Source organism: Camellia sinensis, chromosome 2 (assembly GCF_055761805.1).
Source record: "Camellia sinensis isolate YWXY chromosome 2, ASM5576180v1, whole genome shotgun sequence".
Classification (NCBI taxonomy): domain Eukaryota; kingdom Viridiplantae; phylum Streptophyta; class Magnoliopsida; order Ericales; family Theaceae; genus Camellia; species Camellia sinensis.
This window is the reverse complement of record NC_138962.1, coordinates 27,551,428-27,623,027: the sequence shown is the minus strand read 5'-3', so window position 1 is coordinate 27,623,027 and position 71,600 is coordinate 27,551,428. Positions and strand designations below refer to the sequence as shown.

The 71,600-nt window shown below is 35.9% G+C and overlaps 5 protein-coding genes and 1 long non-coding RNA gene across 8 annotated transcripts; 4 read left to right on the top strand and 2 right to left on the bottom strand.

Moving 5' to 3' along the window:
- Window positions 1–4,937: 4,937 nt before the first annotated feature.
- Window positions 4,938–9,948, top strand: LOC114293784 (NEDD8-conjugating enzyme Ubc12). The gene is made up of 6 exons (XM_028237911.2): window positions 4,938–5,089; window positions 6,093–6,200; window positions 8,114–8,222; window positions 9,157–9,235; window positions 9,303–9,419; window positions 9,503–9,948. Exons 2-6 carry the CDS (start codon window positions 6,098–6,100, stop codon window positions 9,638–9,640), a joined length of 546 nt encoding a protein of 181 aa, XP_028093712.2. The 5' UTR covers window positions 4,938–5,089; window positions 6,093–6,097; the 3' UTR covers window positions 9,641–9,948.
- Window positions 9,949–10,201: 253 nt separating this feature from the next.
- LOC114293783 (putative NAD(P)H dehydrogenase (quinone) FQR1-like 2) lies at window positions 10,202–13,747 on the bottom strand. The gene is made up of 2 exons (XM_028237910.2): window positions 12,819–13,747; window positions 10,202–10,689 (listed from the first exon to the last, which is right to left on the bottom strand). Exons 1-2 carry the CDS (start codon window positions 13,379–13,381, stop codon window positions 10,431–10,433), a joined length of 822 nt encoding a protein of 273 aa, XP_028093711.1. The 5' UTR covers window positions 13,382–13,747; the 3' UTR covers window positions 10,202–10,430.
- A 10,687-nt stretch (window positions 13,748–24,434) lies between these two features.
- Window positions 24,435–28,628, bottom strand: LOC114293785 (deSI-like protein At4g17486). 2 transcript variants are annotated; one of them, XM_082913978.1, is made up of 5 exons: window positions 28,345–28,624; window positions 27,716–27,757; window positions 26,226–26,479; window positions 25,742–26,029; window positions 24,435–25,049 (listed from the first exon to the last, which is right to left on the bottom strand). In XM_082913978.1, the coding sequence occupies exons 3-5, from the start codon at window positions 26,434–26,436 to the stop codon at window positions 24,799–24,801; spliced, it is 750 nt and encodes a 249-aa protein (XP_082770104.1). In that variant the 5' UTR covers window positions 26,437–26,479; window positions 27,716–27,757; window positions 28,345–28,624; the 3' UTR covers window positions 24,435–24,798. The 2 variants fall into 2 exon arrangements, with proteins under 2 accessions (XP_082770104.1, XP_082770103.1); XM_082913977.1 differs by lacking the exon at window positions 27,716–27,757 and having other exon boundaries at window positions 28,345–28,628.
- A 25,456-nt stretch (window positions 28,629–54,084) lies between these two features.
- Window positions 54,085–67,080, top strand: LOC114298373 (serine/threonine-protein phosphatase 7 long form homolog). The gene is made up of 6 exons (XM_082913975.1): window positions 54,085–54,412; window positions 62,368–62,443; window positions 64,370–65,032; window positions 65,132–65,338; window positions 65,432–65,872; window positions 65,973–67,080. The coding sequence occupies exons 2-5, from the start codon at window positions 62,372–62,374 to the stop codon at window positions 65,579–65,581; spliced, it is 1,092 nt and encodes a 363-aa protein (XP_082770101.1). The 5' UTR covers window positions 54,085–54,412; window positions 62,368–62,371; the 3' UTR covers window positions 65,582–65,872; window positions 65,973–67,080.
- On the top strand, window positions 60,382–61,406 carry LOC114298378 (uncharacterized). The gene is made up of 2 exons (XR_014360261.1): window positions 60,382–60,572; window positions 60,697–61,406. It is a non-coding gene; the product is annotated as an uncharacterized LOC114298378 (long non-coding RNA).
- Window positions 67,081–67,219: 139 nt separating the features above from the next.
- Window positions 67,220–70,788, top strand: LOC145819938 (B3 domain-containing protein IDEF1-like). 2 transcript variants are annotated; one of them, XM_082913976.1, is made up of 8 exons: window positions 67,220–67,355; window positions 67,867–68,047; window positions 68,711–68,792; window positions 68,971–69,069; window positions 69,689–69,773; window positions 69,912–70,008; window positions 70,309–70,405; window positions 70,614–70,788. In XM_082913976.1, exons 4-8 carry the CDS (start codon window positions 69,004–69,006, stop codon window positions 70,683–70,685), a joined length of 417 nt encoding a protein of 138 aa, XP_082770102.1. In that variant the 5' UTR covers window positions 67,220–67,355; window positions 67,867–68,047; window positions 68,711–68,792; window positions 68,971–69,003; the 3' UTR covers window positions 70,686–70,788. The 2 variants fall into 2 exon arrangements, 1 of the variants encoding a protein (XP_082770102.1); XR_014360727.1 differs by lacking the exon at window positions 69,689–69,773.
- Window positions 70,789–71,600: the final 812 nt, after the last annotated feature.

The following is a 71,600-nucleotide window of genomic DNA, read 5'->3' as shown; positions in this document are numbered from 1 at the left end:
ACTGTATTACTGTTAAGCAGGCCTTCAAGAATCTCAGATTACTGACCGGTTACGGTGCTAAACCCATAGGGGCGGGTTTGGGTTGTGAAATGACCAACATGCTCCTGCGGTGCTGGAATCTCATCCGGTATAGGCATCTCCTGCCTCCTAGCCCTACCTCGCCTACCACCACGTCCTCGTCCTGACATCCTAATAAAGGTAACGAATAACATTAGCACATTCACAAATGTGCCGAAGCTATAACACTCGCGTCCTAATACAATGGACAACAATAATTCATTCCACGTAAGCACATAATCACATAAGCATCTACGAATTTCATTTCCAGATATTGAGAGTCCCGAGGCATTGCTAGAGTTCCGGTTAGAAACAGCATTGATCAAGTGCTTTTCCAACAAGACTCCTAGAAATCCAAGAATCCAATTAACATCTTAGAAACTACATTCCATACCCATATAACCACTTAAACATGTTATCAATTTAAACACATAACATCATACATAAGTCTCTAACAAGCAAGACAAACCCATTGTGGTACTAACCACTTCCCGTGTACCCAAAGTATTCGAACTCGGTACGTTCTGATACCAAGTTGTAACGCTCTCAAAATAGACCCGTAATCATACATTCATGATACAAGAAAGAGATATCATATTCCCAACATCAGAGTATTCTTACAAGAGATATTACATGTTGACAACAAAAATAAATGCCCTATAGGCTTACAACTTTCCAAGTCAACACTTGGGTTCAACAAAAATAGAGTTCTAACTCTTTACACAAATAAGCCCTTGGCTTGATATACATGTAATAACCAAAAATCAACAAAATAACCAAAAGAGTCTTCAACTCCCAAAACCTTCCAAGCTATGTCCTTGGAGATGGCATGTCACATGAACCTGAAAATGATGTCCCATATAGGGTGAGCCAATACCCAATAGAGATATGTTAAACATAATATGAGTAATAACTAAAACATTAGCATTTGATAAATGTTTAACTCATATAAACCAATTTATAATATATTCCAATTTCATGACAATATATCTATGTTTCATTCCACTTTTCTTTACTTAACCAATTCAATTCATAAACATGGCTCAGAACCTGGCCAAATAATTCAATGAGAATATAACGCATATTAAAACACTTCCGTACTTCACAATTCACATGAGACTGCAACTCATATTAAAACACTTCCAATACTTCACTTAATACACATATTTACTGTATTAATGGAGTCCATCCCCTATCTCCTCCCAAACAGGTTTGAGAGTTCATCCCCTATCCCCTCTCAAACCATGGAGTACATCCCCTATCTCCTCCCAAACAATATACATATACAATGTATTTAAACACTTATCATATACAATGATCAAGCAAAACACATATTCAATGTGTTATTCCATCCGTCATATTCAATGACATATCCAATTGATTAGTTTTAATTCACCTAATCATCATGCAATGTCTACAACAATCAAGACTATCCTCCACCGATAACCCAAATCAATTATTTCTAAACAGATAATAAATGCGTCAACAGATAAATTATCAAAAAGTTTAAAGGTGAGTGATTAACCAATCCAACTCCACCATTCATTATTTCCAAACCAATTTCATTATCTCATAATAAATGCCATTAATTTCACAAATGATCCAATCAATCCTAACTAAGGTATTTTTCAATTTTTCTTAATATTGACCCAAATGTCCAAATATCATCAATAGACCTCAATAACTTCATTTTAAGGCTCAAATACACACATATAGTTCAATGGGACAAAAACCCCTCTTTACACATTTTTAAAGTTTGAAACCCTAACTCCCAAACTTTTCCAACTACAACATTAAATCAAAATGACTACAAGTTTAGGTCAAAGATCATAAATATGAGTATTTATCCCTACCTCATAGTTTGAAGCCTAAAGGGAAAGATGAAGAAACCCAAAGATGCTCCAAATCAACACTTTTTTGGATCCAAAATGAAGCCCTCGCGACCCTCTATCTTTCTTACAAAGAGATTAGGGTAGAAACACTCTAAAAGTAGATGAAACCCTAGAGAGAAGGTATGTGTAGAGAGAGAGGGAGCAACCGTTCTAGGGTTTGAACCAAAAGGAGATGAAGAAAATTGAAGAAGAAGAAGCTGTTGCGAACTGATATATTCGAGGCTCGCTCGAGCGACCAGACATAAAGAACCCTCACTCGAGCGCAGAAAGCCTTGCTCGAGCCAACAATTCAAAGTTTCAAGTCTGCAACCCATAAGCACGCTCGAGCGAAGAAAAGCTCGCTTGGGCGAAGAAGCCCAAAACATACAGCTTGCTCGAGCCAAGAAATGCAACTCTCAGGTCCAGAACCAGACGCAGACGCAGACGCAAGCTCAAGCGCAAGACTTCTCGCTCGAGCCACCAGACACAAAAATCTGGACAGCAACCATTTGTTCCCAATCACAACTAACCTGTTATAAACCTGCCCAATACATCCTAAAACTCAAATATAAGGAATTGAAGGATGGAAACAAGGTACATACAACAACCAAATGAGAGAAAATCGGGATCGCTATAGGCTTCGTTTGGCATAAAGGTTTGGATTCGGTTGGAGTTATTTTTTAGCCCAATAAGACAAAATATCACATCTAAACTATAATTATTTTATTTTTGCTCTCACAAAAGTTAAAAAAACCAAAAAGTCTATCCCAAACGAAACTTTTTAGCCTCAGGCTAAAATAATCAAAAAGTTAAAAATCCAAAAAGCCAACTCACATCCCAAACAAAGGCTTAGACCATCTTCAATGGTTATTCAAACATTTTATCAAATTTGAATTTGAAACAAAATTGCTTATTTTCCTGTTTTAACGGTTTCATCAAATAGGGTATCAAATCGAAGGTTTTCATTTTTTTTTAATCAAACTGAGGACCAATGTGTTTTTCATCAAATCACTATTCATTACTGTTGCCAGACATTCATTCGGATGTCATCCCGGTCGCACCCCCAACTGACCACCTGAAGGCAAAAATTTGTAAATAAATTACATTGGCCGGTCGTCGGCCCGATCGACCAATGATTTGATAAAACTCCAAAATCTTCCATTGAAACACTTGATATCAAAGGAACCTTTAATTCAGATTTGGTAAAAAAAAATTGATGCACCATTGGAGATTCTCTTAGAGGTTGAAATGATCTAAATAAGTATGCGAAAAGATCTATAATATAATAGAGAAGTGATGTGATTCAGGGATATTTTGAGAAGATAGTTATAATAACTTTTTGGTTAAAAACTGCTTATAAACAATTTTTTTGTGAGAGATGAAGTGAGTTATAATCTGAGAAGTAGATTATAATCCACTTCCCAAAAGGGGCCTCAAATAAGGAACGATGTGGCTTAAATAAAATACGAAAAAAAAAAAAAAGATGTGTTAAAGTAAGATGCCAAACAACTCCTCATACTCAATTTTTTTTTTTTGAGAACCTTTTATTCTAATTTTTAGTGCTAAACTTGGCATTGTAATTTAAAAAAAAATAAATTTACAATTCAACTATTTATCTTTCAAATATTATATTGTAATGCAAACAGTTAAAATATCTCAAACATTTATTATTTTGATAAATTTATCAATATGATTATCTAAAAAATGTTAAAAAGAATTCATTATCAAAATAAGGAACACACAAGTTACAAAAAAAAAAAAAAATTAAAAAATAAATAAACATGAAACTAATAATTAAATAAGTTCTATTGACTTACGGATAATTATTCCTAAACGGAAAAGATTGTAAGTAATATTTTTCAAATGAAAAACCATGTACGAATGGTAGAATGGTACGCAGATTGGAGAAAATCAGAAGGCTTTTTATGCCCTTTCTCGGAAGCGAACGAGCCCAAATTTGGCTGCTGTGGTTCATAACCATGGACTCCAAAAGCCAAAAAATAAAAGAATAAATTCTTTTGATATTTGAAAACATATAATTAATTTTATAATTTTTGATATAATTACATTAACTTTACTTATAATATGGTTAAAGCCAGCAATCGAAAATAAAGTAAATCATTGGCAAACATTGAAGTAAATAAAAATAAATATATATTTTAATAAAAAAAGATGATTATATTTTTTTCTCTCATTCATATAACTAACAAAAAAAATAAAAAGAATCTGAATGTTATATGCACTAAAACATAATATATATATATATATATATATATATGTATATATAATTATATTAACGAGACTAATTATATTTTTATTAAATTTTGGAAAGGTTAATGTAATTTACCCATAAATAAAATATAGTAAGAATATCAAAAAATTAAAGAGTAAAAACATAATTACAAAGATAAAAGATACAACTGATTCATACATTCAACTATACAAATAAATCTTGTATTAGAAAAAAAATTAAAAAATTCACTCACCATTTTTTTAAAAAATATATGGCCTTTATAAAATCTATATAATGAAACATGATGACTTTTGAATTTGTCATACTAGCATATTTTAGACGGCTCAGATCTGTTTAAATTATAAAATAACGGCTGTGATGTATCTTATTTTCCTACTTTTTTTGTTTACTTTTTCTTTTTCTCACCTATCCTCCCATGATCCTATAAATTATCCCGTGATCTCACCTTACTCCTTTTATTTTCCCTATTTTTTTATTTTTTATTTTCTTCCCTATTTATTTATTTATTTATTTTCTCTTTTTTGTTCCCTTATTTTTATTATTTTTATTTACACCGTTCAGGCACGGCATACACTAGTACTCCAATAATCACCAAAGATCCTCTAGAGTGAAATTTTCCTAAAGTTTCCTAAAGTGCTACAGTGTATGGTTGAGATTTATTGGCAAGTCACATCAGAAAAATTGATGTGACTTGCCAGTAAATCTCAACCATACAATGTAACACTTTAGGAAACTTTAGGAAAAAATTACTCTAGAGGATCCTTCCTCTCCAATAATACCCCAACACGCTTTCAGATTCCTCTCTTTCTCTCTCTCTATACAGTATATATATACGTACAAAAATCTGTAGCTCTACCCTCTTTCCCTAATAATATCTTTCTGTATCTCCGTTGATTGTTGCAAGCAGGTAAGTTTCCATCTCTATCTCATGTTCTTCAATCATATTTATTTTTTCGTAATTTTCTATTCCAACTTGTAATTTGTTGTGGTTCTGAATGATCAATCTGAAAATTGTGATTTTTTTGTGCGTGTATAATTGAGGGTTTTGTGGTTACGATTCTATGCCAAAATTGCTTTTTATGTTTGTTTTTAACTACCATGTTTTCATGAATTAGTCAATATCTTTAGAATGCTTATAATCATATACACCCATGGATTTGAGATTTGTGGGTATTTATAGATGTTATAAATATGGCTAGATTTCTCAAGTTTGCTACTTTGGATGATTTCAAGAGCAGGGTCATCTTTTGTTTGTTTTTATTTTGTTGTGTTATTATAACCCTGCAAGTAAACAAGGGCAAGCAAGCGTAGGATTAGTATCCAGAGTTTAAAGTGCATTTTCTTTGGTAAAGGCTGAAATGGAGTACTTGGATTTTTTAACTACTTTCATGTTGTTGCTCTGTAAAATATTCTCACTCATTATGAAAGACGTGAATATCACAAAGAGCTTAACATTCTCTATGGGAGCTTGCATTTTAAGATTAGTATCCAAAGTTTAGTAATGAGGTATGGTGTTGCTTTTGAGTCAAACTTGGTTCTAGATCATGACACAATGCAATTATGCAATTGTGTAAATTTTGTGGTTACCAGATGTTATAGGATGAATTTTGTTGTGAAGCGACATACCATCTAGAGATTTGATTCACTGGTTCTAAGTTCTCTTAGATTATCAACATTTGTTTGACCACTTTATGATTTTCCATGATCTCGTCTTGGATGTGGCTTCTTTTTGCAAGAATATTGGAGAATTGTGTCAATCAATCAATGACTTTTATATTCTTCCCTCCGTATTTTACTCAAAATTTGTTTTAAATTGAATTTGTTGCATATATTTTTCTTATATTTGATGGCTTCTTTTTTTTTTTTTTCATTTTTTGAATAAGCTCCTTATATTTGATATTTTAACGTAGGAAATATGATTAAGCTCTTTAAAGTGAAGGAAAAGCAGAGGGCTGAAAACGCCAGTGGGCCAACACTTGTTAAGAAACAAAGTGCTGGGGAATTACGCCTTCAAAGAGGTATACCATTGTATATGTATTAAAGATTTTAGCAATATCCAGTGTTATTGAAGTTGTTGGGAACTATTATCTCAGTCTCTCTCTGTGTTTTAAAACTTTTGATAAAGGTATTTCTGATTGTGGACTATGCTTGTGATGAAGAGATTGATTGCCATTAGGCTACTATTTTAACAGTCTTAGTCTAATGGCTACTTGATATTATCATTATTTTTTGAGTCCGCTCTTCACATGTTTTTTTTGGCTATCTGATTGCTGTGTGTGGATAGAGCCATCTAATTGGTTGCAAGCATATTTGTCAGCGTCTTACAATTCATGATGCAATACACAATTTGATATGGTTTTACTGATAATTACATATGTACCTCTGTAATGTAACCCAAGTTTATGATATGCTTCACAATAGACAATAAGATACCTAAGACTCACTATGCTTACAATATGTTTTACCTTGTTTTTGTAAGCATTTTTGAGAAAAAATAATAGTAAATATAGATTTATTGCAAAGTAGCAAAGCATCTTTCAAAGTTTAAAGCAGACATGTAGTGTGTCTTCTTTTATTCCTTTAAGAATTGAGAAAACATACCATTTATACTGTTTTGGTACACCCTTCAACCTTTGCAGGTTATTGGGAGCTTGATTTACTGTATTTGGTGCAGATTTTAAAGCTGACTTGAAATTGAACATTATAGGATTTTCAAATCGTTCAATATCAAAGTTAGAACTTTAAATCTGAACATAGTAAAACGCATGTAACATATTGCACAATCGGGGAAAAAACATACTGCCCAATTTGGATGTTCAGAACTTCTGCAACTGTATTTCTTCTTTTAAGTAATCAGTAGAGACACTAAACTCTATTGTATTGTACAGCTGTCTTTGATTGATCAAGGAAATAGAAATAATTTCATATACCAAGAATGTGTATTAGTTGATGCCCATATTTTCAATGTTACATCTTGAGAGACTATGTTTGGCTCTTTCATTGTCATGGAAATGAAGATTTACATCTGTTGACTAACATACTCTTATCCCTATCTTTTTTTCCACCTTTGAAATAAAAACTTCTTAAAGAGGCAAGCATTTATTGCAATCGCACTCAAGTAATGTGTATTTACATCTTGAGAGACTATGTTTGGCTCTTACATTGTCATGTAAATGAAGACGTACATCTGTTGACTAACATACTCTTATCCTTATCTTTTTGTCCACCTTTGAAATCCAACTTCTTAAAGAGTCAAACCATTTATTGCATTCGCACTCAAGTAACGTGTATCAATTTCCAAATCTATTCAGTCACCCAATCAGAAATATTTGATTGTATTTATATTTTAAAAGTTGACTTTTTAAAGCAGACAACCATTTTGGGTCATCTAAAAAAAGGACAGAAAAAGGATTGAGGGACTAGCTCTGTTTATTATTTTATAATTTTCAATTAATTATGTGCATCATAATGAATCACAAACTATATGATGTGATTCATGATGTAAACAAAGTATAGAGTTTGATACATGGTATTAAACACGATTTGACTACTATGGCTGCAAGCTGTAAAACAATGCCATTTTTGCTAGTCATATCGACCAAATTTATGTGGTCACAAGTTCAATAGGGTTTTAATTCGGTCATTATTGTTGCTCCGAGACTTTGTGTGTTTGCTATCCAATTTTTAGCAACTTCATTCATCTTTAGAACTAGCTTTTTCTTGTTCCAAAAGTGTTGATGAGAACTTCTACGCATTTGCCATGTATTTGTTTGTTGTACAAATTTTTTTTGACAAAGCCAAATAATGTCTAATGCGAATGCAGTGGTGCTAAAACCAGTTTTTAATATATGATAAATAAGTAGTTTACCTTATCACTAATGATTCTGTCAGCAGATTTAACTACAAGAGATTCCTGTGTAATATCTTGTAGACATTGGTGAATTGAACCTACCAAAAAGTTGTACCATGGCATTTCCCAGTGGCAAGGATGACTTGATGAACTTTGAGGTCACCATTCGACCTGATGAAGGATACTACTTGTAAGTAATCTTCTGCAAATCCCATGTTCTTTTCTTTTTTTTCCCCTTCTCCTTCCTCGAAATTTTCATTAAAGCATTAGGAATTCAACCTACCTTGGGAGGTAATGAAGACGTTTGGGTTGGAGCCCATCCAACAAAAGGGTGAATTGTGGGATGGGGTTTGGATTGGTTAGAAATTCCTGTATAATTGGACCTAGAAGAATAGAAAAATATATAAAGGAAAGAGCGATGCCTACATTAAATCAAGTGATTCATCATGGTAGAGGGGAAAAACGGCACATAATTACAGCTGTTAAAGGGTTGTTGAGAATGAGTAATCAGGGTTTATAGAATCATTTTCCTTGAATTCAGGTTTTAAATTAGCAGTATGGGGTCCAGCGATTAGCAGTCTCAAGTAATAAATTTAGATGGTAACCAACTATAATATATAATTTTTCACGTTAATACCTCCTCTTTCTCTTGTCCAAAACCTAGAATTCTATTAATTCGGCATAGGCTACATGAATGTTATAAGTTTACTGGATAAAATGATAAGTTGGGCAATTAACGCTGCATTCCCCCAATTCCCCCAATAACAAGACTCATGATCGAGTCTCCTTAAATTACCTATCAAAAAAACAATAAAAATGAGGAAATATTTTAGGGCCTGGTTTATTGATGGGTCTAATTGTGGTGGTCTCAGCTTGACTCATCTAATTTTAAGTAAGGCTTAATTTCAATCATTTAGGGTTTGCTTTGAATGCTGGACATACTCTTCTGCGTTATTCTTTCCTTGGGTGACCAAGTTTGCCTTGTTACTGTGTTAACTCATAAATTTTGTTTTTATTCTACTTCTATGTTTACTTTTTGCTTTCACCTTTTTAATATATTTTGGTTTTTATCATTTGGGTGGAACATTGATTGCTTAACCAGGAACATTGGTTTCTTCTGACAGAGGTGGTACATTCATATTCACTTTCCAAGTTCCAGCGGTGTACCCTCACGAGCCACCAAAGGTCAAGTGCAAGACTAAGGTAAACAGTGGCACGTATTGTTGTTAATGCATTTAGTTTGCAGTTTAAACGGTAATCCCGCTTGCAGGTTTATCATCCTAACATCGATTTGGAAGGAAATGTTTGCCTTAACATTCTACGAGAAGACTGGAAACCTGTTCTCAATATAAATACCATAATCTACGGACTATATCATCTCTTCACGGTAACTATATTTTCTTTTGCAAATAGGCCCTCCAACTTTATTGTTTTTACAATTTGTGCATACGACCACTTTTGTGTGAGCAGCAACCTAATTGCGAAGATCCCCTCAATCACGATGCTGCTGCCATATTGAGAGATAACCCGAAGATGTTTGAATCGAACGTGAGAAGGGCAATGTCTGGTGGTTATGTAGGGCAGACCCACTTCCCCCGGTGCATGTAGTAGTAGCTCTACTTGTACATCAAGATTCATTGATCAAAGTTCCAAAAGTTGGAAATTGGTTAGTGCTTTGCTTTTCTGTGTTGTATTGTATTGTTTGGGAACTAAAAATCTTGGAAAGCATACGAGTGTGCTCACTTGGAAGGTGTCTCTGTATTCTGGTGTAACCTGTAATAGGACTGACTGGTATTCCCTTTTGTTGAATTCAATATGTGAAACAGCAGGAGATTGTGGTTTTTTTTAATATATATATATATATATATATATATATTTTTTTTTTCTATGCCCTTAGGCATGGTTTTACAGGCCAATTTTGATTATCTTCTAGTATTATAACTTTGCCAGAACAGCAAAGCAACCACCAAGTTAAGAAAACATTTTCAATATGCAATTTTTTTGGGGGGGACTAATTTGTTGGTGGACTAATTTGATAGAGAGAGAGGGGTTTTGGAAAATTTTAAAGCAGCACCGTTGTATAAAACACCCTGCAAAAAGCCAAGCTAAAAAAGAAACACAACCAAGTTGGATAAGCAAATTTTCTGAACCACTGGAACTATGAGCAGCTTTGTACAAGAGAACACAACCAACAATTTCATTATGAATAATACATTCAAGCACACCATATACAAATTTTTTGAACAATGGAACCGGAATCGGAAAAATGTGGAGAATAGGAAACCAAGCTAAAAATTTAACTCTATCGACACACCAATATGTGAATACCATACACTGAATATATATTACAGTGGCAAAGAAATTAATTTGGAGGACTATCAATGCTGGTTTGACGGGGCTACTTACCAGCGTGATCATTTGGAGCACGTGAATGAGGGGCAAACCTCTTAACTATCATAGCCATGTACTTGCCCTGATGTTCTGCAAGTGCTAGCTCTGTTTCGCTTGGTTCTCTGGTTCCATCCCCAGAGAAAACTCCCGCACCATAAGGTGAGCCTCCTCTAATGGAGTCCATTTTAAACATTCCAGCTCCAAAGGTGTAGCCAATTGGAACATAGAGCATGCCGTGGTGGGCTAATTGGGTGATCGCTGTCCAACTGCAACAGATAAATCAAGCACAGATTATGGGTTTTCATTGAAACCTCCCTCCAAGAGAACATTTAGGAGAAGAAAAAAAACAAAAAACATGATCATTAGAAACCCCCCAAAAAAAAAGGGACAAACTTGTAAGGTATGTATCTATCAGCAATTAGAAATGGAACTCCAGGGATATCTTCTGTAATCCAAGAAAAAGCATAAACCTATGCCAAATAAAGCCCAACTTGTGATAGCTTACTTTAATGTTGTGTTTGGTTGGAGGATTTGAAAGGGAATTTGAAAAGGAAAAGAGAAAAGGTAGGTGAAATGAGAATAAAATATACTTACATTTCACCTAATTTTACGTACTTTTTCGCTATCCATTTCTAAATCACTCCCCAAATCTCTCAACCAAACACAGTATAAATGACACGAATCTTGTTGGGGAATTGGAATGTGATTCCAGGCCTCTATAATTCCACAAATGGATTGGAATGAGAAAGCGATTCTTGATTACCTACTCCAACTTAAATCACTTTCTCAAAATACATAGGTGCCGTTTGGTAACGTTTTCAGTTTTCTATTTATATTTATAAAAATTTAAAAAACTCAAATAAAAACTTGTTTGGTAAAATTTTTGATTTATAAATCAGTGGTCTCAGTTTATAAATTTGGCCAAAAAATGAAAATACAAAAACTGTGTTTTCCTTTTGAGTTTTCAATTTTTTTTTTTTACCACCCAACACTAGCCACCACCCGCCACCATTTTCCACAACCGTCTTCCGCTACCCCCACCCACCCCCACCCCCACCACCACCACCACCACCACCACCTGCCACTACCATTCACCACCCACCTACCACCATCACCCACCTGCCACCCATTCGCCACTACCACCACCCACCACCACCATCACCACCCACTTGCCATCTACCTGCCACTACCATCCACCGCCCGCCACCACCACCCGCCACCTACTTGCCACCACCACTCACCACCCAGCTGCCACCACCATCCACCACCTGCCACCACCACCACCACCACCCACTCGCTACCACCTACCACCCGCCACCATCACCCACCCACCACCACCACCACCCGCCACCACCCACCACCACTCGCCATCTGCCACCCACCTGCCATCACCACCCACCACCCGCTGCCACCACCACCACCCGTCACCTACTCGCCACCACCACCCACCCGCCACCACCTGCCACTACCACCACCACCACCACACCAACCACCCGCTACCGTCACCCACCCACCCACCATCACCACTTTCCACCACTGTCTTCCGCCACCACTTGCCATTTCTCATTCTTTTTTATATTTTTAAATTTTTTAAAACATTTTGTCAATTACCAACCGCGTTTGTTTTAAAAATAAACAAAAACCAGTTTATAAAATTTTTGTAAATATAAACTGAAAACATAAACGTTACCAAACACACCCATAGGAATTTGATAATCTCACATTGCTCGAAGATGGATCAACAATATTTGTAAGGGGCTATTTGGCATGGACTATAAGTGCACTTCTTTGGGTCATATCACCTCTATACTTTTCTATACATCTTTTCGTAAAAAATTAAAAACTATATTTATTTAGACCATCACAAATATCTCCTCATTTTTTTTCCACAACCAAACAGGCAAACACCATTGGCACATTAATTAGCTCAGAACAATTTTGGTGTTTCCTATATTAGGGAATACCTAATCTTTAGAACATTGAGAATGACAGTTTATTCTGCTACTTTCTTCATATTTATTAGTTCTTTCACTCTTGTTCTTGGATCATCTTCAAATTATTAGCAATCAGGAATACATCATAGTTATGAATCCTTCAAACTATTCCCAAACCACAACATAGCCCTGGCAACAATGCTAGGATCACCCATTTGTTTTTGTGTCTGATTCGATGTTTAGTTATGCATTCTTAGACTTATGCTAACCTTGGTGATACAAAAACTACAAAAAGGGAAATTCTGACAGTACAAAAACAGAAATCAAATTTGTGAAAATCCAGAGTCACAGAGCCAAACACATCAAGAATTTAATACATGATGAATTGAATAGTTATGCTGATCACTAAATCACCAATCTATTTATCAAAAATAAAATTTGATAAATTGAAGTAGACTCACATTGTGGTCTCTTGGCCACCTCCTTGTGTACCGGTACTCACAAAGAACCCGGCAGGCACCCCAGCAAGCTTCTGCTCCTCCCACAACCTCCCAGTGGAATCGAAAAAGGCCTTCATTTGGGCAGACATACATCCATACCTCGTCGGAAACCCAAACAACAACCCATCAGCCTCCACCAACTCCTCCACCGATATCACCGGAATCTCACCTCCTTTAGGTGGCACTTTCATTTGTTCTAAAGCCTCTGGCGAAAGGGTTTCCGGGACCCGGTACAAAACCCCTTCAGCCCCATCAATTCCATCAACCCCTTTCTTCATGCTCCTTGCCAAAAATTCCACATGGCCATACATTGAATAGAACACAATGAATATTCTCAACTTGGTCCTTTTCACTGCTGCTTGCAATTGCAAAGCCCCATCTTGGACTGGGGCTTTTGCATTGGAGCTAGGGTTTTGATTTTGAATTGGAACTGAACTATCCCTTATTGGGTGTGGTAAATCATGATCAGGTGCATCCAAAGGTGACCTTTTCTTGCTGGGCACACACCCTCCTCCTTTACCCATAAACTAGGTCACCTATTTCTTGAAGATTCTCGATGATTTGATCTGTCTCAAAAAAATAAAAATAAAAGAAAATAGTACTGAATTTCACAGAGGCTCTCTTAATTCACATCAATTTGGGTCTCTCTTCCAATGAGAAAATGGGTTGAAGGGCTCAAAATTGGTCTTGAAAAACCCTGATTTGGGGTGCTGAAGTGGGGTTCCAAAACTTGTTGTCTAGAACAAGGTTGACCAGAGCTGTTTAAGAACTACACAAGTGTGTGAGAATGTCACATGCAAGCTTGCAGTCAATAGTGGCCAAAGACTTTGGAGGAGAGAATTATTCACACGTTTGTTTTCAGTTTTTTAGAACAAAAATGTTTTAAGCTCTGAGTGCTGTTATGGTGTGCAATCCCTTAAGGTTGTACACCATATGCAATCAGTACAAAAGGTGTAAATGAAAGGTGTAAACATAAAACAGGACAGTAAACAGAAAGGCGTAAGTGTAAGGTGTAAGTTGCACACTTAAAAAAAGTCCTAAGCTCTAATAATTCTAATAAAGTGTGGGTTCTATCGTGATGGTGATGTTTGTATCATGTGATTTTTATTTTTATTTTTAACTTTTCATGTTATTAAAGTTCATTGATTTAGAGGGATGTATTATTGTTATTTTTAAAAATATTTTTAAAATTTTTTTATTTTCTTATTGTTTGTATTGTTTGTATTTTTGCTAATTTTTTTAATAAATATTTTAAGTAATTTTTTAATTTTTAGAAACACCTAACATAAATATACTTAAAAAATATAATTTTTGTAAAAAAATTCACTAAATACTAAAAATATAAAAAAGAAAAGAAAATTCAATATATTTTTTATATTTTTGTGTATTTATTAATTTTTAAAAATATTTTTTTATAAATATTTTACTTTTTAGATACATTTAAGTAAGGTACATCTAAAAAAGTAAAAAAAAAAAAGCTTAAAATTTTAAAAATATTAATTAAAAACAAAAAAAATACGAAAAATTAAAAAACTCAATTTTCAAAAAATTGAAACAAAGCACACTAATTACTTTGCTCCAAAAAATTGACTCAACTTTTCAGAATTTTTTATTTTTCATATATATTTTTTAAATTTTTATTCAAAATTTTTAATATTTTATTTTTATTCTTTAGATATATCTAACTTGAATATACTTAAAAAACATAATATATATGAAAAAGAATCTTTAAAAAATTCATCAAATAAAAAAGATAAAAATAAAAATACATTTTTATATTCTTGTATATTCGTTGAAATTTTTAAATATTTTTTTTTTATAAATATTTTATTTTCTAAGTGTATATAAATTATATACAATTAAAAAATAAATAATTTATTTAAAATATTAATTTTTAAAAAAAAAAAGAACACGAAAAAAAAAAAAAAACTAACTTTTAAAAAATCAATCAAACTGAACAATTGGAATTCACACTTCAACCCTTTGTTAGAGGGATTTTTCTATGATACATGAAGGTGGTTTTCATGTATCATACATAAATAATTTTGGACCATTAGATCTAAAAGTAAACTATATCTAACCATTGATTGATAATAATAAAACCAGGTTAAGAAATTTAGGTAGTTTCGTAAAAAATAAGGTAATTTTTTTAATGGTTTTGAAACCAAAAAGTAGTTTTTAACTTACCACGATAACTAAGGCCAAGTTTGGGTACTTTCAAAAAAGCTAAAAAGTAAAAAAGTTACTCAAAAAGTTAAAAAATTAACACTATTCACCAAAAGTCAACAATTACGGCTGCACAACTCCCAATTCAAATTTTTTCCTATAAATCAATTTTTACAATTTTTTATTACACATTTTTCAATAAAAAGTCAAAAAGTTAACCCAAACATCCATATTTTCAACCTCAATTTTTTAGTCCAAAAAGACAAAAAGTACACTTTTTTAGTCTTCCCAAACTTGGCCTAAGTATACTTACTATTTGATGTGATTATACTTACTATTATTAATAACTATACTTACCATTCAATTATTGATAAAATACACTTAACCTGCTATTCAGGTAACAGGTAAACTTAAAAAATTAAGTTATAATAAATTTTCAAAATCTCTAAACTAAATATAAAATTTATAAAATAGAATTTAAGGAAAAAATAAACAAAATAAATTTGAATTCTAAACATTTTATTATAATTTATTACATTTTATGAAATATGATTTTTTATTTATTTATCTACATAATAGCAATAAATGAAACCTAATTTCCTTTTCATTTATCACACTTGAAAATAATAAATGCAATTAATAAGAAATATAAGTAATAAAATATAGAAAAAATTATAATTTATTTGAGGGTTCCATGAACAAAATTTTATGTTTATTTTTAAATTTTTTGAATATTTGAAGATTTAAAGATAAGATTGTTGTTGATTTGGAACTCCTTAGGTAAGAATCTATGTCTCTATCGTCTCTATCTCTTTTTTTACATTAACTTTCCATGATATTTTGAATTTATAAATTTTAATATTCTGTTGGAATAACATTTCACCTAGTTAAAAGAAAAATTATGAGATTTAAGTAGTAAAAAAAAATCAAGTTTGATGAAATAGTAAGTGCAATCTTAAGTTTAGTTTAAATAATTAATTAATCAAGTCTACTAAAATAGTAAGTAGAGTCCCATTGAGTAATAAGTATTGTTTAAATGATGAGTCAAGTTTTATAAAGTAGTAAGTAGAGTCTAATTGAGTAGTAAATGTTATTTAAGTGATAAGTCAAGTTTAATAAAGTAGTAAGTAGAGTCTCATTGAGTAGTAAGTGTTATTTAAATGAGTAGTAAGTCAAGTCTGATAAAATAATAAGTAGAGTCTCATTGAGTAGTAAATGTGGTTTAAATGAATGGTAAGTAAGTCTGATAAAATAGTAAGTATGGTTTAAATGAGTGTTTTTCAATTTATTACAACAACAAAACACATTTACTACTTGATATAGTTGTAATTATTCCACATAACTACACTTACCATTCAAACATTAATAAAATGTACCTAACCTCTAAAATAAATATAAAATTTATAAACTAGAATGTAAACAAAATATATATATATATACAAAATAAATATGAAATTTATAAATTTTATTATAATTTTTTACATTTTATGGAATATGATTTTTTTTTATTTATGTACTTAATGGCAATGAATGACAATAAATGAAATAGTAAATGTAGTCTTAAATTTAGTTTAAATGATTGATAAGTCAAGACTAATAAAGCAGTAAGTAGAGTCTCATTGAGTAAGTATTGTTTAAATGAGTGATAAGTCAAGTTTGATAAAGTAGTAAGTATAATCTCATTGAATAGTAAGTGTGGCTTAAATGAGTAGTAAGTCAAGTCTGATAGAGTAGTAAGGATAGTCTGAATAGTAAGTGTGATTCAAATGAGTGGTAAGTCAAGTCTGATGAAATAGTAAATCCAGTCTCATTGACTAGTAAGTGTGGTTTAAATGACTGATAAGTTAGTTTGATAAAGTAGTAAGTAGAGTTTCATTGAGTAGTAAGTGTGATTTTGATAAAGTAGTAAGTATAGTCTCATTGAGTAGTAAGTGTGGTTTAAATGAGTTAAGTCTGATAAAATAATAAATAGAGTCTTATTAAGTAGTAAGTGTTATTTAAATGATTGATAAGTCAAGTTTGATAAAGTAGTAAGTAGAGTCTCATTGAGTAGTAAGTGTAATTCAAATGAGTGGTAAGTCAAGTCTGATAAAGTAGTAAGTACAATCTTATTGAATAGTAAGTATGGTTTAAATGAGTGGTAAGTCAAATCTGATAAAATAGTAAATACAGTCTCATTGACTAGTAAATGTGGTTTAAATGACTGATAAGTCAAATTTAATAAAGTAATAAATAGAGTCTCATTTTATGAAATATGATTTTTTTATTTATTCCTTCTCATTCTACTTGCAACTCTTTGGGTCTCAACTTACCACTTACCATCTATTTTAGCTCATAGTATTGTACTTACCATTTTTTACTTGCTTTTTATTAATTAATTTATTTACACATATTGCAAATGGAAGATAACACTGAGCAAAACAAGAATAACATTATATATGAACTAGATGATGATAACGGTAATGATAGTGAGTATAATATTCATAATGAAGATGATATTGTCAATTCTAATGATATTCCAACTGAAAGAGATATTATGAATAACTTTTTGACTTTTTTATGAGAGAAAAAGTGAAATAATTATAGTTTGAATGTGACATTTTGTCTTATTAGCTTATTTAGTCTGTTTTTTTCTTTTTGTGTTTTTTAAGTCCCAACCTTAACCCACTTGCCAAACGACAACTAAGTAGTAAGTGAGATTTAATTAAATAGTAAGTTAAGTCCAATTAAGTGGTGCCTTATTGAGTAGTAAGTCATATTTGATTGAGTAATAAATGAAGTTTGATTGAGTAGTAGTGGTGATATGATGGTGATGGTGGTGGTGGTGATGGAAGTAGTGATAGTGGTAGCGGTGGTAGCGGTATGGTGGTGGCAGTAGTGGCATGGTAGCGTTGATGGTAGTGGGATTGGCGGTGATGGTGGTAGAGGTAGCAATGGTAATGGTAGTTTATGGAAGCAATGACAATGTTGATGAAGGTAGTGGTGGTAGTAGTAGTAGCATGGTGGTGGTGGTGGTGGTGGTGGTGGTGATAATAGTGGTGGTGATGATAGTAGTAGTGGTTGAGTAATTAAGTCATGTAAATTATTTTTATTTGTAAAATGATATCACATTGCTTAATGTTTGAGTAAATTATGAGTAATATTATTTTGTGATTATGTTTCAAAATTACTTCTTTAGTTTGATTTGATTTTAAGATTTTTATAATTTCATTCTAAATTTTATAACAATACTTACAACTAATTAAGAGGTCTCATTAAATAGTAAGTAACGTTTGATTTAATAGTAAGTGGGTTCTCATTAAGTAGTAAATTAAGTATAATGGAGTAGTAAGTAGAGTCTCATTGAAAAATATGTGGTTTGACTGTATAATAAATGAAATTTGATGGAGTAGTAAGTAAAATCTCATTGAGTAGTAAACTAGATTTGGTGATATAGTAAGTGAACATGTAAACTTAATTACAATTAATTGTGACAATACTTACTACTTATTATAACAACACTTACAACTAATTGAAAAGTCTCATTGAGTTGTAAGTGGGGTTTGATTTAATAGTGACTGGAGTCTCATTGAGTAGCAAGTGAAGTATGATACAGTAGAAAGTAGAGTCTCATTGAGAAATGTGGGGTTTGATTCTATAGTAAGTAGAGTTTGATGGAATAGTAAGTAGAGTCTTAATGAATACTAGTCAAATTTGATGAAATAGTAAGTGAACATGTAAACATAGTTACAACTAATTTTAACAATACTTATTACTTATTATAACACAACTTACAACTAATTGACGTGTTATTGAGTAGTAAGTGAGATTTGATTTAATTGAGTAGTAAGTGAAGTATGATGGAATAGTAAGTAGAGTCTCAACGAGGAATGTGGCGTCTGACTGTGTAGTAAGTGAAGTTTGATGGAGTAGTAAGTCAAATTTGATAAAATAATAAGTGAACATGCAAACTTAGTTATAACTAATTGTGACAATACTTACTACTTATTATAACAATATTTACAACTAATTAAGAGGCGTTATTGAGTGGTAAGTGAGGTTTGATTTAACAGTAAGTGAAGTTTCATTAAGTAGTAAGTGTGGAATAATAAGTCAAGTCTAATAAAATAGTAAGTGTGGTTTAAATAATTAATAAGTTAAACATAATGGAATAGTAAGTGCAGTTTTATTGAGTAGTAAATAGAATGTTATTAAGTACTTACCATTAATGAGCACAATACTTACCATTCATTGTACTTACACTTATCACTTAATGTGACTCTATTTACCACCACTACCCCTTCTAACCACCACCTACCACCTCCACCATTACCCTATCACCACCTCCACCACCACTAGGGGTGCAACTCGGGCGGGTTCGGTCGGGTTGGGGGTCTGTCCAAGCCCGACCCGAATTGTATTTGGCAGTGCCCAAGCCCGCCCAAGCCCGACCATGAACCCGAACATTGCTGCCCAAGCCCGGCCCGAGCTTTGTATTTTGAGCTCGGGTTAGCCCGAATTGCCCGAATTGCCCGAGTCCAGAAACCTGTAGGTAGATCTAAGGGTAGACATAAAATATGCTAATCTAATGGCAGAAGACTAACAAAAAATAAAAAATAAAAAATAAGACTAACTCTTTTACTTAATTTATATATATTATATAATTTATTAAATTATATATATATTATATATTATATAATTTATATAATATATTAAATTCAATTCGGGTTCAGGTTGCTCGGGTTGGCCATTGGTTCTGTCCAAGCCCGACCCGAATTACAATTCGGGCATCAAAATTTTGCCCAAGCCCGTCCAGATTGCAAGATATAGTTGCCCAAGCCCTAAAAAAACTCGGGCTGAGCTCGAGTTGCTCGGGTTGAGCCCGCCCGAGTTGCACCCCTAACCACCACCACCACCACTACTTTTTTTAACCACCACCTAAAATCTAATGATAAGATGACTTTACTTTTTTTTTAAAAAAAATTATTTATCAGCAAAGAGAAAAAAGAGTTTATTGATGTAAAAGCCAAACAGGTACTTCACTAAAAGAAAGAACAACGAAATTGCCTCAGTGCTAGACAAGAATAACAATTCTAGCACTGTCAAGCAAAACCAGGCCACAAAAGAAAAATGGAAAAAAGATCTTCGAGTTGGAAAAAAGAGATTTAACTCTTTCTTTTTCTTTTCTTTTTTTCAAAAATCTAAACAAAAACAACTACAACAGGAAAAGACGAAACAAATTCAGGTGAAAACAAAGCCAGAAATTACAATGACAATCAACTAAAAGAGATAAAATAAAGAAAAAAAAATATAACATGGTGATTTCTTCATTCCTTTTCTCCTATATTCATCATCAACCAAATTAAGAAAATAAAAAATTAAATTACAAGTGAGAAACAAAGTCAGAACTACAATGATGAATGAAGGCAAATCTTTTGCTGCCGGCGACACTAATTTGGAAAATCCTTTCCGGAAACTTTAGATTTACCTGAAATAAGGCCTGAATCGCTGTAAAGAGAAGGGGAAAAAATAATTAAAAAAAAAACACTCAAGTGAAAAAGCACCAAACCAAGAGAGAGAAACACAAATTTGAGAAGACTATAACCCTATCACTTTGCCAATCTCTTACCACATGTAAATCCATACGTGTACTCATCTATGTTTACAAATGTGTGTAAATATATATTATATACATTTATGATTTTAATGGTGAATAGGCATTAAGCCCCAAATCAAAGCTTCAGTATATATATATTATATGTATAATTTTAGTGGTGATTAGGTTCTTAGATTTATTCACCTTCTCTTCGTCATTCGTCTTCTCTCTCGCCGAGTGCGGTGGAGAACTCCCGTCCGACGAGGTGCCCTCTGTCTCTTGGTTCGGTGCTTTTGCGGTCTTCTCTCTGTTCACTTCGTCTTCTCTCTCTCTCTCTCTCTCCTGTTTCAGTGCTTTGATTTAGGCCTGTGACCGATTGTGACCGGTTGGATCTATATGATTTTGGATGGTCAAGATTTAAGATTTTGATCTAAAGGTTGAAAATCATTTTCATGTATGGTACCCAAATACTACTTTTGGGCACCATAGTCGGACCCTTGTTAGAGAACTTCTTTTCATGGCGACAGGAGCTACTATTTTATGAAAACGACTTGTGCCACCATGTTGATAAAACCAATGTTTCGGAGGTAGGAATTCTTTTGAGAAATTATAAAAAAAAAAAAAATTTCAAAGTTTGATTTTGTAATAAAATAAAATATTAATTTTATTAATTTAAATCTTAATTTTTTTTAAATTTTCAATCTAAACTATTAAATCTATTTTCATTAAGTAAAATTAAAAAAATAATAATATTTTAGTTGAATTCAATATAGGTGTAAATAAAATGTTTAAAATGTTATTTTTTATTGAGTTTAATAACTAAAATATTTTCCATTAGTTTTTTAATAGAAATAGGCAGATGGCATAAAATTAAAAATAAATTCAAAGTTTAAGATTTAAATTAATAAAATTAAAAAGTCAAGATTTATTTTGTTACAAATGACAAATCTTGAGATTTTTATTTATTTATTTATTTATTGTAATTTTACGGAATTGTTTTTGCTCATTCTTTGTTTTTACTCTTTATTTTATTTCATTTAATTCTGTGCCCGGAATGTAACTTCTAAAAGAAAGATTTTGGAAACAATATTATTTTTTGTGTTTTCTAAGAATGTGTTAAAACCTATCACCTACTCCACCCACTTAAACCTACTCCACTAAACCTAACCCACTACTCCACTAAACCTAACTCACTACTCCACTAAACCTAACCCACTACACCACTACCACCTCACCTACTCCACTAAACCTAACCCACTACACCACTACCACCTCCACTTCACCTACTCCTTACCTACTACACACTCACCCTCTTCTATATATAGGAATCATGAATCATTGTAATAAATATAACAATTACAAACATCAATCAATAATACAATTCTCTTTTTCTCTTTATACATTAAATTTCTACATAGTATCAGAGCAAGGTTAAGCACTTAGTATTTTTCGCTTCACCGGCGGGCGGCAACCTCGCCTTGGCCGTCCGCCGGACCTCAACCTAATCTGCTAAAATTTTTCTACACATACCTTGAAATTTCCTTTCTGAGTGCACTACTGTTCAGTCGCCGGAGACCACCACCGCTTGCACGTCGATGCCCCTTTGCCAAAGCTCCGTCGCGACACCGGCCTTCCTTGCGTCTGGTTTCAATCCCCTGCTATTCCAAGCCACAAAATAGGGCACGACTTTTGAGGGCTCGATATCTATATCCATGTATATCTTTTGGGCAGTCTATATACACACTCATACAGTGTCTTCTACACCGGTAACATGGTACAAGGGCCCAACCCTTCTTGATGCCCTCGACATGATTACAGAGCCCAAGAGGCCATCAGACAAGCCTCTTCGTCTCCCACTTCAGGATGTTTACAAGATTGGCGGTATTGGTAATTTGGCCCACTTTTTTGATCAACACCAGCATATAGTTTCAAAGAGATAACTATATTATATAATTTTTTCTATTTTAAAATATTTTTCCACCGTCCAAACCTTTTTTTTTATCTTATATATATAAAAAATTGGATGGAACTCACGTGGGTGCTACTTTTTCTTTTTCTTCTTTCCACAGCCCAACTTTTCCTTGAACCTCAATTTTTTATTATTAAAAATAAAAAAATAAAAAATAAATAAAAAAAATTCATTCCATCTAATTTTTCTGCTCAGTCTTGTACCTTCAAGCCATTCGGATTTGCACAATACACTCATTTTATTTCTATCGGGATTTCGCCCTTATCACAATTTTACACCAAAAAAAAAAAAAAAAACCAACAAACCCAAACAACCACATCCACAGGCGGGATTTTTCTTCTCTATTCTGCCGCCGGTCTCTTCTTCTTGCCTCCGTCCTGAGCGACCCTTGCCGGTGCTGCCTCCGTGTTTTCCACGCCGCCCAGCACGTTCACTCCCCCATACTCCTCCACTGCAGCATATGGCGGACCTCCAAATCGGAACATCACGGTGGCCTTCCGCTTCAGTTCCTTATTTTCCGCCTTTAGCACACTTATCTCTGCTCGCGCATCCTTATACATGCGCTGAAGCAGAGCCAGTTGGGCGTTTAACTGCTGCACCTCATTTGTCCTACTCTGCAGCCGGTGCGACAAGTTTGTGACCGCAGTCATGGTTTCCACACATGACTTCAATGTATACTGATTGGCCTCAATATCCGTTTGCACTGCCATTTTTTGCTCCACCGACCGCATCGGAAAGTTCAACGGAGCAAAACCAGAGGTGTTTGGTTGAGGTTCACGGGCCACCGCACCTGTTATCTCTCCTGTTGACTCGTTGAGGTCGGGAAAGAGAGTGAGCAGACCACGGGAAGATGAGGTCATGTTCTGGGTAGCTGAACGGGAAGAAGAGGCCATGTTTTTTGGGTTGCTGAGTGTTTCCGAGAAGGGTTGGATACAGAGTATTTACAGATTGTTTCAGAATGACAAGTTCAGAGGTTTCAGTCTGGTTTGGTTTCCTCCGCCTCCGCATTGGTTTATATTGACACTGACGACGCGGCCGACACGCCGCTCTGTCGCTCACGTGCCTCGCCGCGTCTCCGGCTCACCTTTTGATGGCTCGACGCTTTCTGTCGGGCACGTCTTTTGATGGCACGCCTTTTGATGGCACGCCTTTTTATGGATTGGGCACGCCTTTTGATGGCACATTTTTTGAAAAATTGGGTACACCTTTTGAGGGTGCGACTTTTTAAGGGTCCGACAAGACTCTGTAAACTGTCCCGACATTGATTCCGGTTAGCTCCTTCATGGGTCCGACAAGACTCTGTAAACTGTCCCGACATTGATTCCGGTTAGCTCCTTCATGGGTCCGACAAGACTCTGTAAACTGTCCCGACATTGATTCCGGTTAGTTTCTACAAGGGTCCAGCAAGACTCCGTAAACTGTCACCACAACTGTCACAACATTGTCTGCTACAACGGTCCGACATGACCCCATAAACTGTCTTCTACATCGGTCTGACACCGCTATCCAGTGTCCTCTACACCGTTATGACACCACCATACAGTGTCCTCTACATGGTTATGACACCCCCATACAGTGTCCCTCTACAACGTTATGACACCACCATCCAGTGTCTTCACCAATGGTCTGACACGACCATACAGTGTCACCTATCCTCTTTTATTTTTATGTATTTTCTTGTTTTGTAACTCTCTCCAATGAAAACACAAAAAATAAATAAAAAAAAAAATTTCCCCTATTTTCTTACACTAGCCATGATTTCATTTTTCACATTGAATTTATGTAGGCAAAGCATCTCAAAATAGTAGAAACATGTAAGCTGTTGAATTACCAATGACGTGCAAAGTAATTCACATGCTAGGACAAATGAATAAAGAGCCAAATTAGCAATTCATGTTTTCAAATACAAAAAATACATTCCTCAAGTAATTGAAGTAGCAAATGAATAGAGTGAGAGCCAATCATGTTTTCAAGTACAAAATACAACAATCTATCTCCATTCTTCTTTTGCTATGAAAATATGATTTTGCCATCAAAAGTTTTTAACAACACAATTCAATCTTACAAGGACAACGACAACCATCATTCTGCAATTACCCGAAACACAAGCCTTCTGTGATGTCATTGCACAGATTTTGCCCTCCTAGACTCGCTCCGAGTTGTGAGGGGGGTGGGGGGGAACTTGGAATTCCACTTAAAATACTGGAATAGGAATTCAAAGACTGTCTTTATCATGATTCGTTGAAGGAACCGCTTCTAGATTTTTTCAACTCCCATGGTGGTAAGCAGCCTTTGTAATGGGAATGTAGAAACAATGAAGATATTGATACCTCCCTCTCCCTCTGGTGCATTGAAATTGATGACAAGCAAGTGAAGGAGCTTCTTAGTCTCTTCTTTTCGCTGTCGTAGCCTTGGAAATTTGAGTCATGCCGGACAGCAGAAGTTTTAAGGACCTCAGGGAGTACGCAGTTGCAGAGTGAACCTAAAGGGAACACCCAAAACAGAAAAGAAAAGAAAAGAAAAAGTTTAAGATTGATCTCTAACAACCACCAGAACTCAGTTCAAAAAAATAAATAACAACCACCAGAACCAAATGAACTTTCGGAACAAGCACACAGGTGTTTGTAGCTTCTTACAGGATCCCTCAACTCTGTTTGCGAATAACTTAAATAAGCAGCTTTTTTGCTAAAACAAAGCCGAAAGCAAAAAAAGTCCCGTTTGGGATGACTTCTCCATAAAAAAGCAGATTTTTTTAGCAAATTTGTGAAAAATAAGATTTTTCCCTCAATACTTTTAGAAATTCCACCGTGTCCCTACAAGTGTTCCACAATACTAATATGGAAATTTCTAACCAAAAAGCAAGTTTGAAAAGACTCAAAAAATGATTTTTTTAGCAATTATCAAATGCATAAGCTTTTTTAGATTCTTAAGAAAGCAAAAAAACTACTAAAAATGCAATAGCAAAATAGATTTATGGACATCCCCAAATTTGACATTCAGAACAAGCCTCCGTGCCACTGCCAGACACATTTAGTCAGAAAAATTTGTAGGTGCATGTGCATGTGCATGTGTGAAGTGAGCCCACACCACAAGGATAACGAAGAAAAAACTATAAATTCATTCAAATCCAATAGACAAGTTAAGAAGAAATGTGTTAGAAAAGAGGCCAAATACCTATTCTTGCTAGTCGATTTACCCATTTTGGGATCTTGTTTCCCGTCAGCCTGTAGCATATATCCTCACAGAAATGGTTGCAATTCTTCACAACCAAGTGATATCTATCACCATGGTAGTTTGAAGACTGATGCTCCATGAATTCTCTAACCTGGATATGGTTCAAGTATGTTGTTCCCATGAATATTGACTTTCTAAACTTGAAGCCAGGGCATCGCCGAGGTTCAATCTCAAAGACACCACTTGTTGGATAGTCGTGTGCTCCAAAAGCGTATTCTACTCCGTGAACTGTAACCATGCACATATGGACAATTAGAAAATCTTTGCTTCTGTCTAGTGAATAATGATTTTATATAAACATTAAAAAACATAATGCAAACTTTCAATAACTCATTAGTTGTCCTTCCATAGAAGATGCATCAAGATAAAGAGAGCAATGTTCATGATCAAAGAAGATGAATCAAGATAACGAGAGTAAACTGACCTTCCACGCCTGTGTGGAAGACACCAAGGCCTGCCCAATAGAAATAACTATTGGCGGGTGTCAAGTCATAGACATTAAGATACACATGTGTGGTGGCTGGATCATAGTCTGCAGAATTCACCTTTGGAAACATGCAAAAATGGGATACAGATTTGCCTTGCAAAGGAAGAGGCATGATTGAACGCAAGCCCTTCTTTGATCCACGTTTCATGTCTAAGGGTGAAACCAGGAATCAGTCAATACCTAGTTCCAACCTGCATACAGAAACATAAACATCAACACTCTGTAAAAGGACCATTATCAGATGAAAATGCATGAACCTAGTATTTTGAATCAAAATACTTCTAATTGAAGTGACAATATAACCAACTTTTCTAGCAAATAATTTCCATTTGCTTCCCTAACGACATATTATTTAAATACCATAAGAATCCTTACTTGGTGTTCATTTGTCAAGGTCCTTATGGCTTTGAAACAAATGAGGAAAAAAATAAAAATCAAAGTGCTCAGAAATTTTAATGTGTTTCCTAACTATAGAACAAGTCAAGAACATCAGCAGAAGACAGAACTCTAAGTATCAAGCCTGGTAAGAACTCAGGTATTAATTAATTAACTAGTTTATTTTTACAATTGGTGGAAGGGGAATGGGGGCAGGGAAGGCGAAGATATTCTAAGAGTTTCATAAATTTCTATAAAAAAATGATATTCCAAGAGGCCAATGATTATCAAGCAGAGCAGCAGACACATCAGAAAAAAAAGGCCTAAGATTTCATAAACTTTTAGAAAAAGAAAAAGAAAAAAGAAAAACGATATTCCAAGAGGTCTGTGATTATCAAGCAGAGTAGCAGACACACATAGGGGTCATAACAATACTTCCCTGATCCCTCCCCCATAGCTTGGCCCCTACAATATTTCGAAAGTTTCCTTCTAACTCCTTAACAAGTCTAAATATTTTCAACACGTCACAAAACTCTCTATGGTTTAGGTATGATTCCACCCTGGAAAATACTTATTCCTTCCTTCCTTTCTTTCTTTTTTGATAAGTTACCTCTCCCTTTTCCTGTCACCATTCACATGCTTCTACATTTTATTTAGAATTTTACATATATATATATATATATATCTATATCTATATCTATATCTATACTTCTATACTTATATTAAGTGAAGGCCTAAATTAGTTTAGTGAAACTTTTTTCTCTTCATGTCATGTGGCAACTTTATATGTGCTAAAATAAAAAAATTATTATACACAACGTAAGCAAGTTTTGAACGCCAGACCATGGGTTTCACTACGAACATACTTATCATTTAAGTAACATACATATTATGATATTAAATTCTTTATTATTTGTTTTTATTATTAGTTATCTAACCCGCTAGTGTATATATATATATATATATATTAAGTAACATTGGCACTACATATATTCTAAGTATGTAAAATCAATATTCAACCAAATATTAAAAAGTGCTTGTAAGTAACAGACCTCACAATTTCTGGATGTGCCACTGGAACAGCCAATTTGTTGCTACCAAAGATCACAAAATTTTAGTTCCAAAAAAAAAAAAAAAGATCACACAATTTATCCATTGTAAACCTATTATAATTTTCAATTTAATAATTACATAGTTTTCATAGCTTTCATGATTACATAGTTTTCTTAATTTATCCAATAATTACAAATTTTTCATAGCTTCTGTCTCTGTGAAATGTGTGGAATAGATTCAACAAGTTGTAGTCTCTACACCCGAATCAAAACTTTCTTTTTGCTATAGATGAGATACATTTTACAAAAATATAAAAACATTAACTGTGGAAATTATACACTGAGTAAAGGAATTTCACATTTTCATATAGATGGAGGAGAAGAGGGAGATAAAGATGGGTATGCTGTTTGGCAGACAAGAAAGACTAGGATCTCGAGAAACAAATGGGAACCAGAACATGATTAGTTTTAGACATTTTCAAATGAAAAAATTGTATACAAAAAAAAAAAAAAAAAAAAAAAAAAAGTTACCAGGCATTCTGAGAAAAGGAGATGAGATTCATATGAAAACCCAGAAAGAAAAACCAAACCCATTATTGAAAATTGAAAATCAGGTAAGACCCATTTACCTCTTTCAGAGAAGATACCCATCAGAGCATGAAAGAGATAAATCTCCACCAAATTGCAGAAGAAAAACCCAACACTCTCATTGGAGAGAGAACACCTTAGAGTGGAATTTATGTGCCTGAAACTTTACAAAGATTGCTCTGGAAAATAGGTAGACTGATGAGAGAGCATACCATATTCCTGTGATTTTAAAGCGCAGTCAAAGACAGAACAGAAAAGATAAATCAAAATGAATAGATTGGAAATCTCTTGATGTCCACCTTCTTTATATGTGAAAACTATATTTAACTTAAAATAGGATAAATTACACACTTTTAATTAAAGATTTCTTAAAATTTTAATATTAGTTTTCATTTCATTAACAATTTATTAATCATGTAGATATATTATCTAGGCTGGAATAGAATTATTTGAACTGTTCAATCCAAACAGATGTTTGGGAAGTGAGTTTTTATGTAAATTTTATTAGATGTAGGTTTTTATGAGATAAAAATTTTTTGGTGTTTGGGAAGATAGTTGGGTTTTTATGTGGTTGGATGTGATATTTGTGAGAGAAAAAGTGAAATGATTATGGGGTTGGATGTGATATTTTGTTTGGATGTGTTTATTTTGATTTTGCAAAACTTTTGTCTTTTAGTGAAAAAAATGAGAAAAAAATTTGGGAACTTGCTTCCCAAACACATAGGTGGTTTTGCACACATAATGGTGCGGTTTGAAATATGACATTATTGCGGGTTGCTCGTAAGAATCTGCCTGCACTTAGACTCTTTATTTTTATTATTTTTTTATTTTTTATGATAGAGTTTGTGAGTTTGCAAATATTTTTTTATTTATTTAATGGGTTTAAACTGGATGAAGTTTGATAACAATTTATTGTTATTTTATTATTGCATTTTGGATGAATGTAAAAGTTAATGAAGAATTACTTTTAGATAAGTTTAAAATTTTGAATGATTTTACTTTAATTGTATTGTTGGGTAGTGAATCATTGATTTAGTTTAAGATTTTGAAAGACATTCTTATGTTAGTTTATGATTTTATTAAAAAGGTTAGGATTTTAAATGATTTGTTTTTGTTAGAAATTGATTTTGTTGTATTTTTAATTTTGTAAGTTTTAATTCATTAATTATTAATGTTGGGCATTTTAGAAAATGGAGGGAAATGGCCCGAAATAAATATTTACAAAACGGGAAAAAAAAGTCCAAAAATAAATTTTTAAAGAAAAAAAATCCAATCCGTAATCCGCTCTTAACCACCCGCACATCAGTGAATCATATTCGCACAAACTGTAACCCACACTGCAGGCGGTTACGAGTTTAATTTTTCCCAAACTGCACATATACGACTGGGTCCAAACCACAAACCGAACCGTCCAAAACTGAACTGCAAGCACCCCCTAATATTATCATTTTTTTTTACACTTAAATATGTATTTTTTATTGGGAAATTATACTATACACCTCTTTAAAAGGGGTGTACCATATACCACCCTAATTATGCTATTTTATTATTTAGTTATAACAAATTTTCTTCTTTGATTGTGATAATATTTTAATTATAACTCATGAGATCTTTGGTTATAATTTTTTTTTTTTAGTTACGACTTAGAAAGTGTAAAGTTATGTCATTTTTTTTCTTCTTTAGTTATAAGATATATATAATACACATCATTTGATGAGTGTCTATCATAGTCTTTCTCTTTTCTATTTATTCGTGTTTTCATACCATTTGTATTAATTTCAATTAAAAAAAAGTTAGTATAATTATATCAAAATTATTTAATTATTTGTATTTTTACAAATATCAAGAAAAATTAATTTAATTTACCCATTAAAATAATTATAAATTTTATGAAAATTTAAAGTGTTTATTTAACACAATTTCACCAATTTTTTTATTCTAAACATAATTTGGTTGTTTGTAAGTCTACACTGGTCAATTTCAAATTGTAATTAATTTAATTGTTAAATAATAAATTTTAATTAAAAAATTAATTTTTTTCTTTTTGTTAATAGGAACAAAAGTTTGTTCTTCTTTTACTTTCTTGTTTTATCCGTTTTTTGACTAATAAAATAGTGAGTTGTAAAATTTTGTGTTCGGAATCTTGGCTTTATAGAAGCTAATTTTTTGCCATAAAAAAATGTGTTCAATTGGCCAATTAAGAGTTGCCTCATAAGCCATGCAGACATGACAAGGAATTTATTTATTTTAAATAATTAAATAATGTCCTGAATTGTTTGTATGTGCTGGCCATCTATTGGAGGATTGCCATTATTTGAACTTTATCTTGTTTTAATTTATTTTCCGATTTCTTAAAATTTATTTTTCCACATCTGATCATTATTTTATCCTATTAGTGACTACGATCCTTCATGCATAATGAGGATGGTGACCCACGTCGGGCAAATTTCACACTTACGTGAAATATTTAGTAAAATTTTTAATAAAATTTTTAAATTTTTTAAATATTACTAGTCATGTAGGCTTGGCCCAGCACTTGATATGAGATTATGAATTTGATTCTTCTAAAAATAATTTGATATGTCGTTTATTTTTTCTTTTAATATATGATTATATATAGTTATTTAATTTTTCTTAAATGTGAACAATTTCATGCGATCGATGTTGGCCTTGGTGCATCTTTGGTGTTGGACTTGTGTTAATCAATTTTTGTAACAGGTTCTATTTGTTATTCCAGTTTAGGTTAGTGAGGCTTACTTTCCTAACTTCAGAATAATAATTAGCGTTATAGGTTGTTAGGCTGCTAGAAAGTTGTCATGAGAAACTGTTGACTGTATAATTTGTAAAAATTAATCACAATTTAACACGTGGTATAAAAAAGACAATTTAAAGAATTAATACAAGTTGTCAACTAAAATCAGACATGTGACAATTTGTATTGATAATAATGGATCTGCGTAGCACTGGAACAATCGAGAGATACAAGATGATGTACCTTAATGGTTACTCATAAAGTTTAAATTCAAAATCAAGAGAGAAGCCTAACTGCAAGAGTGACATAGTGGGACTGACTGTGAAAGAGTATATTCAACCATCATGGGAGGACATTTCGACGGTTGGAAGCCCACTTTGACGGTTAAAATTGAAGAATATAAATAACAGAGAATGCCCCAGAATGAGCCCCTAGACTCAGATAAAAAAATCAGTTTATTTACTTCATTTTTCCTTCCAGTTTTTCCAGTTGTTTACATTTCTGCATTTCAATTCTTGTACTGCACTTCATTTCTTAGGAGTAGTTTCAAATAGCTTGTTGCTGTAAACCTTTACGAGGCAGGGTCAGATCATTGTAAGTTTTCATTTTACTTAATGAAATTTAGATTCTGAAATTGTTCTTCACATGTTGTTATTTACTAAATTCTCCTAAACAAGACACTAGTAAAAGTCCTATTTATTGAGATTGAAAAAACTATAACACAATCGTCTGATAATTGGTTGACAATTAATATTCTGTAATGACTAATTGATCCTTACTAGCACGCTTAAAATTACATTATTAACCTTCGAAAGTCAAAAAGCCAACATATATTTTTGGCACGCCTAGTGGGACCTTAAAATGGCTAGACATAAGAGACAAGGAAAAAATGAACACTTGGAAGAAGGTATAGAGGGAGAGGTAGAGGTACCTGATCCAGAGGATAATGTGATAACACATCCTATAGAAGCACCTATCTCATCAGAACCTATGGTTGAACAGACCAACAACTCGAAACATGCACCACATGTTCAAAATATTGGACGAAGCCATAGAATTGGACCATCTACTGTTCTGTCTACCCAGCCAATGAATCCGTGGGAAGGCTTGGTAGATGCCATGGGATAACAGTTAATGTATACAATGGAAAGATGGGCAACATCCTTCATGGATCAAATGAATTCTCATCAACCAACTAGTACAAGGCATATGGAGGAAAATTCAAATGTTCTTTAGCAAAAATTGGCTAAAGATAAACAGCTTATGCAAAGTAGTGGACATACTAATGGTCAGACTAGTAATCAAAATTATGAAAGACCATCACCTATACCTCAGTTATGGTATGAGCCTCTTTCGAGGCCTATGGTAAATCAAAATATCTCATTACCTAACAGCGAAGCCATACAAATTGGTAGATCTAGGCCAACACAAGAAAATGGCATAAGAATGTTTCCAAATCCTATGTTCGAAGCCATGCCTGGCACAAGAGAGTTTACTAATCCTCCGTTCGAATTCACACCCGGGGGGTTGGTAAGGTTTCCTGCGGCTAGGAGAGAAACAACACATGTTCCTCCTATTGCAGCACCTTTCGCAGGTTTTCTCGTAGGACAGGCTCAGAGAGGTCAACCATACCCTCAACAACAGCCAATACCATAGGGACAGCCAGTTTCAAATATACTTCCCTATGGACTAAGAGGACATCAAGCACATGGGTTTCCACCAAACCTTGTGTTTGTTTCTCCAGTAGTGGTCTAACAAGCATAGAATATGGTTCATAGGAACCAAATTGCTGATATTGTTAGAGAAATGTGTGGACCTATAGCTCGGGGGGTTCAGACTCTAGTGTATAGGAAGCCATACCCAGAATGGGTGGATATGGTGCATGAATACCCAAGGGGGTTTAGAATACCAAACTTTGCTCTCTTTTATGGAAATGAAAATCAGTTAACAGTAGAACACATTACCAGGTTCGCAGACCAATGTGGTGAATTTACCAATAATGATTACATGAAGTTAAGACTATTTCCAAATTCTTAACTAGGGCAGCCTTTGAATGGTATATTAACCTTATACCTGGTTCTATCTAAACTTGGCAGCAAATGGAGGAGGCATTTCATGCCAAATTCTTCCAAACAGAGCCTAAAGTTTCCATGAGAGATTTGGCAAGATTGAGCCAAAGGCCTGATGAGAAGGCTGCTCAATTTGTTGCCAGATTCAAAAGAGTACGAAACAAGTGTAGGGTCATTCTACCAGAGCCTGAATTTGTGAGATTGGCTCAAAATGGTTTAGAGTTTAGGTTTCGAAAGAAGTTCGATTCAATTGAGTTTCGAGACTTAGTGGAATTAACCTATAAAGTGTCTAGATATGAATCTTTACTTGAGGAAGAACATGATCGAAGTAATACATCATATAAGACTTATTATAGGGACCCTAATTATGAAATTAATGCAACAGAGATCGTAGGGAAAGAGCCTATGACTTGTGAAGCGTTAATTCATAAGGACACTACAATAGACCATCAATTTAAAAAGAAAGACCTTCATAGGAAGTATTCTTTTGATTTAACAAAAGCAAATGACATTTTTGATTATTTATTTGCAGCAAATTTCCTAACGTTACAAAAAGGAGTTAAGATCCCTACCTCAAAAGAACTTGAAGGGAAAATGTATTGTAAATGGCCCAATTCTTGGTCTTATTCAACTAAAAACTGTATTATTTTTCGGGACAGTATTCGAGAACAGATTCGAAAGGAGAGTTTAAAGTTCCTAGCCAAAGCAGAGAAAGCTATGGGGATTGGCACTTACCCATTCCCAGTGATTGGCGAAGTTACAGTCAATATTGGTGTGCCAGATTTTCAAAACCTATCTTTGAAGGAATTGGAGGAGGTTAATGTGTAGATGCATGTTGCCAGCCAGACTACTTTCAAGAAGGATACCAGAAGTTCACCGGCAAATAGACAGAGCTTTGCAGACCAAAATGATGACTCTAGTGAAGATGTGCTGGATGATGACTCTTTTGAGATAGCTATCATGCAAAGGCTGTGTCCCAGATGCAGGTTAAGTTACAAATGGTTGAAAGGGCTCCCAATTGATGGGAAACAACATTACAAGGATGTACAGAGACGCCCTAAGTCAACCAATACCTACAACAAGAGGCCATACCCAATTGGTCCCAGACAACAGCCATTCTTGGCTGGACCACCAGCCATTGGAATACATTCCAAGGGTAAGAGACCTTTGCATGAGTTCAAACCACCCAATTACTATAGGATGAAAGACAATTATCCTGAGAGAAGGCCTGAATTGGGCTCAAGTTAGGGAACCAGAGCCAGTAATTGGCCTATAAAGTCAAATTCGAACAAGAGGCAAGGCAATTACCTTGAAAGAAGGCCTGAATTAGGCTTAAGACAGGGTGCCAGTGCTAGTGAATGGCCTCAAAAGTTAGCTTTGAAGGTGGTTTCAAAGACTGGGAAAGAAAGTTCAGCAACTGAACTAGTGAGTTCATGGGTACTTGGGGTGCCAGATTGGTTTGTCATGTAGAGCAAGCCTAAGGAAATACCTACACAGAGAAGTGTCTTTGGAGACTAGGGTAGAATGATTAAACCTCCCTTGGTGGCTCCAAATAATTGGGTATTACTCAAGCACCCCAAAACAAAGAAACCATATATGGTTCCAGTAATTTCTAGGGCTCAAAGGAGAAAGATCCAGCGAAGGTACACCATGTACCAAAAGGATCTGAAGGAAAACGTTGAGAGTTCTTTATTGGCCCAGTCAAAAGGCCAGATAGAAGAGAAAGAAAATCCAAAATTGGCTCTTCAAAATAAAAGAAGTGTCAACAGAGAGCAGTTGGCTAAGGTTCATACTGAATTGAAAGCCAAGGAAAGATCCAGCTTAGTAGCTCTTGAAAAGGCCTTGATGGAAAAGCGACAGTGAAACAGAAGGAGAAGGTGAACTAGGCCAAAGGAAAAAAATGGTTGAAGATGAGATGCTTGAAACCTTCATGGCTGAACAAACCTTTTTGGTCAAGAAGCCAACAGGAGCAGACTACAAGCGAGTTGATTCGAAGGAAGTCAACAGTACTGAGGTACTAGAGTGCAGTATGGAGGATGCTTCTAAAATAACTGAACAAGTTAGATTGAAAAAGAAACAAGTGCAGCTAGCAGTTCAGTTTGTCTCATTTCCTCCAGTGTCATATGGTATATATATTGCCACAAGAGTTCCAGGCTGAAGATGGAGACAAGAAGGTCAGAAAGATGACCCTATTCCAATTTTTAGTGAAGATTCATAGGTTAGCATGATTCAAGATGAGTCTGAAGTAGCTACACCAATGGAGACTGAAGATGAAAGTGAGGAGGTAAGTATTAATCTCTCGCATCCTTTTGAGTATCCTATAACATCTGTGATACAGCACGTTAAGCCCTTGTATATCAAGGCTTATTTTGATGGGATACAAATGAACAAGGTTTTAATGGATAATGGGACAGCAGTGAACCTGCTTCTGAAGTCCTCATTGAAGAAATTGGGAAAAAGAAATCCCAGATTAATCCCAACCAGCACAACTATTGTTGGCTTCGCTGGGGATAAGCAGGTGGCTCAGGGTATTCTGCCCATCAACCTGAGTGTGGAACCAGGGATTGCATGACAACATTCTCTGTTATAGATAGTAATGCCAAGTATAATGCTTTACTTGGCAGGGATTGGATCCACACCAACAAATGTGTGCCTTCCTTTCTACATCAGAAGATAATGATGGCCCTATGCAATGGAGAGACAGAGGAGATCAATGTAGACCCTCAACCCTTTATCGCTTGTGTTGACTTTGCAGAGTCCAAGTTGTATACTGAAGGAGTGACACCACTTAGTATATTGAGAAAACCTGATGGATCAGCTAAAGTGACAGCTGATGAGGAAGTAGCACACCTGAAGCACTTAGTGCAGGAGAGTGCTAATGAAGAATTCGTCATCAAAGATGACAATGATGCCTGGTTGTAGGCAAGAAGATGAGACCCAAGAAGCCATACCCTTGGCTTTAGTAAAGTTTTCAATATTGGACATAAAATCAATAGTCCAAAAGGTTCAGGAACAAGAGAGGGAAGCCATTGTAGTTGGCTATAAGCAGGAGCAACAACAAGTCAGGCCTTTGACCCTTGATAAGTACTGTGCATTAGACATTGAAACAAAAGTCCAGAAAATACAAGAAGAAGAAGCCTTATGGACAGATTTTGTCTATGAAAAAGAAGGCAAAGATGTTGAACCAAAGAAAGTGGGAGCAGGACAAAGAAAAGAAGTTGCTTCGAAGGCAGAAGAAGTTAAAAGAGAAGCATTAGTACGTGCTGAAGTACAAGACCCCTTGGATGAAGTCAATTTAGGGAATAGTTTTGCATAACAACCCATTTATATCAGTGCTTGGTTGAGTTCTCTTGACAGGAACTAGCTATTGGTAGTCCTAAAGAAATATAAGGATTGTTTTGCGTGGTCTTATAATGAACTGCTAGGATTGGATAGGTCATTAGTGGAACATAGGCTCTCTATGAAGCCTAACTTCAAACCACACAAACACAAACCAAGACGGATGAGCCTTGAAGTGGTTCAGAAAGTGAAGGAGGAAATTCTTAGACTCCTTAAAGCAGGCTTCATTAGAACGACCAGGTATATTGAATGGTTGTCAAACATTGTGCCTATAGTTAAAAAGAATGGCAGGATGATGGTATGCATCGATTTTAGAAATCTGAATTTGGTAACTCCAAAAAATGAATACCCCATGCCTATAGTGGATCTATTAGTAGACAGTTCAGCAGGGCACATGATTTTGTCTATGATGGATGGGTATTCTGATTACAACCATATCTGCATTACAGAGGAGGATGTCCACAAGACAGTATTCAGGTGTCCTGGGAACATTGGCACATTCGAATGGGTAAAAATGTCATTTGGTCTAAAGAATGCTAGGGCAACATATCAGAGGGCAATGAATACTATCTTTCACGATCTTATTGGAGGATACCTAGAGTGTTACATTGATGATATTGTTGTAAAATCCCAGTCCATAGAGGAGTACTTGGTTCACTTGGTAGCAGCTTTCGAAAGAATGAGAAAGTTCAAGTTAAAACTTAATCCTCTCAAATGTGCTTTTGGTGTATCTGTTGGAAACTCCTTGGGGTATGTGGTACACAAGAAGGGAATACAGATTGATCAGAATAAAGCCAAAGCCATCATTGAGGCCAAGCCTCCATCAAGTAAGAAAGAAGTACAAAATTTCTTTGGTCAGGTTAATTTTCTTCGAAGATTTATTTCTAATACTGCAGAGAAAACTAAAGTATTTTCTTCTTTATTAAAGTTAAAAGATGAAGAGGAGTTTGTGTGGACAGCAGAGCATCAAACTGCTTTCGAACGAATTAAAGCCTACTTGGCCAAGTCTCCAGTGCTGATGCCACCGAAGAGTGGCAAGCCTTTGAAGTTATACATTATTGCTACAGAAGATTCATTGGGAGTTTTCCTAGCCCTGGACAATGAAGAAGGCAAGGAGCAAGCAGTTTATTACCTTAGTAGGTTTTTAAATTCTTGTGAATGTAAATACTCAACTGTAGAAAAGTTGTGCCTTGCATTGTACTTTACAACAATAAAATTAAGATATTATCTTTTGCCTACTGTTGTCTCGATAATTGCAACGACAAACTTGGTTAAATATATGTTATCTAGACCAATATTGAGAGGAAGAATTGGCAAATGGATATTGGCTTTGTTAGAGTTTCATCTAGAATATGTCCCTCAAAAGACACTAAAATGAAAATTTTTGGCTAATTTCTTGGCAGATCATTCATGTCAAACAAAAACCCAGGAGATAATAGATCTTGGTATGATCAATGTTGAGCCATGGCAGATATGGTTTGATGGATCAAAAGCTAATAGTTTGATTGGAATTGGTGTTATAATCAAATCACCATAGGGGGTAGAAACCACACATGGTTTCAGAGTGGATGAAACTACTTGTTCTAATAATCAAGCTGAATATGAAGCTTTAATAATGGGACTGGAAATACTTATTGGATTACAAGCTCATACAGTTGATATATTTGGAGATTCTCAATTGGTAGTCAACCAAGTGAATTGAATTTTCAAATGTCAAAGTGCAAGCATGTTACCATATTATGTTGTTGTAATACACTTGCTTTCTCAGTTTCAGATAGTAAATGTGACTTATATCCCAAGGTTCACAAATAACAAAGCCAATGATGTAGCTCAGAAGGCTTCGAATTTTAGAAGGAGGGATGACACTCAGGTGAACATAAGTCAAGCAACATATCAAAAATTAATACCACCTTTAGCTAAAAGGAATGTGGTGTTAGAAGTCAATCATAATGACTTACAGGATCAAGGTTGGAGGTATCCAATCATGCAGTACTTAATTGGTCCATCTTCGAAGGCCAGCAGGAAAATTAAATTACAGTCTATACAATACATAGTGTATGGTAACACTCTTTACAAAAGGAGAGCAGACGAGTTGTTATTGGAATGTCTAGGGTCGAAGGAGGCATTGACAGCCATGGCTGAAGTCCATAAAGGCATTTGTGGTGCCCATCAGCCTGGTGTGAAGATGAGGTGGTTGCTTCGAAGGCATTCCTACTATTAGCCAACCATCCTTAAAGATTGTATAGAGTATGTTAGAGGTTGCCAGGCATGCCAAAAGCATGGCATGATAAGACATGTACCAATAATTAATCTGCATGCAGTTGTGAAGCCTTGGCTATTTAGAGATTGGGCCTTGGATATGATAGAGAAAATACATCCACCCTCTTCGAAGCATCATTGTTTCATTCTAGTGGTCACAGATTACTTCACTAAGTGGGTCGAAGCCAAACCATATAAGGCTGTAGATCAAACTGAAGTTATTGGATCTGTTAAAAATCCGATTCACAGATTTGGAATCCCACAGACCATAACTATAGATAGTGAGATGGTATTTGATGGAAAGATGGTAAAATCTTTCACAGCAAAATTTAGAATTAGTCTTATTAATTTCACCTCTTATTATGCACATGCAAATGGTCAGGTAGAATCATCCAACAAGTCCTTGAAAAAATGAATACAGAGAGTTGTGGAAGACAATCATAGGGATTGGCATAACTTGTTGTTGGAGGTATTATGGGCTTATAGGACTTCTCCAAGATCAAGTACTGGAGTCACTCCTTATACTTTGGTATATGGGCATGATGCAGTGTTGCCTGTAGAGAATAACATTAGGTCCTTAAAGGTGAAATACCAGGACTAGTTAGCTTCTGAGCAGTACCACTAGAGCATGTTCTTGGAATTAGAAAATCTGTATGAAGCTAGAATTTTGGTATTAAATAGTATTCTTTTCCAAAAGAAGAAGGCAGCGAAAAACTATAATAAGAAAGTCAAGCACATTAGCTTTAATGAAGGTGATTTGGTATGGAAGACAATACTTATAGTAGGAATTAAGAGCCATAAGTTTGGCAAATGGTCACCTAATTGGGAAGGACCATATCAAATTCATAGAGTCTTGCCTGAATGAGAAATCTGAATGGATACGTGCATCCTAAGAAAATTAATGGCATGTACTTAAAACCTTATTATCCAACTGTGTAGGAAATACAAGGAGTGTAGAAAATGCTAAACAAGAGAAGCATGAAAACACTCAAACAATAAATAAGGATTTTATTTCATAAAGAGTTAAGTACATGCAGTCATAGATTGGCCCAAAAATCAATACAATGCTTCAGTTGTTCCCTTATAATTAATTCTCTACTCCTAAGGGATGGGAACAACTGAATGGCTGTAACCATGTCTTGCTTACGGTCAGCTAGGCCTTGATTGGTAATCTGCAGCTTTGTAGCAGTTCGATCCAAAGCCAGGTTAACTGTTGCTAACTCCTCTTCTAATTGGGCCTTTTTTCTCCAAGAGCTGAATGCGAAATTGAGAAGTAGAGGAATGTTGTCCCTTCAATTCAGAAACTTCAGCATGTATATGGGAAACAAATTCCTTGTCTTTCAATAGCCGTTCCTCTGCAGCTTTAGCAATGTGGCAAATATTGACATAGAAATCTATGGTAGCTGCTACTGGGGATAAGTGGCTTGAAATGGCCATGTTGGATTGCTCAATGACTTTGTCGCTTTGAAGGAAACCATTTTTAAGCACGGGTCTTCGTAAGGCTTCGAATGGGATCCTTGAAAATGATGTCAGCAATTCCAAACAAGTGCCTAAATCTAATGGAGGCAAAGAAACTCTGCTGATGGTTGGGGAGCTCTAAAAAATTTCTAAGAGGGAGTCAGCAAGGGCCAATGGCTCAGTTTCACTTCTGGCTGCTAGAGTGGTTGAAGGTGTGTCAAAAAGGCTAGCCAGCCAGGCTTTAAAAATGTCTATCTCTTCCATTGACATTGGAGGTACAGAGAGGTCTGGAAGAAGTGGTTGCATAGGGATAAGAGAAGAGGTTAAAGTGTCCTTGGCAATGTCCATAGTCCTGGCCACCAGTAAATCAAGGGAAGAGGAACTGAAGTTAGATGGTGGTAGCGAAAAATAAATTGGTAAGCTACCAGTATCTTCTCTAGAAGCACTAGCTATCACTGATGAGGTGACAACTGGGGCCTTCTTAGGTGATGAAGGAGCAGCCAGGATTGTAGGGAGAGTAAATTGGGTTAAGGTAAAGGTTAGATGAGGAAGATATGGAGTTAAGCCTAGGGATAAAGATATAGGAATGCCTTCCCTCAAAAAAGGTATAGAAAGTGTAGAGCTAGGAAGTGGAAGTATTGTTTGGATGGGCTCTACACTTAAGGGCACTTTAGTGTTGATTTTCTTCGTCCTTTTCGAGGTTGCTTCTAATGGTCCTTCAACTTCAGATAAGACTGAAGAAGCCATTGTCGAAGAAGGAAATGGGTAACTGTTACTGCAAGACAAAAATAAAAAGCAATAGTAAGTTTTATTGCTGAAAACTTGGGAAAGGAAATTACTAGAGAAGCTAAAGGGAATTACCAGCCTCGAAAGTAGTAATAATAATGGTTGGTGAACTGCGAAGGGCATAATGTTCAGCAGTTTGCTGCCTCCTTGTCGTTTTCCTCTAGAGTGTGTCAGCAGTAGCAGCAGTAGCAGCTTCATTCCTTAATATCTGATACTGTCTCCTTGTCTCATATCTGTGGAAAACCACCAAGTCCTTGGATTCCTCTCTCTCTCTCTCTACTGCCTTGGCGGCTGCCTAATGAGTAGGGTCATCATTGAAATCAGAAAGGGAGACTGTTTTCTTCTTCTTTTTAAGTGATGTTTCTTTAGGCACTTCCTTCTCTTCAGGACCGAGGACAAGTTTTCTCTTCTTTTGCTGTTGTTGCTTGTCTTTAAGAATGCTTAGCGCTTAAGCCCTTTGAGAAGAGTCTACTTGTGAAACTCCTATATCAAAAAGAAACTATAAGTAGATAAATAAGGCGTTATAAAGAAAGAGACAAGAGAGATGGAAATGCATGTCTCTTTTTGAAGCAGCCTTGGTGACTCTAGGAGGAGGATGAGAGCTAGTAGGAGTAGTCTCTGTGGTAACAGGAGTAAGAGCTGGGATAGTAGGGGCAGTAGAGACAATAATAGTGGTCTCAGTCTTTTTGGGTTTGGCTTGAGAGGGCACATCTAGTCCGACTAGCAGATCTTTAGGCGGAATTGGCAGGAGCACCTCAACTTTGAAATCTTTTCAAAGTTATGCCATGTAGGATAAAGAGGATGAATTGAAACTCACTCAACTCTTGTAGCAATTTAAATGTGGCTTCCTCCAATGTGGTTTTGGATACCTTCAGGTCTCTGACTGTGAGATTGGTATTAGAGAGGCTACAGAGAGGGATAAGAATTCCTTGAGTAAGCCCAAATTGCCTGGCAAATTGGGAAGGACAGTAAACTTCAGATATACATTTGTAGGCTCGAAGATTCAAAGTACCGATAAAGAGCTCCCTTGGCAACAAGATAGAGGCCTACATATCTTTGTGTAACAAATTGGAGCATTCCCTATCAGCCAAAAATGCCCTGAGCCAAGCTGGTCCTATGTTGGTTTTGAAGGGACAAAAAAAGGAAGGAAGTGGAGAAATTGGGAGTTGATGAAAGAAAGTAAAATAATAGGCAAAGTTAGAGGGGTATAAGGAAATATAGGCAAATTTTTCTTCGTAAGTAGTGGGTTCTTGCACCAAAAATCTCAAGCACTTGGAGTGTAGACCAGTGAAATATGCGAAGAGCCAGAATTGTAATACCTAGAGGGGGCCTTCTTGGTTAACATCCAAAGGTTTCTCGTAAAATTGGGAACATGTCCTATAAACATGGCCTAAAACATAAGCAGCCAAGGCTATCATTTTCTTCGAGACAAGAGCCTTGGCAAGTGAGGCAAACTCAGGCATAATCCGCTGAGATGAAGTACAAAAGAGAAATTTGCATAACCAATACAGAATAAAGGAAAAGAACTTTCGATCACCTACAAAATTTACCTTCTTGTTCTCAAATTTTACAAAATCACTGAAGGAAGAGTTCAAGGGTGGAATGGTGAAGTTGACTGGAAGGTCTGGGTAACTAGGCGTAAAGGGAGTACCAAGTGGTGAGAGCCCTAAGAGATGACAAATATTAAGAACAGTGGGGGCCATCATACCACACTGAAACTGGAAAAAATTGAAAGCCAAATTCCCGAAACAGGGGGTTGCAGGAATCAAGAAAGGATCCTCAAGGATAATGAACCTGGAAAGGCGAAGGGCATCAAGGATACAGAGCTCTTGCAGATCCCATTCTCTAGTAGGCACAACCCTGTCCCATTGTAACGACCCCATCACGTATAATGATTAGCACTTAATTAATTAAGGAGATTTGAAATTTAATTGCCAATTATTCTAATTTAATCTGGGATTTACAAAAATTATGGAGATTTATTTTGGAATTAGAGATTGAAAGCCTAAATGGCTCAAGAATGTACAAATAGTGAATTGAATTATTTAAATTTCGAGTATCAGACCATATAGGAGTTTAATTAAATATTCGATTCAGATCTATAAAATTAAGATTTGATTAATTGGGTCCGAATTGGAGTTAATTAAGTTATACGAATTAGGAATTAAGATTATTATGAATTAAATTTATTTATGAGGTGTTCAATTGAATATGTAATTTATTGACGAAGATTTTGAAATTTAAGTTGAAATTGAAGGCCTTAACGATTTGGGAAATCAAAATTGATGATGGCAATAAGTTTAATTTAATATTTAGAGCCTTCGAGAGTTTGATTAAAATCTAATTCAGAATGGTAAAGATTAAATATAATTAATTGGGTCTTAATAGAAGTCAAATTAGACTAATTAAATCATGTAGGAATTGTAATTAGCTATGATTAATTAAGTTACATGCTAATTATGATTAATCAAGACTAAGTGATATTTAATTAAACTAATGTGTAATTAGTGTGCTAAGCTAATCCTAACATATCACCACATGGATTATTTCAAGGTGGACAAGTGTCCCACCATTTTTGGTTAAAAAAAAAAGAAAAAAGAAAAAAGAGAATGGAATAAAGAAAGGGGTATAGTGTATTGAAGCCATTCATCAATCTGGTTTGGCTAGAGGAAAACCGTGGGAAAGAGAGAGGGAGAGAGAGAGAGAGAGAGAGTGAGTTCAACTCTAGAGAAAGGGTGAGCAAGAAAATGAATACAAAAGGAAGAAACTCAAAGCTTGATCAAGAGACTCAACAAATTGAAGATTTTAGGTAAGAAATCAAAGTTCAAGTTTTGCCACCTAAAAGCTGAAATTGAGAGATAATCAGGTTCAATTTCATGTAATTAAAAGAAAATTAGCAAGATGATGAAGAAAATGGAGTTATGTTCAATTTATGGAAGTTAAATTGGGAATCAATTATGTTGAGTTTGATTTTTGTAGTCTTGCATGCATTTGAATTTCAGTTCTACATGCATGAACAAATTCTACAAATTTTGATACACTAATTGTACATGCATTAAACATTTCTAAGAATTGATTCCATGTCTTGATGAAACAAGAACTAGATTGATTTTGAGAATAAATTATAATTTATATTTGAGAATAAAAAATTAGATTGATTTTTATTTAAATTTCTTACATTTAAATATTTTGAAAGAGTTTTATAACTTTAATTTATGTTTTATAAAACAAAGAAGAAGAATGTTGGAATTATTATATTCATGAAATTATTTGTTTTAATCTTAATGATCAAAGAAATTTTTGTATTAGAAATTAGAAATTAGAAAATTAGTCATGGGTTTACCTTTATTAATAAAATTACATGTTTAAATTGGTTCATGCAAGAGTTTAAGTTTTGAAAATGTGTTTGGAAATTATTTTGTTGATTTTGAAAGCACAAGAATTTTGCCAGCCGCTCGGGCGGAAAAGTTACCGCTCGAGCGAACATTAAAGCCAACCAGTATTTTTATAAGCTTTGCAAACCGCTCGAGCGACCAAAGGTCCGCTCGAGCGAAGACCCTATTTTTAGCATATTTTGAAAAATTGCATTTAATTCACATTTTTATTCTCATCTCTTTCCAAAGCATTCTAGACATGATTTATGACTCAATGAAGATTAACAAGCTAGCAATCAACATTAATTAGTTGATTAAAGAATAAGTCATGAGCTTAGTAGTAATTGATTAAGAAGCCAAGTAAGAAATTGGTTTATTCAGAAAATGATGATTTAGTAATGAAAGAATATGTGAAATAAGAATCCGGTTCATTAGAATAAGAAAGAATAAGCGTAGTAGAACTTCAGACTGCTAAGATAGAAAAAGACAAGAAAAGTCAAGTTTGATCAAGGAATTGATATTGTATTTCAATGTGTATATGTTATGTGCTTGTGTAGGTCACGCGCTATTGTCTGCCTGATTTATCTAATCTGTTCAGTTTGTCTAATTTGCTTCTGTAGCTATTTGTGAGTAATAACTTAATAAAGTTATGTTCAAGTTAAATTATTTTCTGTATATGGAATAAAATCCGTTTAATGAAATGTTATGTTTTGTACTATGAATGAATGTCCAATTTTCGATAAGTATTTGTGGCACAAGTATGTTATCTATTCCCAATCCGGAGGTTCCTTTATGGAACTGACAAATTATTTGCACCCGACTAGAGGTTCTTTTATGGAACTGAAAAGTTATCCGTTCCCAGTCCGGAGGTTCATTTATGGAACTGACAAGTTATCTGCACCTGGCTAGAGGTTCCTTTATGGAACTGACAAGTTATCCATTCTTAGTCCGGAGGTTCCTTTATGGAACTGACAAGTTATCTGTACCCGACCGGAGGTTTCTCTATGGAATTGACAAGTATGATCTTTGATACTCTGTATGTAATCTGTTAGCGCTAACGGATGTACTATGTAAGATTAAGCATGAACTTTGATTTCTGTATATGATTTAAATAAGAATATAAATATGAATCTGTTTTTGATTGAAATCTGAATATGCATAAGACTCTATTTCTAATAAGAATTTGTTTTTGATATAAACTCTGATTTCTGACTCTGTGATGGATATCCTTCATTAAAACCCTTTATTTTGTTATTAATCACTGGGCTCCAGCTTACTGTATTATTTATGTATGTAGGTGATCATGCACGTGACCAGGCTTAGAGGCGTCTGCCTGGAATATGTTTTTGTCAGCTAACCTATGTGCCTCCCGTGGAGGTTCCGGATATGTCAAGTGGTTATGGCTATGTGATTAAGTTCAAGTTTTATTTTCTTGTTTGGTTAAACAAGTCTTTGTTATTTTGTAAATAGGGCTATGTCCATTTTCGTCTAGCCTATATATATGATGATGTGTAAATATATGAATGAAAAGTTTAAATTTTTTCTGTCTCATATAAGTCTGCACAGCTCAATGGATGTTATATATTTGCTATTTGCTTCCGCTAGCCCCTAACATTATGTTAATCTATCTCAGAGGCCTTCGATAATCCCAAGATTACTGGCCGATTGTGATGCTAAACCTATAGGGGCGGGTTTGGGTCGTGACACCCATTCAGCCCTTAATGTGGGCTAGCAACGGTGAAGGCGGTTTATCCTCTAGCCTTCTCAATCAAAACCCCCTTCGTAGAGGAGACAGTAATCCTCTAGACGAGGATACAAAGCAGGAAGTTGAGTTGGGGCTTCTCTGAAGATAGGTCCTAAGATGTATTCCTGTTGTTCATTATGGCGAGGAATAAAGAGATAACTATCTATGGTACTTGGTTCACCAGCTCTGAGCTTGGATATCTCTTCGTCGATACACCTCTTTAAAGCCATGGATAGGCTCACGCGTTCGACAACTGGTACTTTCAAGGAGGAAGAAGCCATTAACAAGAGTTTTTGGAGGACGAAGCTGAGAAAAGAGTAAAGAGGATAAGAGAGCAATAGAAATGAGGGGTTTGTGTTTTTGGGCGTTAAAAGCGCGAAGGGAAAGGTTTTTTAAACCTTTTTATACGAAAGATGCCCAATTTGTCTAAATTTGTAAAAAGACCCGAGATAAATTGTTTGGTTGATTTTGGAACCCGTATGAGTTTAAGACTTTGTCTTAAAATTCGTAGGAGTCCTGAAAGTGCAACATAAAATTTTTCTCTAAATGGTGATTGCTTAGGTAGGAAATGTATCTCAAACAATCAGATTGGCTTTGAAAACAAATATTTGGCTTCGAAGTCAAGATTTGGCTCCAAAGCCAGATGTCAAACAACCAACCAAGGCTTTGAGAGCAGGAAGTTGACTTCGAAGCACATTTTATTCCTGAGGATGCAGGTTTGATCTGTTTTAAAGAGATTGGAGAATTGCTCTTAGATTTCTTGAGAAGGATGAAATCCTTCGAAGTGAACTTTGAAGTATTTTGCAGCTAGAATTTGATTCTTATTTGATGTTTTAGATTTCAAAGTTGCAGAGCCAGTTGCAGAGCCAGTACTAAGTCAAGTAAGAGATCAAGATCCAAAAAGACTTGACTGAACATGAAAAATTCCTTCTGGGATTCTCTGTCAAAGCAAACCTTTTTTTTTTTAAAGCAGCATTGTTACTAAGTACTTCAAAGTACTTCAAAGTAACTCTGATACAAAGGTTGGTCAATTCAAAGCTGTTAAAATTACGTTGACCATGAGATTAGAATGAGAAGACCTAAAGCAAAGATTATCAATTGTACTCCATATGTTGGAGATATTCAAATTAGGTTTCAAGTATTCCATTAGAAATTTTCAAATCAGGCTTCGAAGGAAAAAATTAGTAAATTTGAAACTCTAATTTTATTTGAATTGGGCGAATAAAATGGTCACAAGCATGTAATTGGAACATAAAACCAGATCATGCCAAATTGAGAAAGAAAAAAAAAACCTAGTTTTATTGATATGTAAGTAATTACAGTAGAAATCCTTCTTAATTAGATTTCATAAAAGTAAGGAATGGAAAAAGTAACAAGTTCATTAAATTTGACCCAGCAGTGGTCAATGAATTTATGTTTCTTCTTTATTATATCTTCTGTCCTATCAAAGCTGGGTTGCTGCAGCTGATATGTTCTTATTTGATGAAAAAGTTGTTCAGCTTTCGTCTCGAACTCTATCTCCTTCAATATCACAGTCCCATCGGAAGTTCTTGAGAGGAGTCTCATCTCCAAAAACATTGAAGGGCAAGTGAGAGAAGACAGCAAGCAAAAGTTGAGCTTGGAATCACTCAAATGTAGTGGGAAGAGCTAGAGGCTGGTAGGAAGGAAGAAATTGATTCTCAAAAAGAGTAAGTTTCAGTTCCTCTATCCAATGAGGATTCTGAAGAAGATGAGGTGCAGAGGGGTCCATCCCAAAGGAAGAGGGAAATTGGGGGTTATTCACGCATTCGAGCCAGTCAAAAGAGCAAAGTTTTGCCTTCTTGGCCAAGAATGACGAATTATATCCATGTGCTTCATCTGGATGAGGAGTTGCTCGCACTATCTTCGTTGGCATGGAAGATGTGTACCACGCCACAAGTAAGTTGTCTTCCAGACTGGATTGGTGATCAATGGGTACATAGGGGTAAACCACTGAGCTCCGAGCAGAAAGAGGGATAGATAGAGGATCATCGAATTCAACAAATCAATGGTGAATTTGCTCTCTTAGTTTTTGTTCATTAGGTTTTGGCCAACTTCCCCATCCAGTAGACTTGGAGGAAGAAGAAGCAGCTGTGTCCTATGCAGAGAGTGGTGGGGCAGAAGAGGAGCTTCCAAGATCCATTTTTGCAAATGCTTGGTCCGAGGGTTTGTAGTTGACAGATTTTTGGTCTAAAGATTGGTAATTTGCAAAAGCTTCCATGACTTGTATAAATGAAGGTGGATAGGTGTAACCAATAAATGCATTAAGGTTCTTTTGAGGCCTGTAATCATCTTCCAAAGACTCCTCGTATGTTCGATCAATGTAAGAGAAGGTGTGATTAGCCATTAGGGATGCACTAGTCTTTTCGTCTACTCAAAGAATGAAAGTGCAAGATATAAGGATTTAATGAAGTTCACTGCTTCATTATTCAAAGAGTAGTTATACTACCAGAATATATGGAGTCCATGCACATCCTAGAACGTGGGTGGATTGCACTAGTTCATAATGTCACCAAGTATTGGGTATATTAGTGTAAGGGGTAATGTTGGCTATATAATTTGTAAAAGCTAATCACAATTTAACACGTGGTATGGAAAGGGTAATTTAGGAAATTAATACAAGTTGCCAACCAAAGTCAGACACATGGCAGTTCGTATTGGTAATAATGGATTTGTGTAGCACTGGAACAATTGAGAGATACAAGATGATGTGGCTTAACGGTTACTCATAAAGTTTAAATTCAAAATCAAGAGGGAAGCTTAACTGCAAGAGCGGTATAGTGGGACTGACTGTGAGAGAGCATATTGAGCAATCATGGGAGGACATTTCGACGATTGGAAGCCCACTTCGATGGTTATCATTGAAGAGTATAAATAGTAGAGAAGGCTCCAGAATGAGCCCTTAGACTCAGATCAAAAAACCAGTTTATTTACTTCGTTTTTCCTTCTAGTTTTTCTAGTTCTTTACATTTCTGCACTTCAATTCCTGTACTGCACTTTATTTCCTAGGAGTAGTTTCAAATAGCTTGTTACAGTAAATCTCTACGAGACTGGGTCGGATCATTGTAAGTTTTCATTTTACTTAATGAAATTTAGATTCTGAAATTGTTCTTTACTTATTGTTCTTTACTAAATTCTCCTAAACAAGCCACTGTAGACACCCCATTTTTGACCGTCCTCAAGACTTGGACGTCACCGTTTGAACACTCGGTGATCATCCATGTTTGTGTTCGTTTGGAGTTCCCGGAGGTCTCGGCTACGTGCCTTGCCTCAGGATCTCCGAATTCGACCGTTTAGTGTCTGGTTTTGCACCAAACACTTGCATTTTGCCTTGGAGGGGCAGGGAATGCCTTGTGAGGTATCCCCACACACCACTGGCCATGGCCATAGGCTGGTTTTTGCTGCCACCGGCAATGTATATTGCCGGTCGGCACTATTTATTGCCGGTCGGCACTCCCTTTTGCCAAAATGGCATCTTTGGCCGGCCGACTACTGTGCATCTGCTTTTGCAGATATTTTATCACAGCTGTCTTGCATTTGGCTCCCCTCCATACACGTGTATGGAGGGATCTCCCTCTTGAGAAGCTTGTCTTGTAAGCTTTACAAGACAAGAAGCTCTATAAGAGGAGCCCTTGTCTCCCTTGCTTAGGGTTAGAGATTTTGGACATTTTAGAGATAGAAAACACAGAGGAAAGCTCTGGTTTTAGGGTTAGGGTTTGATACATATTCTATCTCTCTTTCCCTCTATTGAGTGTTCTAGGTGCACTTGTTCTTACTATTGCACACAAACACCTAGTGTTTCACCTTCCTTTGGCTACTGAGGTTCTAAGGGGCTGGTTTTGGTGTTTTGAAGCTGGATTCAAGCCAAGGAGGGCTGATGGAGCATCATTTGCGAAGGTGATCTACAAGGGTGAGAAACTTCCCTTTTATTCCCCATTTTTGCATTGCTTTTCTACCTATCTTAGAGCTATTTTCGTGCTTATTGTATAAGACAAAAAATTTCTGTTTTTTATCCCTCTTGATTGTTTATTAAGAGTGTTTTGTGGTTTGGGTTTGTTTGACCCCTCCTAAGCCTTGTAAGGCTCCATTTTGTGCTATTTTTGTGCAAGTTTTGAGACTTTGGTGTTTGGGCCTCTTCACCACTGCAATCTTGAGGGATTTCAGTGGTGAAGATGGTGTCTTGAAGTCTCTAAAAGGGGAGGGCCACCCCCTCTCCTTGTTGTCCTTGAAAGGGACCTTTTTTGGCCTCTTAAGGGAGCATCATGTTAGAGTGTGTATTGATCATGTCTTGGCTGTTTTCCATGCTTATTATGCCATGATATAACCTTGTTGTGTGTTGGTTTTGGTACACCATGCATACTTAGCATACCTACCATGTAATGCCTTGTTATTGCCTTAATATGCCTTAGATTGTTAGCCCTTATTCTAGCATGTTTTAGGCTTAGTCTTGTGAAGCTTTTGTGCGTATTTTGCCATGTTTAAGGTCTGTCCTAGGTTGTTTGGGTCAGATTTGGCATGCTTAGTATAGTCCCTTTGCATTCCGGCTTGTTGGCCTTAAGTGTGTGAATGTATAGCATGACATTTTTGCATTGATTTAGTGGTTTGGGACTATCCACCATGTCATTTCAGTCCACTTAGCATGCTTATATGCTTGTATTTAATGACCCTTTTGATGTTTCAAGAGTTGATGTTTCATGCTTCATATTTATGTCATTGTGTATGCCTCTAGGATTAGGTTATTTGGATGCCATCTAAGTGGTTCTTGAGGCTTGTTTTTGCATGATTTGGGACTGTTTTGATTCAATTTGGTCATTTGCTTCATGAGTCATATGATCATGTTTTAGGTCCTTGGGTCTCGTTGCATGCATAGCTTGCATTGGTAGGTTAATTTGGCATCATTTCCTACATGTTTTCAAGGCTTATAATGCATGTCATATGTCCATGGTTATTCCCTTTTAAATGTGCTTAGAAGTAGCCCTTTCATGCTTAAGCATTTAGGCCTTAAAATGTGCATGCGTGTATGTGTGTTTGGTTCCATTTTCTTAAGCTTTTGGCCACTGTTTTGGCCTTTTTTAGAGCTGCCCAAATCATGTTTAAGTCCAATCTTTACATGTTGTTACACGTCTTACACTTCGCATGCTTTGATTACACCGTGTCTTGCATGACCACTAGCTTGTATGCTTGTTCATTGCTTGCTTGCTTGCATTGCCATGTTGCATCCCTAGCTAACATGCCTAGGTTGCATTGAACATGCATATCTTGTCCCTTGATTTAGTGATAGGGATTGGACCCCTTTGGTTTGTTGGTTTGCATTACACTTAACATCAAAATGTGCATACTTGGTCACTTGGACCATCACGCATGAAAATGCGCGATTGATGGTCCGAGAACCAAGGAGCATGTCCCTTTGAGTCACAAACATGATAGGGGACATGAATGGTGCATACATTGCTTGAATTGTATTGCCATGCAAGTTCCGTCCTCTGATGCTGTGTGTTGTAGGTTCTGCAGGCATTCTTTGCCGACCGGCAGTATACATTGCCGACCGGCAGTAAATCACCAGCCGATGGATTCATTTTGTGCTGGTGACCACAATTCGCTGCCGGTGGTAATTCTACTCAGCCGGTGGTGATTCCCAATATCCAGAGAAGCATCCTTGAGACTTTGGCAGTCTTCAGAGAGGAAGAGCAGGGAAAACAGAGGCAGACTATGCATGGCCGTGCACTTCCGAGCAGGACCCGAGCATGCGCTGCATCTGGCTCTCTTCCCGAGGCGGTTTACTGCTTTTCCTAGTTTAAATTAGTTTGTTAACTGATTAGGCAATTTGTAATATTTAATTAGCTTGCGTAGTTAATTAATTTGTATTATATTCTTTCAGTCCCTCCGGGCGAGGGCAAATCTGTAATAAGTGTGTGTGAGTGGTGTGTACGTCTTCCAATCCCCACTTCTTTCTTCCCTTTTATTTACCTGCTTTGGTGGTTAGTATTAGGGCACGTTTAAATTAGCATACCTCATGCAATGCATGCGTGCATTCATTCATTTGTCTTACATGCACCAGGCTCGGCGCATCACGCTAACTGCATTTGTACTTCAATTCCAAATTGAATACGTGCATCAATTGACTGCATTTCACATGCCATGCTTAGGTTAGTCGAGCCTATTCTAAGTACATCTCGTATGTGTTGCATTAGTCAATTTGACATGAACTAGGATCACGCATGTTTGCTAACTAGTTTACTGTTTTGGCACGGAGTACATTGTAAGTATTTGTGCTTTAGCATCTTGCATGCGTGTGAGTGCTATCATAACAGTATGTTTACCATGTGGCTAGATGCTTATGTGTTATAAACTGATTGAATGCCTGTGGGTGAAGGTTGGGTTGTTTGAGTTGGGAAAACTCGTTGAAATCCGTATTTTAGCCTACTTGCGAGTAGCAAATTCCAAAACATTTTTTCAAAACAAACGGATATGCAATGCTTATTTCCAAATTAGGCAATCTAGTCTATACTTGTTTGCTGTGCGTATAACATAGTAATTCTAAGCTAATAACCGGAATAAGAACACATAACGTTTTCAAAATCAGATATCATGGTTAGTAGAGGCCGGTCTTCGGACCGGGCGAAAGGGGGTGCTCATAGCTGACCTTCCCCGATCGTACCCAAGCTCCCGAGCCGAGGCAACTTTGGCAACGACAGACACGTGGCCTTTGGCACCGAGTCAGGGTTTCCTAAATTTCCCCATTAAAAAATATTTAGGTGGCGACTCTGTATCTGGCAAAGCAGTCCATGTTTGGCACTTCTTTTCAAAAAAATCTGTTTTCTCAAAAACGATTTGCCGGATTTGGACTCTTTGGTTCAGATTAAGAACCGTGACAACAAATCGAGTCCGAGCAACCACCAGTAAAAGTCCTCTTCATTGAGGCTGAGGGAACTATAATAAAATTGTCTGATAATTGGTTGGCAATTAATATTTTGTAAAGACTAATTGATCTTTACTGATACGCTTAAAATTACATTATTAACTTTCGAAAGCCAAAAAGCCAACAGTAACTCAATTTGAGTGCTAAATATAGTTCTCTATGCACTAGCTTATTGACTAATTACATAATTTTTTTATATTTATAATTAATTTTCTATTGATTGATTAAATATATATATATATATATATCACATATTACTAGTGAGGGTGGAAGGTGGAATGAGATGCTAATTAATTGGTGGTGGATGGAGGAAGTTCGTGGTGGAAGATTAAGTAATGGTCAAACAAGTCATTGGTGGTCTAATGTGCCTTGCAATTACCTCTATAAATTGGGCCAATTTCCTTCTTTGTGCCATTTTGAACATTTTAGTCCCATTTTAGGGTGTACTTTTATCTTTATTCCCAAAGTAGGGTAAAACGGTTTTTCAAATGCCGTTTTTCAGAAACCGGCTTTCACAAAACCGTATTCATCGATTAAAATAATAATAAAATTTGAAAATGGAAACCGGCTTTTCTAAAGCCGTTTTTGATTAAGATTTTAATTATTTTGAATTAATTAAAAACGGTTTTTGTAAAACCGTTTTCCAATTAATTTTTTTTTAATTTATATTTTCAACATAAATATTTTTTGGTCAAAATTTTTTTTTTAATAAAAACCGGTTTTAGAAAAACCGTTTTTGCATTAATTTTTTTTAAATAAATATTTTATGACCAAAATTTTTTTTTTTTAAAACCGGTTTTAGAAAAACTGTTTTTGCATTAATTTTTTTTAAAGAAATATTTTATGACCAAATTTTTTTTTTTTAAAAACGGTTTTAGAAAAGTCATTTTTGAGAATTTTTTTTTTTTTAAAAACGGTTTTACAAAAGTCGTTTTTTGACCAAAAACATTTTTAATAAAAACCGGTTTTAGAAAAGCCATTTCATTCCTTCTTCTCCCTTACGAAAGCCGTGTTTGATCCAAACCAGTGTTTGATCCAACCCATCTTCTTCTCCCTCTCTCAGCCGAAGAAGACCGACGAAGAGGCCGTGTTTGATCCAACCCATCTTCTTCTCCCTCTCTCAGCCGAAGAAGACCGACGAAGAGGCCGTGTTTGATCCAACCCATCTTCTTCTCCCTCTCTCAGCCGAAGAAGACTGACGACGAAGAGGCCGTGTTTGATCCAACCTTTGATCCAACACATCTTCTTCTCCCTCTCTCAGCCGAAGAAGACCGACGACGAAGAGGCCGTGTTTGATCCAACCCATCTTCTCCCTCTCTCAGCCGAAGAAGACCGGCGACGAAGAGGAAGCACACCACCGGCGGAACACCTTCATCAAACACCCACTTCAGGTTTGTATCGCATAAATGAGGGATTTCATTTTAGATTTGGGATTTTAAATTTTGAAATTAGGGTTTCAGATTTGGGATTTTAAATTTCGAAATTAGGGATTCAGATTTGGGATTTTAAATTTCGAAATTAGGGTTGTAAACTTTTCATTCAACAACGCCAGAATTTTTTGAATAATTTTCTCGTCAGTTCCATGATATAAAAATGATATTTGTGAATAATTTTTCAAATTAATTTGATAGGTTGTGATCACATATATGAAAATAGTTTCCATGATATTTTAAAGAATTTTGTAAGATTGACGAAAACTTAGTTAATATTAGGAGCTGTAATGATGAATAAATCAATCAAATGCCTATATTTAGATGAATAGCATGATGATTCCAACCATTTCTTCCTAATAACAAGCCAATATCTTATTGAAGACCTAACAACCCACCTTCAAAATGAAGTATGTCTTGAGATTTATCATACAGAATGTGATTGAAATAGAGATTCAAGGAAAAGAAAGAGAGAGAGAGAGCTTACATGTGCAAATGTAGTTATATAAATGTATCAAGAATAAGAGCTGCAAAAGAGAAACCCAAAGAAAGAGAAAGCTCTCTCACAGATACAAATTGGTGTGAGAAGCGAAGCAAAGATAAGCTCACAACCAATATAGGAGAGAGAAGTGCAAAGATGATTCTTCAGTTCTCTCTCTCTTTTAGAACAAAGCTCAAGATAATCAACAACAAATGACAGTTTTTCTAATTAATTTGAGAGAGAGAGAGAGAGAATTGCTGAGTTGGGGATTGTCAATGAGAGTGTGGTGGATTAGCTTAAATAGAATGGAAAGGAATGATTGGTAATGATTTGCTCTAGTTGAAAAGTCAGGTTAGGGTGTCAAAGAGGGACAAGTGCACATAGAAACATATAATTAGAGAGAGAGAGAGAGAATCCATGTGAAAGGAAAGTGAGGTGGATTACGATGATAGAAGAAGAGAAAGAAATGGATGGTAGAGATTGGTTTTTGTAGAAAAGAGGTAGGGGTGTTAAAGAGGGACAAGTGCACATACAAACCTATAGAGATATAGATAGATACAAAATAGTCAAAAGAGTATTATCGGCCACGTTTTATATTGATTCATTCAACTCTTTATTTGTTTCTTAGCTATTCACACATGCATCCCTACCCTATCATTACACAAATTTTTCTCCTATGTTTCTGCCCAACTTCCGGATATGGTAAGAAACACTCCCCATGCAAATATGTCTCCAATCTCTCTCTCTCTCTCTCTCTAGAACTTACGTATATCGCACGTCTCTCTCTCTCATCAATTGATATACGCGGCAAATACAATTCTTAACTTGAGAATTTGATGCATATCGGATACATGCTTGCTATAGAATTTTTGAAATTTAGGAAAAACAAGATAAATGTTAAAACATTAATAGACGTAATACGGCATGTCTTTAGAATCATGTGAAATTTGATCGAAATATGAAAAATGACATGGCCAACAATATTCACTGCTTCGTCATGGCATACGATGAATTTTGAACAATTTTTAATGTTTATGTCTTCAATTTTGTAATTTTGCTAGTTTTGAAAATAATTGATTCACATATAACTCAATTTAAACGAATCCAATTGGGACTAGATTTTTTTTTGTTCATAACATGTATTTTTCATTGTAATTTTTAGATTTGAGCTTAACGCAAATATTTTCATTTTTGATAATTTTTATAATTCCTTTGATTTAAGATTGATGAGCACATATTGTTTTTTTTCATTTTATCTTTTAGCTTAATTAGAACCTCGTTCTATTATAAATAACTATTGTAAACTTTAGAAAAAAAAAAAAAACCAATTTATTTTGGAGAATTAGTATTATTACCAAAGAGAATATCTTTTTATTAAATTTGTTGTTGTTGTTTGTGTTCGAATGTTCATCTCATTACCTTCCCTGCATCAATACCTCTGAGACCAATTACCGTAAGGGGCCTATGGTGGCTGTATTGCTGTCAAGGGAAAGACAGGGCAAGGGTAGTTAAGTAATTCATTTTACATCATGAAGGGCAATAGAGTAATTTACTTATCAAAGTTAACATCGTCAATATTCTACTTGTTAAATATAGTAACTATATATTTTATCTATTATACATACCATATTATATTCATTACTATACTTAGATTTATCTCCTTCTATATGAAGCAATCTTGTATACATTATTACAACATTTAATATGATACAAATTTCTCTTTCTCTCTCTCTCTTACATATTCTAATATAGTATCAGAGTTAGGTTAACTACTAAGTAGTTTTTTGTATAAATCCTGCGTTGGGATTGATCTCTCATATTAGTTAGTCAATACGGCTGGATATCAATCCAAATATATATATATATATGTATTTTTGAGATCATATTAGTCAGTCATTACGGCCGGATACCAATCAAAAAATATATATATATTTGTAAGTGGGTTGAGGAAAGATTAAAAACAAAGGACAACAATGAGTTGCTTGGAGTTTTTGGTGATTGAACATCACATTGTTGTCCTCGAACCCCCTACGGCCATTGATGGACACTTGGACTTCATAATTTTCTGAGACTTTACCTGTTGAGTGATCAACATGGAATTAATATGCCAAATGACCGAGGAATGGAGGGCTATATTTTAGAAGATTTAATTTTAATTTCTACATTTGGATTTTAAATTTGTCAATAGAAATGGCAAGAAAAAAAAGAAAAAACAAGATAAAAAAATTCATAATTCTACAAGTTTGGGAATAACAAATGCCTTCAAATAATAATATAATAGGTTTGAGAAAACTTCACAACAAACTTAACATATTTTTCCTTGTATTTTAATTACTTTTTTGTTAGTACATAAAAAGAAAATTATAAATATGTGCAAGAAAGATCCTCAAAACACATATAAAAAGAAAAAGCCCACATCTACAAAGGGAATCAAACCTTTTTTGAAGAAAGGAAAATTCTATAATTCAGAGCCTCTAGATATAGAAGTCTGGCCCGTTTGGGCCAAGCCCTACAATAAGCCCACAATTTTCTTGTATGAGCCCACAGCCTAGCCCAACCCATTACATCGTATGCAATAACAACAGATCTAAATCGAGCCCACAACCTAGCCCAACCCACTAAGCTTTTTTTTTCTTCCTTTGTTTGTTTGTTGTTAATTTTGGCTAGTACTTTGTTCGGTGGTACTGTATGAGTGTGCTTATGTGATGTCAAACTTGGGTTATAAATTGATGTTAAAGAAATCAAATGTTGTTATTAAAATGTGATAATTTTAATAATCTTCTCTAATAGGATCAAAATTTCGTTTCCCTACGTTCTTTCGGTTAGGTTGGAAATGAAAATAGAATTGGAAACTTTTTAAACTTTTCGAAAAGTTTAAAAAACAACAAAAGGATTTGAAAGTGTCTGAAAATATTTAGGAAAAAAAATAAAAACTTTGATTGATGTTAATAAATTCTCAATAGTTAATTACTTGAACATGTTGAGTGTTATGCATGCTTAGTTGGATAAAGGGGTTTCCCATTTTAAGAAAAGTATATTTAAATAAATTGCGAAATTCTTGTAACAGTAGGCATGGAAAAATAAACAATCGGTGCATTGCTCCTTAATGGATTTTATACTACGAGCACAATTGGTAGCTAATTTGTTCTCACAATAAAGTCTCAAAAAATCTTTTTTGGTTGGTCTTAATTGCTGTGGTGATTTTTAGCCAAAAGACCCATGCCTAAAGGCACTCCTGTGTAATATATGTGGTGTTTGGTCTCAAATGTGCTTACTTCATTATTTTGAAATAATTGAGTTACTTTGAATGCAAAGTGTAGGTATGGAAGTTGTGAGCATTATGTTCTATTGGGGTGGAAAGATTTTGAGCAATCGCGATGAAGGTGTGTCCTACGACATCGAACCTCAGGGGTTGTATAATGTGTACAGGGGGATAACATTGTCCGAATTGGAGGCTATGATGGTGCCGAAGGTTGGTACGCATGGGGAAATAATGCGATTAGAGTTTAAATGTAGACTCCCATGTCGGGGGCAGTATAGGTTGTTGCCAATCAAAGATAATGAGACCTTAAGTAATGTCTTAGACCTCCCACATAAATTAGGCCCTGATTATTTTTTGGAAATCTATGTGGAGAAGGAGAGCAATTTTGGTAGCACAGGGATGCCATTTCCGGTGGGTGGGACATTCACTCAAATGTTGACACAATTGCAATCCCCTGACAATACACTTACACAGTCTACACACATGTTCCATGCAGATTACCCTCTATTCAATCATTCTCAGAGTTACAATGAATTAAATGCATCACAGAACGTAGATGGTTATTACAGTGCCGGAGCAGGTCCAAGTGCTCCGACAACGTATAATCCGATGGTTCTTACAACCCCATATCCCCACTAGAATGAAGAATGTCCACCGGTTTGTAATGTTCAACGTACACCGGAGACGGCTGTCCAAAATTATGCATACTCCGATGATACAGTGCCATTGTCTGACGAGGTTGGAGTAAGTGATGAAGATTCCGTGGAAGATTTGGATGTCGCATGGGAAGGTGCAGACAATGACTCCGGCGATGATGAAGTTGGAGGGCATCATGATATGCAGGAGGTACACACAAATGTCCATATCCCTTTCTACCATAATTTGCATTTGGACAATGATGGTTCCATCACTAGCCGTGATGTTGTCGAACGTTGGCCATTGTGGGACTTCGAAATTGCTCATTTGGAGAAAGGAATGATATTTACTGATAAGAAAAGACTAGTGCACGCTGTTCAGTTGTATAACCTGAAGCGCAATCGAGAATGCAGGGTTGTAGAATCCAAAGGAAACAGTTGGGTGGCCGAGTGCAAGCACGGCTGCAACTGGAGGGTTCGGGCAACGAAGTTGAAAGACAAAGATTTCTTTCAAATTAGAAGGTTTGAAGCGCCGCATCAGTGTGTGTACCCCAGAATGAATAGGGACAATTGTAACCTCAAGTCCGAGGTCATTGCTCATTTCATCAAGGCACAAATTGCGGTAAGTGCCATGGTAGATAGATTATTTTTTTTAGGATTTCATTATGACTGTAATGTATTCAAATATAATTTATATTTGTAGATATCACCAGAATTGCCTCTTGCTACCATAATTGAGGTCGTGAAGGAGAAGTTTCAGTTCACTATATCATATAAGAAAGCGTGGCTTGCAAGGACGAAGGTAGTTGCAATGGTGTTTGGTGACTGGGACGAGTCGTACCGAAGGTTGCCTAGATATATGGCTGCATTGCAGTCATTCAATCCAGGCACAGTTTTCATGTGGGACATGATTCCGAATTTGCACTCTACCTCAATCGGAACTGAAATGTACATGAACTATGTGTTCTGGGCATTTAAACCTGCAATAGAAGGCTTCAAGTATTGTCGTCCAGTGATATGCATTGACGGCACACACTTGTACGGGAAATACGAAGGGAAGATTGTTGCGGCCACTGCAGTGACTGCTGCGGACAAGATTATACCTCTTGCCTTTGCCGTTGTTGACAAGGAGATGATCGAGAGTTGGGGTTGGTTCATTACTCTACTTAGGCGACATGTGTGCCGTGACCGAGAGGGGGTCACATTGATATCCGATCGACACACAGCTTTGCTTAGTGTCCTGTCCAGAATTTGGGACAATCCAGCAGTTCAACCAAGAGGGTACCATAGGTATTGCTTGCGACACGTATGTAGCAATTTTAATGAAAAATTCGGCAATACAGTAGCCAAGGATCTTGTGTGGAGAGCTGGTTCTGCACGACAAGTGCGGAAGTTTAATAAGATTATGGACGATATCTACAAGCTCGAGAAGAATGCTGAACGGTGGTTTAGACGGATGAACCCTATTCATTGGACATTGTGCCATGATGGTGGTTGTCGTTGGGGCATATTGACGACAAACCATATTGAGGGCTTCAATGGTGTATTGAAAGGCGCACGTAGTGTTCCCATTACAGCATCAGTTGAGATCACTTTTTATCGGCTCGTGAAATATTTTGACGAGGGCAGGACCATTGCTGAAAATGCAAGTAATCGGGGTCACTTGTACACGACTAATGTTCAACGATGGATTGACGAGCACCAAGCTAAAGCGAATGTGCATATGTTGGTACCGATTAATAGGTAATTTTTATTGGATGCATCGAATTCACTACACTTTAACATTTTGCACTCGTCGATCATTGATGTTGTGTCATAATTTTATCATATATGCATATTCATCCACGTACATACATTTTTCCTGCAGGGGAATAGGGGAATATGAGGTGAGGACAGCACCGCATGGGATGGGGGGTGGTGCTCGTCAAATAGTTAGTCTCCGACCACCGAGTTGTTCATGTGGGAAGTACACATTATTTCACTTGCCATGTTCCCACATGCTTGCTGTGACAGCAGACTTGGGCGAGGACCCTTTTCCTTTCGTTGCACCAGAGTATAGGTTGGAAGTCCACAAGCGTATCTTCGCGCAGAAGTTTAGGCCCATGCCGCACGAGCAATATTGGCCTGACAATGATTACCCAACTTTGCTTGCTATTCCAGCTCGACAACGTGAAGTTAAAACGGGTCGTCCTCAACATAGCCGCATACACAACGAAATGGATACTTCCAGACAAAGTGGATTGCACCATTGTAGTTTGTGTTTGCAAAGAGGGCATGATAAGAGAAAATGTCCAGCGAGAATCCGATCGATTCGACAGTAGTTGTTTGTCTTCTTTACATATTAGTTCCACGCTACTTTCTTTGAATTGGAGTCAGTATTCAGTGAATTGATAATGTATTTACGACTTCAATTACTAATGACATAGATTTGGTCAAATGTGGCAAATCTCTTTAATTGCTTTAGTTGTTGCAAGTGTCCTTTGTGCACTGGATTGTGCAGACTTTGGTGCGTTGATGGTCGATTGTGTCCTGACCTCGATGGACACCAGTTTATCTAATGTTACAAAAATGCAAATATTCACAGAATGACTTGATAATCACCAATATAAATGCAGTTTATATTGAATGTGTGTTTTGCCACATTTTGTTATGTGGGAAACTAATTTTTTTTTAATTTTTTTTTCCAACATCCATTACGTGGGTGAAGGCCTATTTTATGAATTCAATCATTTCTCGGACATTTACTACGTATTCGTATATGCTTAGTTCTTGTAAAAACTTTGACTAATGTATTTCAAATCTACATAAAACCCTCTTCAAACTTTCGTACTTCTTTCCTGTCCAAATGACAACTCCTTTAAAGTGAAAGCACGTTTTTTCATGTCTTACAGGTTGACGTGACAACACACTGACAGTAACTTTAATCACATAGGTACCATGTGAACCTTATCTCCTATGACAATAATGTGAAATGAATTACTAATCACCAATATAAATGCATGTGATATTTAATGCGTTGCCACATTTTGTTACGTCGTGAATTTTTTTTTTAGTTTTCAAAAATTCATTACGTGAGGGAAGACCATTTTATCAATTCATTCATGTGTCTTAAATTTAGTACATATTGGTAAATGCTTAGTTGGTGTAAAAAGTGTGAGTAGTGGATTTGAAATCTACTTAAAGCATGGGTTTTCATGTCATAAAGCTTGACGTGACAACGCACTGACAAAATCTTTAAACTCACGGGTACCATGTGTACCTTATCTCCTATGACAATAATGTGAAATGAATTACTAATCAACAATATAAATGCATGTAATATTCATTGCGTAGCCATATTTTGTTAGGTGGTGAACTGTTTTTTAGTTATCAAGAAATTTTTCCAGGCAACCCTTTCTTTTTGTTTTCCCTAACTTGTTGCAGTTTGTATACCTGCGATATACTGTCAGGTCGTATTCTAATTTTGTCAGCATATGTATGTACTGTTGTCAAAATTCTTGTTATCAGATATCCATTTCATATATGAAAACTTGTGCAGGTCTATGACTCATTTAGCAGAGGAGATCCCATTGTTGACTCATCAGCATCGAGCTGATACGATATGGCGTCAGTCGGTATGAATTATTTACTTATAATCGATATTTGAATACTACACAAACACTGTAGTTGTTACATAATATAATGTGAAACTGTAAATGTTTGTCCATAGAGAGAGAACGAAGAAGATTATATTAAATGGACCGCTAGCTTAACCAAAAAAAAAAACTCATCAAAATTGGTTATATAATCATCACAAAGGACTTTTAATATAAAGGACTTTTAAATACAATTCCTAAAATAAAAGAATAAATAAATATCACAAACAAAATTCTTTTTTATAGAGGTTGAATTCATAATCTTATAGCACAAAATAATATTATATAATCATCCAATCAGAAGTCCTGGTTCATCACCCATTACCTACTCAAAAAAATTTTAAATAATCCAATTTCAGCGACTCATAGTACCATCGGAGTGTGGAAAAGTAGATCTGTCTACTTCCTTACTTGAACAACATTATTTCATTTGATAAATTTCAATAAAAAATTTTAAATCTAGGTGGAGTTTGCCCTTTCAAAAATAGTTAAGTGTTGTAACAGCGGGAACCACCCGCTGGTTGTTGGAATTCATGGTACGAACTGTTTTCACACTATTAACCCACATTGACTTTTTCAATTTTTATGAGACGATTTTCAGAATAATTTACATGAATTGTTTGTAGTTTTTTTTTTTAACTATAATTTCAGAGTTGCGTATTGCCCTGTTGTTGCAACTTTTATTTTTAAATAAGTTGAAAAAGTTAATTACCATAATGTTAGCAAAATAATGCTTTCAGCGTCTTTTTTATTGCTGACCTTTAACTTACAATAAACTGTACCAAATAAACACATGAACGGGTTCATTTGGGATGTGGGTTGACTCTTTGGCTTTTTAACTTTTTGGCTATTTTAGCCTGGGTCTAAAAAGCCTCACTTGGGATAGGCTTTTTGGCTTTTATAAAAGATAAAATGAAATGAATATTGTTTAGATGTAACATTTTGTGTTATTGGCTTTTTTGCCTATTTTGTCTTTTTGCCATGGCAAACGAAGGACCAGCTGTTTATTTCTTGTCAAAATTGTCATCACGTAAGTAGTTGGGAACATGAAATAAATAACACCACATGATACTCTTGGATGACTCAATAATTATCCTTACTAACTGGCTAATTATGTAGTACTCTAGGAGAAAAATATGTTGATTCACTTTTGTTTAAAATTTAAGAAATAATAAATAATTCACTTAATATGTTATGATTTCTCATTTGTTGATTCATCTGTGAAGCGTTTTGCCAATTCCGAATAACATAATCTTCTACTTGCCAGCGATTTCTTACTTCATATTTTCATTGTCCTAAAAATTATATAAAATAAGAACACAAACAATTTCAATTATTGACAAAGTGACTATTTTAGCTTGTTTGTCTACTTAAATTACTTTTAACTTATTTCATACTACAACAACTTGCATTAATATAGTTCGAGCGACATTTTTCATTTCAAAATAAAGGACTTTAAACTTTTCAAAATATATTCATTATATGTTATATTAGTCTGTAATATTTCATTGTATTCATTTGATCCCCAACTTATTCAATTCTTATCTCAATGATGAAATGACGGCTTAGTTATATTTTACGCCCTTCTAATTTAACTAAAAACCATATAAACCCCCATTGCAGTCTACAATAAAGGAAACAACCCAACTTCGTTAACAGGTGTACCAAACATTCTAGAACTTATATTAGGTTTGATGGAGCCTTTTATTTGTATGTCATGACACTGCAAATCTGTGTCTGTATGTATTTATCTTTGTACATTTACACCACTTACGCACTATGCACCACTAAAATGTTGGTTATCTCACCCACTGTTTCAGTTAATAGAAGATGGGTTCATTATGAAAATTCAATTGTCATTTGTGCAAGCATTATGTCTCTTACACACAACGTTGCCTTGTGCAGGCGAAAGATCAGCCGAAATTGAAATGCCGACGATCTGATTCAGGCTTATGGGACACCGCCTTGGACCATAGAGTCCTACGTTGCCTACTCCGTGCGGGGTTCTACGGGGTGTATCGGATTGGACCTATTCGATTGGACCACCATCTCGTTACAACTCTCGTAGAGAGGTGGCGCATAGAGACGCGCACATTTCATTTTCCTGTTGGAGAGTCCACAGTTACATTACAAGATGTGGCTATTCTATTTGGCCTACCGGTTGATGGACACGCAGTCACAGGAAAAGACCCAGCAAATATGTTGGATGATTTGATAGCACTATGTGTGGAGTTGTTAGGAGCAGCACCTACACAAGAAGACTTCATAGGCTCATCACTTAAGTTGAAATGGATATCCGAGCATTTCCGTCACCTTCCACATGATGCATCCGATGAGACGGTTCATCATTATGCTCGAGCCTATATTTTGTGGCTTATTGGGGGGGTCCTCGTCCCCGATAAGTCACAAAATATAGTCAAGATGATGTTTTTGCCACTACTTAGAGACTTTGACCGTATCCAGGAGTACAGCTGGGGTGGTGCCACATTGGCATGTTTGTATAGGATGTTGTGTCGGGCAACTAAGGCTGATACGAAGGAGATAGCTGGCCCACTAGTATTGTTACAAGTGAGTTGCAATGACTTGTAGTTTTATCTCATATTCTCAATTGCCATGTTTTCTAAATTGCCTACTGTAATAAATTAATAATGGCATCATTCATTGTAGGTTTGGGCGTGGGAGAGACTGAGCAGGATCGCCCCTAGTCGGAAGTCGAACATTGCTGCTGGCGAGCGTCCCATAGGGGAGGGCGACCAGCTGTTACCACCTGGCCCGCGAGCTTGCAGGTGGAGGGTTCCCTTCAGCCATGAGGTGATATCGACTAATGTCGGTGTCATCTTCCGGGACCAATTCGACCGCATGGTGGAGGGGGAGGTTTGTAATTTGTTCATGTGAATTTACCCATTTTTTTGTTTGTCAACCTCCGTTGTACGAATAGATCTCTAAATTATTGCATTGCTATTGCAGTTCATATGGGAGCCTTACGGGACGGAGGATGACATCATAGCCAGCTTCCCATCGTATTGCACTGTTGGTCGAGACATATGGATGGCGCGAGTGCCACTTATATGCTTCGATATCATTGACTGGCATCTTCCCGACCGGGTGCTTAGATAATTTGGGCGAGTTCAGAGTGTGCCTGATCGCTTTGACGCCCACTTGGCTATGCATTTTAGGGATAGGCGTGGCAAAATGGGCATTGATTGGGCAAACGAATACCAGTCATTTATTGGTGAGTGGAACAACAGACGTAACACCATTGTCCATGCTGAGAGGAGCAATGAAGTGCTTACATCTTCGGACCCATACATGTTATGGTTTCGCCGCCATACACGTCTAGTGCTTAGTAATCCGAGTGACATTGCTGCCTTCGGATACCAAGGCGTCGGGGGCATTTTAGAGGGATTGGTAAGTTATTTATATTCTCCAAAACAACATTTGCTTAAGTTTGTATATGTTTGTTATTTGGCATTGATGGTTATGTAACACAGCTACCATTACATTACAGGTTCGTAGAGTTGCGAGGGCATATCACATGGCAGACGCTGCCCATATTACACGCGATGCTAGAGAAAAATCGGATGCCATTGCCGAGATACGGGAGTTATTGTACGATGGTTTGCAACAGGCACACCGACGTGACCGACTAGATTTCGGCCACTTTGGCGAGGATCCTTATATGGGGGTAGATATTACAGTGCCATCAATGCCGCACCCAAATATGCCATCCACTGAGCCATCGACATCAATGCCATCGACATCAATCCCTCCACCACATCCTACCGCACGTCATGCACATCAATCGGACTATTTCGATATGGAACACTTTGGTGAGGGACCTTCCATGGTCCTGTCCCCTCATGGTCCATCTACAGCAATGCATACACCGCTGACTTCCCCACCTGAATGTACCAATTACACATCCCAGTTTGCCCCTGAGGTAGATCCTCTAATGTCTAAACATACTTCCACACACCATGGCCATATATTGGACCCCTCTTGGTCACCACCCCCATATAGGACAGCAGTTGGTACCCCGGTGACTCCCTTAGCACCACTGTCTACTGCATGTCTATCTACTATGATTCCCTCTGCATCGACATTGACCGCACCCGACCCTTTGACCATACCATCATCTCCTACCCCACCATCATCTCCTACACCACATATATCCTTCACCTACCATGTTGATCCATTCATTACCCATGACTTCCACATTGACGGGGAGGGGGAGGGCCAGGTCCATGCACCTACCAGAGGGACACGTAGGGGTAGAGGTTGTGGCGGCCGTCGTGGTGTAAGTAGAGGCCGAGGGCGAGGGCGAGGGCGAGGGCGAGGGCGACGCCAAGCAATAGACCATGACAATAATGCAGCGGATGATGGCGCTTCACAGCTTAGTGCCGTATGTGAAGGTGTGCCAGAGGTGGTATCAAATGATTGTACTGCAGCCATTGGTGATGTGCAGCCAGCTTCTATAGAAGCGGGCGAGGGAGTCGTACGTGCGGCAGCGCAAGATATACTGAGAGTATATAGTAAGAGACCCAGGAGACAAACCCATGGAAGGGGTTGTGGAACAGGGGGAAAATTAGGACATTAGGAACAACCAGCATTGGTAAGTGTATTCAAACATTATGTTCAGGTGGTGTTTTCACGTGGATTAGTCTACATTGTTTAAGTTGTGGCTTATTATGTAGTTCTGGCTTTTGGCTTATCTTATCTTGTAATTGTCGCTTATTTTATAAGATTCTAGATGCTGATGCTAATGCTGCTGCTATTTTTGTTACTGTTTTGAATGAAGGGGTAGCTGCTTGCTGTGTTGCTGGTTGCTGGTTGCTGGTTGCTTGCTGCTTCTTCATTCTGGTTGCTGCCGACTGTGTGTTGCTACTGCTGGGTATGAATTTTATGGTCTTAAAATAGCTTTGGATGTGTCAATGTCTTAATAATTGGTCTTCAAATAGCTGATAATTGGCTACTGCTTCTTCATTTCTAGATTGATCAAGGTCTTAATAATTGATCTAGGCTAACATTGTTCACTAGCAAAATGGGCATATGAAGTTGCAAAGTTAGACATAATTTTTAAAATCTTCTCCAGAGGCTTTTAGAAGTTCAAACCATTCTGACGACATGATTTGGCAACAGATAAACCTGTGACATAACTTGGAAAAAAACAAAACTCAATCAAATTAACTATAGAAAGCTCATTAACTTTTGAATTTTTTGCACACCTCATAGTTGATGGTGAGGAGGTTTAAGTTTAAAAAGTAGTAAGTAATAACTAATTGTTAGTATGTACCCATTTCAATTGCATATTGGTCCCTTGATCTCTGGTTTTTTCCTTTGTAGCCCTTTTGTTTCATATCTGCAGGTGACTGATTACCTCATTTTTTTGGGGTCTTTTATAGCTTCTTGCTTCATCCCCCACTGCAAAGTCTCTACGTCTACAGTATAATTCCACAGAACCAAATTCAGTAGATGAAGAAGGTTAACCCACAAACGCTGGTTAGCATCCCTCCTGTGGAAACCAATTCCCTCAACAAAGAAAGTTGCTGGCTCAAAATCCCACCAGTGGTGATTGAGAACTAGGTCTGTAGTAGAAAATAGAAATTGTACAAAACCTCAGTTTGAACCATTTTATACTTTTTATGCGAAACACTTAATGACAACGAGGATGATAGTGAGAACTGCACTGGATGTTGGCAAATGATATCCTCTTGCCTCCTTTGTAATGGGAACAGGTGGCAGAGGACACCACTTGCGAATTACATGTGTTGGTGAACATAGGGGAGTGATATTGCTTACACTGTCCTTAATACTCTCAACTTTTTTAATGAGTGTGTATTTTTTTTTTCTCTGGCAATATTATATATGTGAAAAGTATTCTCAAAACTTTTACAGTTAATATCAACGTCAAATCTAGTACACATTATATTGTGGCTGAGTATGGTGGTTTGATGATATATTTTTATTTACCAAAATGATTGCTCTCGAATGTGTAATGATTTGATATTCATATTTACCAGAATTCATCACTCTTCACCTTCTTTTCCTTCCTTTCCCCATGGGGAAGGTGCTAATATTAGTTTGCATCCAATTCAAAACTACCATATCCCTCAATTAAATGTTCCATACCTGTGTTATCTTAACAGTTTGGGATGTTTCAAAGATCATTTTATATGTGTTTTACATGTATCCATTTCTCTTTTTTTTTTACTTTGAGGTAATGACTATAGTTTTTCATGGCTCTAGTTCGGCTTATGAGGAGGGAAAGTTCTGTGAGACTTTCCACTTGGATGCTTCTAGTTGGAGGTGCTGCGAGTCTTGTGGGAAGGTAAGTGAAGATTTTATTTTTCCTGGCTAGTTTGGTTGATTCACGTGCTTTCTTCTGTAGAGTTGACATGAGATTAGGTGAATTGTGTCTTCCTAGGACTTTTTTAAAAATTTTAATTCTTTCTTGTCATATGGTAATTTATTGCAAATCTTTTAATGTTATTTTTTTTTCTCTGCAGCAAATTCATTGTGGATGCATCGTGTCATTCCATATGTTTGTACTGTTGGATGCTGGAGGAATTGAGTGCATAACGTGTGCAAGAAAAAGTTTCATTTTGGTGAGTTTTCTACATTTTTTTAATGATTATTTATTATTATTTTTTTAATTTTTGCGACCACTGGGTTATCAGTAATGCCATATTAGTGAAACTTGCCAGGCAAATTCCATGTATTAATGCTGATTCTCTACTACGGGTTGAATTGTTTTGATATCCTTTTACTAGTTAGTTACTGCAACTAAAACTGAGCTTATCATATGATTGATTCAAATTATGGATGGGCACGGGGTGGGACCAGGTCTAGTGTCTTTTCTCTCTTAAGGATTATCTAGCAGCCTGCTTCAACTGTCACATAATAATATTATGCTCCTCTGCGTCTACAAAAAAATCATGTTACAGTACAATATCTTATTGCATGTTTCAGACACCAAATCCTGCCTGGCCTCCACCTTCTCTCTTCCTTCCTGTAATGCCTAAAAGAATTAAAGACCTCTCTACCAAAACTTGGCGTCAGATGGCTGGATCAGGTCCAGTGCCATGGCGGCAAGCACCCAGTTTATTCAGTTCTTCGGCTACCCAATCTGACTTGCAACCAAGGATGCCTTTTGAAGTTCACATACCAAGTGGCATTGATAGACTTGTTAGCAGTGAGCGACCTTCTGCCTCTTCTTTGGAGAAGAAGAAAGTAGATGATTCATCTGCAAGATTAATGAATGGTACCCTGAAGCTTGGTACATCCGAAACACTTGAAAATGGGAATGCAGGTATTGATCTTTTCCTACCTATATATGATCCAATGAATGAAAGTTTATTACTTGCTATGCTCCTCCTACATCCAGGGGAAAGTTTTCTAATATTCACCGTGAGTCGTTGGTTATCTTGATGTGGGCATTTTGTTGCAGGAATCAACTGTGGTGAGCAAGCTAATCAAGAGCTACATGGTGCTGTGTTTAAGATTTTACATGGTGCTGATCAAGAGCTCCAGCAAATCTCTGGAGAGTATCCTATTGTTCTACATGGTGCTGTGTTTAAGATTTTATGATATGTTTACCCAATGATATTGGTATTTAAGATTATAGTTGTAGAAGCAGGTTGTTCTGAATTCAGATTTCCTGTATGCAAAATCTTTGAAGTTTAATTTTTTGGTTTTCACAAAAGATGCTAAAGTTTATTTTTATTTTTATTTGGTGAAAAGGCTATTTTAATGTGCAATTAAACAATCTAGTTTCTTGTTGTCCTAAATTTTTCTAATTTGTAATTAAGCAGTTTAGCACCTTATTAACCTTAACCACATGTAAGTTCAAATTCTGTAATTACTCCTTTATTTGAGAAGATGTTAAGTGCCAGTGATGCAGGGAGGATAGGGCGCTTAGTGCTTCCAAAAAAATGCGCAGAGGTGAGTTTTCATGCTTAATTTAATGGGTAATGTTTGATAACCTAATTTAGCACTACTAAATGTATTAAGTGAAAATCAATTAAGCTCGTTTGATAAATACATAAAAAAAATGTTTATTCAAATAAAACTGGATAAATAAATTCGGATGGTAACATTTTCTAGCTTTTAAACATTCCTGATATAGTTGTGTATTCTTACTGTGAAACAGGCTTACTTTCCTCCAATTTCTCAGCCAGATGGTTTGCCTCTCAAAGTCCAGGATTCAAAAGGGAAGGAATAGATGTTTCAATTCCGATTTTGGCCCAACAATAACAGCAGAATGTATGTTCTAGAGGGGGTCACTCCTTGTATACAGTTAATGCAGTTGCAAGCTGGTGACGTAGGTAACTTTCTGACATTGTTAAATGCTAGAAAAACAACCCTTTGGGGGATTCCAACCTTTGCTTTAGTTGAATGGTTCCCTTCTATGTAGCTCAGAGTGATGCTTTTAGGTTGAGATGAATGTTGTAACATATTACTATCATGGTCCTTTTGGTTGAGACCTCGCTTACTGTTGTTCCTTATTCATCCCTGCCTTTTCATCTTTGGAGTATTTTGTCTGCATGGTTTGGTATTGCTTGAATATCTTTCATAATTTATTGTTTATCTCTGTTCACTGATGAAAAGAATTGTTAATGCCTATCTTGATCATTTAGTGACGTAGCATAAAAGTTATGCTTGTGCATTTTGGTGCTTTTTCAATTGCTGTCTCTTCACTTCAACTTCCCTCTCCTAAGTGGCCCATGGAAGTGTTTGATTGAATTTATAGTGAGTTATTTCTGTGCTGAAGTTTGATTTTATTTCTTCAGTAACATTTAGTCAGATAGAGAGCAAAACTGTCCACAATGCCAAAACCATGAAGGTTGCTCTGTCCTGCAGGTAATTTTGTTGTAGGTATCTCAAGGTTGCTCTGTCGATTAAATAAGTTGGTTAGAGTTTGCCAGCATTGGCCTTGTGAATTTGCAGCATGGCTTATGCAAAAATTACATTTCTATCATTGAGTTAATTGAACTCTTTTTTGTAATCAGTAAAAAATCAATTTAGCTTCTTCGTGCTTCCCGTGTTACTGCTCAAGTATTGCTTAATATTTCCCTTCTTTCTTCGTTTCTTTCTTTCTTTGTGCAGGTTGGAACATTTTTGGCTGGGGCATTATTAG

Coding starts and splice junctions, on each gene's coding strand:
- LOC114293784 (XM_028237911.2), top strand. CDS start 6,098: ATGATTAAGCTCTTTAAAGTGAAGGAAAAGCAGAGGGCTGAAAACGCC. Junction 6,201..8,113: donor GGAATTACGCCTTCAAAGAG/GTATACCATTGT, acceptor AATATCTTGTAG/ACATTGGTGAATTGAACCTA. Junction 9,236..9,302: donor AGGTCAAGTGCAAGACTAAG/GTAAACAGTGGC, acceptor TCCCGCTTGCAG/GTTTATCATCCTAACATCGA.
- LOC114293783 (XM_028237910.2), bottom strand. CDS start 13,381: ATGGGTAAAGGAGGAGGGTGTGTGCCCAGCAAGAAAAGGTCACCTTTG. Junction 10,690..12,818: donor GGTGGCCAAGAGACCACAAT/GTGAGTCTACTT, acceptor TATCTGTTGCAG/TTGGACAGCGATCACCCAAT.
- LOC114293785 (XM_082913977.1), bottom strand. CDS start 26,436: ATGAAACGTGGATCAAAGAAGGGCTTGCGTTCAATCATGCCTCTTCCT. Junction 26,030..26,225: donor CTTCCACACAGGCGTGGAAG/GTCAGTTTACTC, acceptor GCATGGTTACAG/TTCACGGAGTAGAATACGCT. Junction 25,050..25,741: donor AAATCGACTAGCAAGAATAG/GTATTTGGCCTC, acceptor TGTTCCCTTTAG/GTTCACTCTGCAACTGCGTA.
- LOC114298373 (XM_082913975.1), top strand. CDS start 62,372: ATGACTCATTTAGCAGAGGAGATCCCATTGTTGACTCATCAGCATCGA. Junction 65,033..65,131: donor GCCCACTAGTATTGTTACAA/GTGAGTTGCAAT, acceptor CATTCATTGTAG/GTTTGGGCGTGGGAGAGACT. Junction 65,339..65,431: donor ACCGCATGGTGGAGGGGGAG/GTTTGTAATTTG, acceptor TTGCTATTGCAG/TTCATATGGGAGCCTTACGG.
- LOC145819938 (XM_082913976.1), top strand. CDS start 69,004: ATGTTTGTACTGTTGGATGCTGGAGGAATTGAGTGCATAACGTGTGCA. Junction 69,070..69,688: donor CAAGAAAAAGTTTCATTTTG/GTGAGTTTTCTA, acceptor TCTTTGGAGAAG/AAGAAAGTAGATGATTCATC. Junction 70,406..70,613: donor TTCCAAAAAAATGCGCAGAG/GTGAGTTTTCAT, acceptor ACTGTGAAACAG/GCTTACTTTCCTCCAATTTC.